The sequence below is a fragment of the Ptiloglossa arizonensis genome, chromosome 4, assembly GCF_051014685.1.
Source record: "Ptiloglossa arizonensis isolate GNS036 chromosome 4, iyPtiAriz1_principal, whole genome shotgun sequence".
Classification (NCBI taxonomy): domain Eukaryota; kingdom Metazoa; phylum Arthropoda; class Insecta; order Hymenoptera; family Colletidae; genus Ptiloglossa; species Ptiloglossa arizonensis.
The window spans coordinates 2,283,720-2,334,277 of NC_135051.1; the positions used below are offsets into that span (position 1 = coordinate 2,283,720).

The 50,558-nt window shown below is 39.9% G+C and overlaps 4 protein-coding genes and 1 pseudogene across 8 annotated transcripts; 3 read left to right on the top strand and 2 right to left on the bottom strand.

The window, feature by feature from the left end:
- The first annotated feature begins 937 nt into the window (after window positions 1-937).
- On the top strand, window positions 938-8,669 carry Cpr16 (cuticular protein 16). Its single transcript, XM_076309357.1, has 4 exons — window positions 938-983; window positions 3,851-4,043; window positions 6,163-6,470; window positions 7,244-8,669. The coding sequence occupies exons 1-4, from the start codon at window positions 975-977 to the stop codon at window positions 7,727-7,729; spliced, it is 996 nt and encodes a 331-aa protein (XP_076165472.1). The 5' UTR covers window positions 938-974; the 3' UTR covers window positions 7,730-8,669.
- Window positions 8,670-10,150: 1,481 nt separating this feature from the next.
- LOC143145714 (facilitated trehalose transporter Tret1-like) lies at window positions 10,151-15,228 on the top strand. 2 transcript variants are annotated; one of them, XM_076309356.1, is made up of 6 exons: window positions 10,151-10,410; window positions 12,286-12,551; window positions 13,170-13,330; window positions 13,394-13,635; window positions 13,944-14,191; window positions 14,476-15,228. In XM_076309356.1, the coding sequence occupies exons 1-6, from the start codon at window positions 10,329-10,331 to the stop codon at window positions 14,845-14,847; spliced, it is 1,371 nt and encodes a 456-aa protein (XP_076165471.1). In that variant the 5' UTR covers window positions 10,151-10,328; the 3' UTR covers window positions 14,848-15,228. The 2 variants fall into 2 exon arrangements, with proteins under 2 accessions (XP_076165471.1, XP_076165470.1); XM_076309355.1 differs by having other exon boundaries at window positions 10,166-10,410; window positions 12,286-12,547; window positions 13,387-13,635; window positions 14,476-15,221.
- A 1,116-nt stretch (window positions 15,229-16,344) lies between these two features.
- On the bottom strand, window positions 16,345-50,194 carry Oamb (Octopamine receptor in mushroom bodies). Of its 4 annotated transcripts, none has more exons than XM_076308725.1 (9): window positions 49,785-50,193; window positions 37,118-37,255; window positions 35,195-35,293; window positions 34,993-35,120; window positions 31,074-31,211; window positions 26,360-26,642; window positions 24,639-24,800; window positions 19,662-19,972; window positions 16,345-18,808 (listed from the first exon to the last, which is right to left on the bottom strand). In XM_076308725.1, exons 1-9 carry the CDS (start codon window positions 50,043-50,045, stop codon window positions 18,691-18,693), a joined length of 1,638 nt encoding a protein of 545 aa, XP_076164840.1. In that variant the 5' UTR covers window positions 50,046-50,193; the 3' UTR covers window positions 16,345-18,690. The 4 variants fall into 4 exon arrangements, with proteins under 4 accessions (XP_076164840.1, XP_076164843.1, XP_076164842.1 ...); XM_076308727.1 differs by lacking the exon at window positions 16,345-18,808 and adding an exon at window positions 19,364-19,564; XM_076308726.1 differs by lacking the exon at window positions 16,345-18,808 and adding an exon at window positions 19,364-19,578.
- LOC143145391 (histone-lysine N-methyltransferase SETMAR-like) lies at window positions 21,112-21,983 on the top strand. Its single transcript, XM_076308730.1, is given in 3 exon segments — window positions 21,112-21,604; window positions 21,607-21,627; window positions 21,630-21,983. Coding segments are annotated over 3 exon segments (504 nt in total). The 5' UTR covers window positions 21,112-21,207; the 3' UTR covers window positions 21,716-21,983.
- LOC143145392 (histone-lysine N-methyltransferase SETMAR-like) lies at window positions 27,357-27,887 on the bottom strand (annotated as a pseudogene).
- Window positions 50,195-50,558: the final 364 nt, after the last annotated feature.

Here is a 50,558-nt window from a genome sequence, read left to right on the forward strand (position 1 = left end):
TCACGATAACGTACAGGGTGTTTCTGAAATAAGAGACCAACTGGGAATCCATTGTACACGGTAGTCGATTTTCCTTGTATCTTTGCTCGAGTTTTTGTACATTGAGGACCAGAAGGACGAACAAATTTGGCGAGTGAGCGACGACTCGAGGGACAGGTGGGTGAAATTCGAGCGGGATTGTGTTTCCCGGTGGTTTAATTCTGTGCGAATCTGGGGATGGCAGAGAAGAACGATAAAAATGAGAAATGGGCAGTGTCGGAAGGAATAACTTCATGACAACCTGAGGGACAAACTTCTACAGGGACAACGTCCCGAGGGACGAGAGGAAGACTGTACTCGATACTCGTATCGAACTCTCGCTGCTTTCGATAACAGTGATTACCCTATGAAAAGTCAACGTTGTTCCCCAGTAGTGTCTTTCGAGCGTACCTAACCTCAAAAATGATATATAATGGTGAGTCTCCGGCTCGTGGGTAGGAGGCATGGTAATAAAAGGGCGAACAGTTGTCAGAAAGCGCGAACGTGGTCGAAAATGGCGCCGAGACCGAGCGCAAAATAAGCGAGAAGAAGACAAAACATCGATAACATCCACGGGGTGGATGCGCGGCGGAATGTGCGAGAGATCGACGGCTCGTACCGGGGCCAATAAACATTGATTTATCGGGCTGGAAATCGAACTCGGGGTGATTTGTGATCCTGGGCAGTTCTGGCCGTGCACCGAGGGCCTCGCGGTGCCCCATAGGGCCCCGATAGGAGGCGTGCATGGTGGGGACGTAAGTGCACCGCTCGACGGGCATAACCACCGGGGCCCTATATAAGAGGATGCTACGAAGAGCTCACACTCTCATAACCGTTAGCTGAGCCACACTGGGATTATCCGAGCAGCCGGCTAGGAAAAAGTTGTGAAAAGACGAGAGGATCCACGAGCCACTCGGTGTCCAGGTTACAGCCTTTCGATCTGCGCACCACCGAACATGATACTCGTGAGTGAACCCGACTTTTACTTTCCACCACGGTCGTGAATTTCCACGGGGTCCTACGACCCTTCGAGTATATGCTATCGGGGGTTCTTACTCGCGCGTAACAGACTTTTTGGAGTATCGTAGGTAACTTGAATACGATCTATATCGACATTTTTCAAATATTTTCAGTCGTAATACAGTCCTCATCGAGTAATATTTATATTTACGGAACACTTCTAATTAAAATAAAAGTATAGATACGTATATTATAAATTGGGGTCGTAAATTAACGCACGTTTAAGTAAGTAACGAGACTAATTCTGATTTTATCATTGGTAACTTGAATACGATCTATATCGATAGTTTTTAAATATTTTCAGTCGTAATACAGTCCTCATCGAGTAATATTTATATTTACGGAACACTTCTAATTAAAATAAAAGTATAGATATGTATATTATAAATTGGGGTCGTAGATTAACGCACGTCTAAGTAAGTAACGAGACTAATTCTGATTTTATCATTGGTAACTTGAATACGATCTATATCGGTAGTTTTCAAATATTTTCAGTCGTAATGCAGTCCTCATCGAGTAATATTTATATTTACGGAACACTTGTAATTAAAATAAAAGTATAGATAAGTATATTATAAATTCGGTCGCAAATTAACGCACGTCTACGTGAGTAACGAGACAAATTGTGATTTTTGCAAAGGAAGATGTAATTTGTACTTTAATGGAATTGGTGTTACTTTTATTTCATTTTCTTATTTGTTTAATACGATTCTTTGCGCAACACAGTTCGAGAAACTTCATTCTTGAGAGAAATAAAATTGCGATTGAAATTATGAAAAAATTTAATTCTACTCTTAAGGGAATCATTGTATACTATTTTTTTCAGACAAAATTCATTTTTTTAAAATTCAAAACATTGTATTTATAATCTAATTCAAATAATAAAACACGATATTTAAAGTTACGTATCGAAATAAATTACTCACAAATCGTTTTTCAATTTCAGACCTCGATAAAATTTAAACGTATATTTCCAATTACTGTCACGTTGAAGAAATTGATATAAACTAGATTTAATTCCACCCTTAAAGGAATTATATACTATGTTTTCAGACAAAATTCATTTTTTTTAAATCAAATTATTGTATTAATAATCTAATTCGAATAATGAAACACGACATTTAAAGTTACGTATCGAAATAAATTACTCACAAATCGTTTTTCAATTCCAGACCTCGATAAAATTTAAACGTATATTTCCAATTACTGTCACGTTGAAGAAATTGATATAATCTAGATTTAATTTCACCCGCAAGAGAATCATTATATACATTATTTTCAAAAAAAATTTAATTTTTTTTAAATCAAAACATGGTATTTATAATTTAATTCAAATAATAAAATACGACATTTAAAGTTACGTATTGAAATAAATTACTTACAAATCATTTTTCAAATTCAAACGTATATTTCCAATTACTGTCACGTTGAAGAAATTGATATAAACTAGATTTAATTCCATCCTTAAGGGAATTATATACTATATTTTCAAACAAAATTCATTTTTTTAAATTCGAAACATTGTATTTATAATCTAATTCAATTAATGAAATATGACATTTAAAGTTACGTATCGAAATAAATTATTTAGAAGTCGTATTTGAAATCCAAACCTCGACAAAATTCAAACGTAGATTCCCAATTACTGTTAGGTTGAAGAAATTTTTGTCCAGTTATCTCGCAGCGGTTCTTCTTTTGCAAACATCCCGAGATCCAACAGAACGATCCCTCTTTCGGCCGCGAATTGATTTCAAACAGCTCCGCGCGTGTAAACCTTGAATATGAATGGGGTGAAATTGTAATCTTAAAGTAGTTTATGACACGAGACGCGCGCCGGAGGAACGCTCTAACAGCGTTTCAGCGGCGAAGTGCAAATAAGGGAAGTTTCATCCGAGCCCGTCACGGTTGTCATCTAATTTCCGAGTTTTACGAAGCAGCTCGGTAGATGCAATCTCAATTAGTCCAAGCGGAATCGGCTTCTGAACTCGGAAGTTTTAAATTGCCCGCGCCTGTATAGTTTACGTTCAACCGGAGTTCGCCAACGAGCCGGACTCTCATTAACAGTTTTCGAGAAAACGAATTTCGACTCTTTTCAATAAATCCTTACATCGTTACGTCGGATGAATCGCGTGACAGTGTCGTTCGAATTTTCTTTGCTCAATCTTTCATTGAACGATAATACATCGAACGAATAGTAATGTATTCTTAAGAAAATTGTCAAAGGTTGCACATTATTGGAACGATCGGGAATATAACATAATTTAAAAGAAATATTATATTTACCATCGCAAACATTCAAAACGATTAACTTACCGTTTAAATATTTATATTCGAAGATGATATTAGAATTTGGGGTTTGAATAAACAACGAAGACTGGTTAAAAGAAATATTATGTTTACCATCGCAAACATTCAAAACGATTAACTTACCGTTTAAATATTTATATTCGAAGATGATATTAGAATTTGGGGTTTGAATAAACAACGAAGACTGGTTAAAAGAAATATATTTACCATCGCAAACATTCAAAACGATTAACTTACCGTTTAAATATTTGTATTCGAAGATGATATTAGAATTTGGGGTTTGAATAAACAACGAAGACTGGTTAAAAGAAATATTATATTTACCATCGCAAACATTCAAAACGATTAACTCACCGTTTCAATATTTGTATTCGAAGATGATATTAGAATTTGAGGTTCGAGTAAGCAACGAAGACTGGTTTTACGAAATTTAGAGAAAGTGTCTCATTTATAGTGAAACTATTCTCGCGGTAGAAAACAATTTTGAACGCAAACTTTGTTTCAGAGAATCCTGTTTAGCGTCTTCCTCGGGCAAAGTCTCGCTGCACCGATCGCCAATGTTTGGTTGAGCCCATTGGGATCTTTAACACCATTAAGGCAGTTTCATATACAGGACGGATCCGGAGGGTACCATTATTCGTTTACTGGACCTCATCACGCTAAATCGGAGTCCAGTTTGAATGGAATCACGCAGGGTGGTAGGCGATCTCTCTGTATAAATCATTACTCAATCTAAGATACTGGACCTAAATTTTAATTTACAAACTGGGTCAAATCATTGGAGACATTTTAAGACAATTGTACAATAAACGTGACAAAATTGAAGCATCTATAAAATGTAAAGTGTTTGAGATATCGATTTGAAACTTTGCACTTTGTGTGTCTTTCAATTTAGAAACCATTCTTTTACAATGATTGCATTTTTGTTTCTACAGTCATTGACAAACCGTGTGTGCTCTGTCATTTTTACAATACACGCACAATAAACGTGAAGAAATTGGAGCATCTATAAAATGTAAAGTGTTTGAGATATCGATTTGAGTAATTTCAAATAAAATTATATTTCATATAATCGATATTGATCGATTAATTTAGAAACCATTCTTTTACAATTATTGCATTTTTGTTTCTATAGTAATTGACAAATAGTGTGTCCTGTCATTTTTAACCGAAAACTTTTATCTGAAAATTGAAGAGAAGGCGATCTCTTCGTATAAAGCATTTTTTTCAATTTAAAATACTAGACTAGACCTAAATTTTAATTTACAAACTGAGTCAAATCAATCGACAAATTTTCAGACGATTGTACAATAAACGTGATAAAAATTAGAGCATCTATAAAAAGTGAAGTGTTTGCGATATCAATTTGAAACTTTGCACTTTGTGTGTCTTTCAATTTAGAAACCATTCTTTTACAATTGTTATATTTTTGTTTCTATAGTAATTGACAAATCGTGTGTGCTCTGTCATTTTTAACCGAAAACTTTTACCTGAAAATCGAAGAGAAAAGTTCAATTCGTGGACTGACAGGTTCACTGGTGGAGGACATTTCTCCCCGATGAGTCTTAAAAGCATCAACGACATACATTCCTTTCCTGCACATTACGAGACAGACAGTGCTGCCTACGTTTGCGAACGATTACCTTAGGAACGATGATCGATGTGACGCAACAAACGCCCATGCAACAGATCCATCTTCTATTATTTTAAACAATGCGTGCCTCGACGTTCTCGCATCCTTCCAGCGGTGTCGTGTACCTTTGACCATATACGTGAATATCTGGTATGCGCATACATTCGTCAGAGTCGTTACGACAACCCATTAACATTGCATTCGTCACTTCGGAAAGGTAGACTATCGGGAAGAGCTTGAGAAACAGATTGAAAATTTCACTGAAACTTCGATGTATTATACTAACAAAAATTGTTCAAATATTACGTCAAATTTTATGCTCAATTCCAATACCAAAGCATAAATATTCCACCGAAGTATAAAATATTCTTCTACAAAAAGAAGATTCTAATAAATTGTTCCAATTATTCTACTTTCCTCTTAAAATTTCCATTGATATATAAACGTGCAACCAAAGCATAAATATTCTATCAAGGTATAAATATTCTTCTACAAAACGAAAATTGTAATAAATTGTTTCAATTACTCTACCTTCCTCTTAAAATTTCCATTAATATATAAACGTGCAACCAAAGCATAAATATTCTATCAAGGTATAAATATTCTTCTACAAAAAGAAGATTTTAATAAATTGTTTCAATAATTCTACCTTCCTCTTAAAATTTCCATTGATATATAAATGTGCAACCAAAGCATAAATATTCTATCAAGGTATAAATATTCTTCTACAAAAAGAAAATTCTAATAAATTGTTCCAATTACTCTACCTTCCTCTTAAAATTTCCATTGATATATAAACGTGCAACCAAAGCATAAATATTCTATCAAGGTATAAATATTCTTCTACAAAAAGAAGATTCTAATAAATTGTTCCAATTACTCTACCTTCCTCTTAAAATTTCCATTGATATATAAACGTGCAACCAAAGCATAAATATTCTATCAAGGTATAAATATTCTTCTACAAAAAGAAGATTCTAATAAATTGTTCCAATTACTCTACCTTCCTGTTAAAATTTCCATTGATATATAAACGTGCACCTTTCGTTTAAATAGTAACACGTGTCCTTTCTTTCGTTCTTGGTTTTGGAGGATCGTAAAGAAACGAAGTGAAATTGAATTTTTCTAAACAATGTTATCTTCGTGATACTTAACTCGAGCTTCCATTTTATTCTTCCCTACAGGTTATTCCTACATAGACGCGAATGGTATTCTCCAAACGGTGACTTACACCGCTGATGATCAGAACGGTTTCAGAGTGAGCGCTAGCAATTTGCCCCAACCGCCCAAGAATGATCTCCAGGAGATCCAGGACACGCCGGAAGTGGCGCTGGCGAAGAAAAATCATCTGGAGGAGTTGCAGAAGTCTCAGTTAAGGGATCAGTCCAACTATCAGTCGAACGTTCTCTCGTACAAGATCCTGCCATCTTATTTCAGCTTTGCGCAACTGGGGAAGAGCGACCAGAAGAATCTAGCTGTTCGAGAGATCGCGGTAAGCGAGAAATTTACGAGAAATTTACAAGAAATTTCTTCAGAAATTCCACCATTTTTTCCTTTCTTTTTTTTTTTAATATTCTTTACCCTGCTACTCACTCATTTCTACGAAATATAGATTAGATCGAAGAATAGGCGAGATTTTCGTAATAAAAATGGATCACGACCTCGTTCGGACTATTTTTAATCACACACTATCCAAAGTATTGTTCAAGATTGAAAATACTCCGAATACGATCACGATTCGAGAAACCTTAGCAATATTTAAGTAACACTCGTTTTTCCTTGGATTCTTGGTATTAGAAGATCACGAAGAAAAGAAGTAAAATTTAATTTTTCCATTCTCGTAAACAACGTTATCTGCTTTTCGTGAATATGAAAACAGTGACACTCGATGAAGAAACAATAAAAAGTGTTCACCAGTGTCCGTTACAATTTCATCCATAGAAATTTCTCAAAAGAATACGAAAACAGTGACACTCGATGAAAAAACAAAAAAAAGTGCTCACAATTGTCCCTTACAATCTTACAATTTCATCGATAGAAATTTCTGAAAATTATTCCAAACCGTTGAAACGACTTGATTTTTTCCACAGACCGCGAAGAATCCATTTCTCCTCTCGCGCAATTTTATCTGCTTCTCGCGATACGAAAACACGATGAAGAACAAAAAGAAGTGTTCACAACTGTCCCTTACAATCTTACAATTTCATCGATAGAAATTTCTGAAAATTATTCCAAACCGTTGAAATGACTTGATTTTTTCCACAGACCGCGAAGAATCCATTTCTCCTCTCGCGGTCCGAGGCGGAGAAGATCGAAGTGCCAAAACCGGATACGAGTCTCGCGAAGATAACGGCGAGTCCGACGTTAACGTCGCAACTGTCAACGTCATCGAGTCCGAGCGCTCGACGAGCGAACGAGGATGTCATTCACGGGAATTCGTTGGAAATGGAGAAGCTGGTGTCGCTGGGCAGCGTCCAGAGACCGAACCCGGTCCCTGGATCCTACGTACTTCCGGTTTTACCGTACAGGCTGCTGCACAGCGCCCTCCATCACACTCAGGACTCCCTTGGACGATACGATTACTCGTACACCGGTGACTCGAGCGCGAAAACGGAGTCGAGGTCTTTGGATGGGACGACGAGGGGAGCTTACAGTTACATCGACCCGAATGGTGTGCTGCAACAGGTCCATTACGTGGCCGATCACAACGGATTCAGGGTCCTGGCGACCAATCTGCCGGAAGCCAAGTAACGGTAGCCACTTCCGCGTCGAAAAGTTGCTCAGGAATTTAGGGATCGTTTTCTGGGGAAAGTTTGCACAAGATATCGAAGCTCAAGATTGTCGATGAATAAAATAATAACGATTCGGTCGGTCTCAACCGAGCTGTGTATTGTAACGAATGGTGGTAAAAAATTGAAAGAAATTGTAACGTGAGAATGTAAGAAGGAAAATGGAGGTAGAGAGTAATAATATTGGGTGGAAATATGATAATAAAGAGCTCGGTGAGGAGTGAACGAAAAGGTTACGTAAGGCTGGAAAAGAGGTCGTCATGGAAATTCTTCTTTTTTTGTATTATTTACTGTAATCTCTAGGGTAGAGTTCGTTCAGATTTAACGATAAGGTTAGCTACTCGTTCAATGGAATTGTTTCATTGTCCATTCGTTTTTAAATAGATTCCGGTCACAGTGAAACGAATCGCACTCGAATTTCCATGAAGTCTTTCTTTTTGACTTTGTATCGCAATAGACGTATCTGTTCGAAGCACGGCGCAAAGGGTTAGAAATTTGTATCATTTTCGTTAAAAAAAAGTAAGAGTAAAAAAGAAAACGAAGTTTACGCACCAACGAGTTACGAGAACTTTTACAATCGAGTAATTTCGTTTTCCATTTCCGAAAATGGATGAAAATGTAAATTGTAACTCTCGTATTTGTTTCGTTCTTACGTATCGCTTTTCCAACGAGCATACGAGCGATTAAAGGGTGCATTTCGTTCAATCGCGAGTACTTTCGTGCAACGTATCTTCGTCGAGTGGTACTTGGCTGGTGGGGGGTAATCAAACTTTCTGAATGCTTTTCGAGTTCGTTCTACGTGGTATCGAAGCCCCGAGAAAGAACGAACTTAATTCGCATTCGTTTCTCCCTTTCAATTGTAACGTGTAACGCAATTTACACCTGAATAAATTATTCCATCCACGAAACGAATCTGTCCTTCATTGTCCCTTTGTCCTGTTTAAACGTAATACGTTCGATGGTGTAAAAAAAAACAATTGTTTCAAGCGTTTACTAAATTTTCTCACGGAAGTACACTGTAGCCAAAGAGATACACAATCTCGCGAATTTCTGAAACGGTGACACGACTTCCGGGAAATTTCGCGAATTGAAGTACTTAAGATTTTATCAAATCGTTTCATTTTTTATTTATCGATAATAGAATATACCTTTCTCGTTCGTCGGTTACAAATGTCTCGTGCAAATATTCGTGTCGTTGATAGACGGTAGAAATCAGAATTGATATCGTGGTAATGCGTGAGAATGAAAGAGATTGCGTGTTGTCAGGAGAGAATCCGAAGTGTTTGGGACAGATGAGCGAGCGAGGTGTGAAATAAGAGCGATTGAGATAGCACCGTATTGGGAAATTTTCGACGCACGTGACCAGATGCATGGAGTGTAAGAGATTAAGAATTAGAATGAAAGGGAATTAATGCGTGTGAGAATATAAGGTGCGAGAGAAGAGCGTTTAGGGCAGTTATTGGCAGTCAAGAGTAGTCATTGTTGGAAAATTGTCACGTCGCGTGAAGAAAAAATAGCGTAGTCAGCGTGGTTAGTGAAGCCAGCAGTTGTCAGCGTGGTCAGCGTGGTCACTGTAGTCAGCGTAGTCAGCGTGGTCAGCGTGGTCAGCGTGGTCAGCGTGGTCACTGTGGTCAGCGTAGTCAGCGTGGTCAACGTAGTTATTAATTGTATGGTACGAGAGAAGAGTATTTAGGGCAGCTTTCATTGTTGAAAAATTGTCGAAGCGTGTCGTGTCGCGTGAAGAAAAAACAACGTAATTAGCAGAGTCAGCGTGGTCACTAGTCAGCGTAGTCAGCGTAGTCAGCGTGGTCAGCGTGGTCAGCGTAGTCAGCGTGGTCAGCGTGGTCAGCGTGGTCAGCGTGGTCAGCGTAGTCAGCGTAGTCAGCGTGGTCAGCGTGGTCAGCGTGGTCAGCATGATCAGCGTGGTCAACGTAGTTATTAATTGTATGGTACGAGAGAAGAGTATTTAGGGTAGCTTTCATTGTTGAAAAATTGTCGAAGCGTGTCGTGTCGCGTGAAGAAAAAACAGCGTAGTCAGCGTAGTCAGCGTGGTCAGGGTGGTCAGCGGAGTCAGCGTGGTCAGCGTGGTCAGCGTAGTTATTAACTGTGAGCTCTGTAAATGTTTTGTTCCTACTACCACTTCATTCATTACACGTATATCCCAAACCTTTGTACACACGTATTTTATAACCACCGTCAGCACTAACTAAATAAATTCCCACAATATCATATTCTGTCTGTTTCGACAATTCGTCCAACCACCGACAAGATCGAGAAGTGTTCATTTCGTATCGCGTCCGTGACTCCGTCTTCTCCGCAAAAATAATTCAACGTAAAAAACCACGCGTTACACAACCTTGCCAATCGATCAACGTTTACCATGGATCGACGTGGTGTCGCATCGAAGTCACGGGTCATCGCGTCGATAACAGAATCGCGATAAGAGGGTCACGACGCGGAAATTTTTCAGTCGCCGCGAGACGGATTTCTGACGTTTGGGTGTTTATCAATCGACGAGTTCTACGCGTGATCCAACAGTGTGTTCCGCCGCGGCCGCGGAAATGTCGGTGTCGCTCGCGAACGACGATCGAACACGCGACCAACCGGTCGACAGACTTCCGCGGTATACCGTGGTGCTGCTGGGTGAGATTCCTGAGAACGGATGAATTCTTTATTCCGCGTGAAATCAAAACCAGCCTGCTCCGACCTATCGTTTGCCCCGTGGGAATCGGTTTCGTGCGAGCGCGAAGCAAATGTACAGGAAGGAACTGGAAAGAATGCACTCGTCGAGAGAAACGTCTTTTCGTCCATAAATTCCAACTTCACGGTACCCGTGCTATCATTCGTGCAAAATTCTACGTAATAATTGACTGACCTAACCCAGATCTGACATAACATTTTGCAAAGATTCGGATAAACGAATTTAAATTGCATCCATGTGCATTCTTTCCAGCTCTTCGTTATACATTGTGTTCGACTGCGTTCTCAAATTGTTTGCAACGGTTACTTTTTCTTAAAAAAAAAAAAATTGAAATCCAAAATCGTAGATTGTTTGAAAAAAAAAATTTGAAATCCAAAATCGTAGACTGTTTCAAATCGGATCACTTTTTGCGGCTTTGCGTATTTTTATTTGAGTAGATTGTACACGAAGGTGATATGTACTGACCTAACTCATATCTGACATAACTTTTCGCAAAGATTCGGATAAACGAATTTGCATTGCATCCATGAGCATTCTTTCCAGCTCTTCGTTATACATTGTGTTCGACTGTGTTCTCAAATTATTCGCAACGGTTACTTTTTCTTAAAAAAAAAAAATTTGAAATCCAAAATCGTAGACTGTTTGTAATCGCATCATTTTTTGCGCATTTGCGTATTTTTGTTCGAGTAGATTGTACACGAAGGTGATATGTACACACGCGTCTGAGTAAGTAGAATGAGCTGGCTAACCAAAATGTCTGACACAATACTCACTCGTGTCTAACCAGTCACGGGTACATACCACTTATCTTTGCGCGAGCAGGTAGTGGTATTCCAGAAGAAACGAAAGATCAGTTCCAAGTTAAAAATAACACGGTGCTATGAATAAATATCGATAGCACGTTTTAAGGAGGCTGATTAAGATACTTGTACCCAATATCACTTGTAGTTTTTTTCAGAACTCATCTTTCCTTTCCCGTACAGTACATAATATTATTGAGTCGTTTTAAGTATTGAACTGGTTCTTTTAAAGTAACCGTTAAAATTGTGAATAAATATTCATAATTAAAGTCTTCGAGACGTCTCCTGTCACAACAACCTGGGAATATTGATAAACAAGGGTCAATAATCGTTGTTAAAATTTAACTCGTCTCCGATGAGACCTTGAGCCTTTAACGCGAAATATTTTATCATTAAATCCACTCACATCGACTGATACGTTCGGTGATCGGTCTTTGAAATACTTGCAAAATATTAGATTGTTCGGAAAGTCATTACTTTTTTTTTTTTTTTTTTGGTAAAAATGAAACACGATTTTTTTCGAGTGTATAAACATTTGACATATACTTGCACAGGAAAGAATGAGAAAAATAAAAGAAGAAGATTGATATACGACGAGCATGAGTGTGGCCATGTGCAATGAATAAGATGTGAATATTAGTGAAATTAAGTACAAAGTATGTTATATATATAATAAATATATATTGCAATGAGTAAGATGTGAATATTAGTAAAATTAAGTACAAAGTATTTATATATATAATAAATATATATTGCAATGAGTAAAATGTGAATATTAGTAAAATTAAGTAGAAAGTGTGTAATATATATAATAAATATATATTGGGTTGTTCGGAAAGTCACTTCGTTTTTTTCGGTGAAAATGAAACACGATTCTTTTCGAGCGTACGAACATTTTATTAATTCATTTTATGAATTTATAAACATTTTATTAAATTATATATTCTCCATTTTGGAAAACGAAACGACTTTCGGAACGACCTAATATTTTATACCCGAAAAAAAAAAAAACCGTAGCCACCCTACCCGCGTTTTCGATTGGTACGTATCTTGCGTGGACCTCGCCAGCGTTGTCGATCCTTGGTAAAATTGACCAGTTGACGTACACCGAACAGGAAAGTTCATGGATCTGTGCCTCGGTGGCTGTCGGCGCCACGGTTGGCAGCCTGCCAGCGAAGATAATTGCTGACAAGATCGGTCGTAAGAAGAGCATTCTGCTGAGCAGCCTGGTGTTATCGTTGTGCTGGTTCGTTATTGGGTTTGCACGGAGCAAACTATGGTGGGTACTGTATCTTTACCACCCACCGCAAATATTAACGTCCGTTCCCCCGTCTATTCTATTCTCCAGAAATGAAACACCGCGAGATTAGGTTTAAGTAAACACGATTACCGGATCCAATTTATCAGACACCCCGGGAAATTTATTTCGAATTATCGTCGCAGTTTTACGTCCGTTCGCTCTTCGCTACAGTACACGTGCGAGAAGATTGCACTCGGTGTCACAATAGGAGCCATTTGTTCAGAGGTTCGCAACTCCAAATGTAATTTTCTCGCGCACGTATTGTACATGCACGAATCAATCTTTGGAATTTGGAACTTTGCACAGTCACTTGTGTACATATTGATAGGTTATGTAAATTATACACGATGCAAGCTACTGTGCATGGATTGTCGAAAAATATGCATCGAAACGTGTAAAGGTTACATTAGATATATATCTTTGGAATTTGGAACTTTGCACAGTCACTTGTGTACACATTGATAGGTTATGTAAATTATACACGATGCAAGCTACTGTACATGGATTGTCGAAAAATATGCATCGAAACGTCACTGTAAGGGTTATATTAGGACGATTGAAAAATTATAAAATATGTATTGTATCGATATTACTTTTTAAGGCTATTCGTGTCGCGTTTTGTGGCTGGTGTAGCGTGCGGTGGGTCCTCTGCAGTGGTTCCAATGTTCCTTTTCGAAATCGCGAACGAGACCGTCAGAGAATCATTGTGGACGATTTTCCAGTTTCAAGTCGCTCTTGGAGTTCTGTTCGCGTACGTCACAGGTGAGCACTGTTTCAACAAAGACGAGCAATGTTTAACAGGACCCACGAACGCGCAGGTTTTAGCAACAGTGTGCCCGCCATGTCGCTTTTGTGTGCCTTGGTACCTGGAGTTCTGTTACTCGCGTCTCATTTGATGACCGAATCACCTGTTTGGCTGATCGCGCAGGATAGACGAACAGAAGCCGATGAAATAGCGACACGACTCGGAGGAGGACATTATTTAACCGAAGAAGAAGCATGCACTTTTCAAGGGGCCACCATTTTGGAACTAAGACGGCACAGAAGGGCGACAATGATCGCTCTAGGTAAAATTGTGACAATGTTAAAAGAAAGAAAACGAAAGAATCGAAACTATCAGTGATCCCCGCTTTCAAGTAACGATTTTTACCTCGGATACGAGTAACGAAATTATCCCTGCTTGTGCTCGGATGGTACTAGCGTGATATTTTTGTTGGCCTCGGTTCGAAGTTCAAATCGCTACCTACCTCGCTTTCAAGCACATCGACACTCACTTGAAAGCGAGGATTATTGTATAATCGATTTATAGAAAGATCTATAGAATCTTATAGAGGGAACAACGGTACTATTTATGTTGTTATCGATCTTCTTTCAGGCATGATGATCTTCCAACAGTTATCAGGGGTGAACGCTCTCGTTTCCTACGCGACGGTGATATACAAACGCATAGGATTCCCCTTAAGCTGGGCAACTTCTTCGCTTATCCTGGGATTGACGTACGTGATCGCTACACTGCTTTCGAAAAGCCTCATCGATCGTGTCGGCAGGAAACTTCTGTTGTTCCTCAGCATGTCCACCATGTCTGTTTGTATGTTCATTATATCAGGATATTTTCGTCTGCAGGTGAGCTCGTTCTTTCTTTCTCGAAAAACTATGCAATATCGATGAAACATACGAGTACCTAGACAATAATAACGACTCGATTTGATTTGTACCTCGTTTGTATAGAATTGTTCGAATTAGACAATTTTTAAATCGAAGAACAACTAATTTTTCTTCGATTTCTATTTAATTATTTAATCTCTCTCCGCTGTGATCTGGTTAAATAAATTTTGAGGGTACTTTTCCGAAGAATAAACAAACTCCGATTCTGATTTTAGATTCTGTTATTGTTTATCTCGTTCTAGAACACGCACAGCGTGTCGGTGTTCAGCTGGTTGCCATTTTTCTGTGTCCCGATCTTCGTGACCGCTTTCAGTGTCGGTTCTGGACCGATACCTTGGATCATCGTTGAAAAAATATTTCCAAAAGACGTGAAATCGACAGCCATTTTCGCGAGTACGATTTGCAACTGGACGTCGATGATTGTTGCGATTAAATGTTTCCAAGACATGGTGGACTCAATGGGAATCTCGTCGACGTTCGCCGCGTTTGGAATGGTCAGTTTGATCGGTACCGTGTTCGTTGCTGTATTGGTACCGGAAACGGAAGGAAAGAGCATCGAGGAATTGCAGATTGAACTGCACCAAGGACAGCAGGATAACGTGATCTGTATCTAAAACGTCTTCGCTCGCACGAAATGATACAAATAATAATTAAAGTAACGTAAATTCTGTAAATAATAATAATATATAAGAAAAATAAATCGAAAGAGATGAAAATGATAAAAATAATAATAATTAAATTGAAGTAACGTAAAGTCTGTCAATAATAATATATAAGAAAAATAAATCAAAAGAGATGAAAATGATAATAATAATAATTAAATTAAAGTAACGTAATCTTTGTCAATAATAATATATAAGAAAAATAAATCAAAAGAGATGAAAATGATAAAAATAATAATAATTAAATTAAAGTAACGTAAATTCTGTCAATAATAATATATAAGAAAAATAAATCAAAAGAGAGTTAAAGATCCATTATTGGTCAATATTAAATATATATATATATATATATATATATATATATATATATATATATATATATATATATATGTTGATTATTGACGATCCAAAATTGGAGGCTATCTTCAAGAAAATTAGGTTACGAAACAACAAATATCTAAAAATAAAGATGTTACACATACTTATGGTATAAATGGAAATATATACTCCAGATAATTCTAGTTTCATAACCGACCCCCTTTGAAGATGGCGTTCAATAATAAACTGAAAACTTACTGTACACATGGGCTGATCAATAACGGATCTTAACTAAGGTAAAGTTTACGATACCAGAGAAGCCGTGGAGAAGATATTATATTCCAACGTGAATTATGTTTCGAGAAAGCAGTGGAAACTTCCACGGCTTAAAGGTTTCGGTAAATTATTGTGGTAGAATGTCGATTTATTTACGACTGCACGTAATTGGATTGTGGTTGTATTCGAAAATTTAATTAGACTCTTTCCTTCCAAGTTGCACGCGGCTGTGGCGGAGAATTGTTGAAATTGGCTTCCGGATATAATTGACTAATTGAATTTTGAATACACGAGCTCCGGTGTAAGTGATTTTAGGAACAATCGAGCAACTAAACTGGGGATGGAAAATAAAACGAATGTTCAAGCTCGGAGAATTGAAAAAATCAGGCTTTTTCGCCATTAACGTCCTGTAAAAAAATACAAATTTTAACTAACCAATTTGACTAAACGAAGAAAAAAAGACAAGTTAATATAGTACGTAATTTAACATACAGTAGCTGTACGATACAGTTACTTAATGTAGCAGTTGTAATATAATAAAATACAAAAAGTATAATACACACAACTCAGAGTCAAAGAAATCTCAAACAATGCGAATTAGAAGTCTAAAATAAATAAAATTGATATCAGAATAGTATAATCGATGTAACTTCTACAAATTTTCTTCGATTAACTCGAAGAAAAACTTTCCGCTCGAAATCATTCGATGACGAAAGACACATAACATTTGTTCCAAAATTTTCCACCTATCGTTGCAAAATTGCTCGTTATCCAATCGTCGGTGTATATATTGTTCGTACGTACCTGTGAACTAGCTTCTCCGAGGAATCCTGAAATCTGTAATCCATAGGAGAGAAAAGAACGCCTGGACGTTTAACGATCATGGATTTTATTCGCATGTTTATTTCCATTCGTTCGATACGTATGCAGACGATATATCACATAATACAATGAACCGCGCACTGAATTCGATAGCTCGGTTTATCGGACGTCCCTCTGCCCCCGACGAATCGCGCGTGATCTGCGTCCGAATCACGATAATAAACGCTTTGGAAAAAATCTGAATACACCCGTACAAAAATTCCCGACGAGTTCTCCGTTTGAATTCCATCGATATTAACAATACTTATATTCAACGTTTCGCGTGCACGTACCTCGGTCGCGCGATACAGGACGTTTCAAAAGTCACGAGACCCTTTCGAACGTCTCGAGAGTTGCTCCACGCGAGCTTTCTTCGTTCTGTCTCTGTTATCGATACAGTTCGTGTAACGTCACGTGCTCGCGCAGAAAAACACTGTACAGTACACGGTGGTATTGACCGCGTGAATCACACGTGGATCTGAATGAAATTTTCGTAACTTTTGAAGCGTCCTGTAACGCGCATCGAACCCCCGTACAATGCGTCACTTGTGGTCTCGTGCGACGAGATTGGTGAACATTCGTTGAAATTGAATCTTACTCGAGGAGCAAACAAAACGTTAATAGTTTCTTGAATTCAACGCAAGTGGTCTCGTGGCTACGGAATATTTATTCAAAATCTTCGAAGTATCTACCAATGATTAGAAACGATTATCGAGGAAGAGGCAGAAAGTGCGATTTCTCTTGTAAAATAAATTAAATAAAAAAGATTCTCACTCTTCCTCGATAATTGTTCGAGTTCATTTTGTACAGTTACACGGATGTTTCGCGATTATCGTAAACGAGCGAAAATCGTGCCCGAGATTATTTCGAATAAACATTCATCGTAACGTTCGATTAATATTTAATAACACGTGTGCTCTGTATCTAACCTATCTCGTGTTGACCTTTACGAGTTACGAGTCTCGTGTGTTATACGGGGGTTCGTTACATCTGGAGGCAAAAATATTGTTCCAACACGAGAACTGTACGAATGGTACATCCGTGGAGGTAAATATTTTCTTATCCAGTACAACGGGTGGTATTAATTTCTGCCCTGTAAGGGGAATACGGTACGACTCTCTCTCTCTCTCTGTATGTGTGTGTGTCTCTCTCTCTCTTTCTCTCCCTCTCTCTTTCTTTCTTTCTCTCTCTCTCTTTTTCTCTCTTTCGAAGAGTTTTTACTTTGCAACGTGGCTGAAACACTGGATGGCGCAGTTCCCGCAACGCGATGACGCGAATAATCGTTCGTTAAGTAGGGTTAGAGGAGACCGACGGTACCGTGGCGTTTGGTCGCGTGGCCGCAGTGACGCCATCTAGCGTTTCAGTGACGAGATCTCCGGTTACGAAGAAGGAGTGGGGGGTTCGGGCCCCGATCGGTCGCATTCCCCTGAAACGGTAGAGATCAATCCCTTCGAGTCGGCGCGTTCGTGTCGCGGTCACGCGCTCCGAGAAGCGATCGTTTAACACTATTATCACAAATAACCAACGACGATGAACGGTAAAAAATCTACGGAAACAATGGGGCGAACGCTCGGACCGTTAACGAGAGGCCAGAGGGACCCCGTTGCTCGGTAACCAACGGATTGAATTTTCAATAGTCGCGCCAACAGGTGGGTTTGCGTTTAACATAGCTGTATACACATAGATATCGACACGTACGTAACTTATTGGATCTCGCGTCTGGCGCGCAAGTTCCTTCGAAGCGTCACGAGCAGTCCTCCGACTTGCCGCGAGTTCGTGTCGACGTTTCACGCGATTCTTTTTTTTCCATTTTTTTTTTTTTTTGGTTTTTTATTCTCTTCACTCTCGTCGGAAGGAAAGGGGCAGGAACGGAGCGAGGCGAAGGTTCGATCCGAAAGAAGCTCGAGAAGCACACCGCGGGGAGAATTCACGAATAAACGAAAGTGTGTCCTTTTGCCGTGGCATTGTCCAATCCGCACCAGACTCACTGGAACACCGTTACAAGTTCCCTTGAACCGTACTCGTCGCGAGACGAGACTCTTGGTCTAACGTCGATTAGTCTCTTTAAGATTCACTCTATCTCCCGAGAGTAAGACACCGAAGAAGCTCGAACGTTTCATAGGGGATCCTATAAACGGAATCTTTTCATAGGGATGATCCTGGAGTCGTTCTCCAGACGGATGTACCAGGCTGTGCTCGGTTTCGCGGCACAGTTGCTGGTCAGGAACGACAGCTCGCGTTACCGGAGCGTCTTGGTATCCTTCAGAAGGACTGGATCCTCACTTTCGAGGTCCTCGGGTCGAAGGTGACGCGTTGTGCGCCACACCTGGCACGCTACAGTCATCTCGACTCGCTCTGCGAGTGCACCGTCGGCTCTGAACTTGGATCCGGGTCGGAATCGTCGATCGACACACCTTGCTGCGGCATCCGGATAGAGTAGCTGGGACTTCGGTCGTTTCTAGAAACGAAAAGTGCGGGATTGGTCACTCGACATCAACCACTTGGTCGTTTCCTTTTTTTTTTTAGAGAGTTTTTCGGTTAGATCTGAGTCGTATCGTCAAGGAATCGTTAGCTAGGTGGAGGACAGTTGCCCAGAAATCTTTGAACGTGATTCAAACGACGTTCGAACTGGGATACGGGCAATAGTGACTCTTAGTCACTTTGTGACTCTTAGTTTTAGAAGGTAGCAGTGACTCCCGAGTCATTAGAGTCCACTGTTACGACATCTGACGAGTATTTCGGGTTGTTATTGGACGAAAGTTAATACAGTGTACTTCGAGGTTGGACGAGGTACGATCAGAGAACAGTTGGTGACGTTCACTTGGTTAATTAGCCTCGGTTAATTAGGGGTTGGATTACCGAAGGACTGAACTACTGGTGATGTTAGCACGGACTGCTAGTAACACTGACTAAGGCTACTCTGGGGATTGGGCCGAGATCAGAACCGTTGATACTGACTTTAACAGGACTGAAGACCATCTGCATGGACTCTAATGACTCCAAAGGGCGTGGGTATTGTGTCTTGGCTCTGACGATTTTCGGTATCATCGATATCAACTCGAATCGCGTTCCACGGGCCAGTCTGGGCCCGATCTAGCCCAGTTAGAAGTCAATCCTGATCTCTCTCTCTCTCCGAAATTTCGACAATTGTTAACATCCTATCTTCAGGTTGGCATTTTCATGACTTCTATGTCGTTGCTTCTGCTTGTAACGCCTGCAGTTCCCAATCTTAGAATTTTAACACTGTTTGACTATTGTCTTCGCTCTCTGGCGTCGTAAGGATATTTATCTGGTATACACCGGATGCTCACCTTATCGTTAATTGACTTCCGTCGCTGCCGCGTCTAATACCGTTGCCCCGTCTCTTGCAGAAGCATTTACAGATGATCCTTTTGAACGCGAAACGAAAGTCCTTGCTGAAGAGGGCGTAGATACAGGGGTTTATCGCGGAGTTGCAGTATCCAAGCCAGAAGAGCACGCTGAAGAGGGTCGGATGAATACAGTTCGGACAAAAGGCGCGCACCAGGTACATCGTGAAGAAAGGAAGCCAGCATAAAATGAACCCGCCGACGATGATACCCAACGTCTTCGCCGCCTTCGTCTCCATACGAAATCTCTTCACCTGGAACACACGCGCACCAGACACCTTGTTATTCTTAACACCGACACCGATTTAACGGCTCACATCTTCGCTTCGTTGAAACGATATAATAGAAAGTGTAGAGGCTAGACGTACATCTCAGCGAAACGTCTGGCACGGTTTGTGACTCCCGAAATTGACGAAAGCTATTTCTGAGGAATATTGGCTGCTTTGGAAAGTCATTTCGTTTTTTAAAATGGAGAATATATGATTCAATAAAATGTTTGTACACTCGAAAAAAAATCGTGTTTTGTTTTGACCGAAAAAGACGAAATGACTTTACGAACAACCTAGTATAATTGAAGTATAGCGAAGTAACAAGTTTCGAGCGTTTTTCGTTAGATGGCTTCAGCGAGATGCATCTCGCGATGCATACGTTGCATCTTGTCGTTCTATACTGCGACTTAGAACACACCGGGGTTTTGTAGCGGACACGTAAGATATTTTAACAAACATAATTCTTTATACAATACTTGTCCGTACAATACAAAAAAGAAAAAAAGGAAAAAAAAATACATAGCATTGTATACAATCTTCCAACTTGTCGAATGAAATTTAACATTTGTCGTATCGCGATGAGTATTTTGGATAATATTGTCCACAGGTATATTTTTTACTATGATTAACCGATCATTTCTGCCCCACTACAAAATAATGTTTACACACCGGTGTTTTGTAGCGAACACGTAAGATACTCTAACAAAAATAATTCTTTATTCAATACTTGTCCGTACAATACAAAAAAGAAAAAAAGGAAAAAAAAATACATAGCATTGTATACAATCTTCCAACTTGTCGAATGAAATTTAACATTTGTCGTATCGCGATGAGTATTTTGGATAATATTATCCACAGGTATATTTTTTACTATGATTAATCGATAATTTCTGCCCCACTGCGAACGAATGTTTACACCCCGATGTTCTGTAATTTCTCTCCTTTCTTCCCGAACGAAATGGTAATGGGCGAAGTAAAAAGTTTTGAGCGAGCCATATCTCACAATGTATACGTTGCATCTTGTCATTTTGTACTGCGACTCAAAGGCTACCTAATGCTTTAAAAAAAGTTCTCTGACAGTTTTGCGTTCAGTGGATCCAGTTGTGTGTTAGAGCGTTTCAAAACGAAGGTAAAAAAGAGAAAATTCTATACATTGTTCAGTAGCACTACGACCAAAGGGAAAAAGCGAAGCAGATGGCGAAAAAAAATTTGTGCTGTTTATGGGCCCGATACAGTATCGAATGCAATTGCAAAGCGGTGGTTCCAACGTTTCCGTTCTGGTAATATGGACGTCGAAGATGAGACGCTCTGGTAGGCCAATCGTCGAAAATGTTGATGAAATTATGGAAATCGTCGAGTCAGACCGGCATACGAGCACTTGTTCCATTGTCCAGGAACTGAAGATCAGCCAGAAAACCGTTTGGAATCATTTGCATAAGGCTTGTCTCGAGAAGAAGCTCGATGTATGGGTGCAACACGAATCGACACGAAAGAACCTTTTGAAGCGAATCGATGTCTGTGATTCTTTGCCGAAACGTAACGAAATCGATCGATTTTTGAAGCGGATGGTGACTGGGGATGAAAAATGGGTCACATGCGAGAACAACAGGCGAAAAGATGGTGGTTCGAGCGAGGTGAGCCGGCCCAAACGATCGCCAAGCATGGATTAAAGACCAAGAAGGTTTTAGTGTGTGTTTGGTGGGATTGGAATGGAATCCTCCGCTATGAGCAGCTCCCATCGGGCCAATCACTCGATTCGGACCTATACTGTCAACAACTGACCAAATTGAAGCGGACGATCGATGAGAAGCGTCCAGAATTGGCCAATAGGAAGAGTGTTGGTTCCATGAAGACAACGCCAAGTCGCACACATCTTTAACAACGTGCCAGAAACTTTGAGAGCTTGAATGAGAGGTTATATAGTATCGCACCTGATGTATAGCTCAGACTTGACACCGAGCGATTATCACCTTTTTAAGCATTTGCAAAATTTTCTTCATGGTGAAAGAACTGACCTCGAGAGAGGCTCGCGAAAACGAGCTGGTCTAGTTTTTCACCAATAGATGAAATAGAGGACCACCAATGGTGGACTCGTTCAATTTTAGAATTATGAGATTACCTTCAAAATGGACAAAAGTTAACGAACAAAACGGCACATATTTGATCCAAATCCGAAAATTCTAACTTTGTTAATTTCATCGCCGAAATGAAGAGAACAAACGCTCAGAACTTTTTACTTCGTCTATTATTTCGCTAAACTTTCTCCCATGGGTTGTTCGGAAAGTCATTTCATTTTTTTTTTTTTTTGGCGAAAATGAAACACAATTTTTTTAGAGTGTGTAAACATTTTATCAAATTACACATTCTCCAAAATGAAATGACTTTCCGAAGAATCCAATAACTTTCTCGCTCCTACCTCGATAGCTAATCGCAGGCGTCATGAACCGAGAGTTCTTAAAGGACACGTGTGGCCCTAAAGGGATGCAATCGGTTGGAAGGAAACTCCGCTACGTCATTAAACTTTCCTTCTTTCTATTAAACCTTGCCTGTTCGAGAATGCGCGCCAAGGGCGCAAGGAACAGGCGAAACCTTGTGAGGGAAATTCTCGCGACTGTAAGATTACTAACGAGTCTTTCCAGTTTCTTTTAAATCAGTAACGAGTCCAGTAACCGTAAGCAACGACTCTGTTCAACTACCGATCGCGTACAGTTCACTCGCGATCAATAAATATACATCGACAAACGACACAGAACACCTACCTCCTCTGAACTTAGACACGAGAGGGCGAGGACAAACACCAAAAACGTGCAACGATACAATTTGTGCAACGACCCAATCCTTCGAAAGTTTCGCACACGATAACAGGTGTAACAGTAAAGAGTTGCAGTCGTGTTAGTTATACGCGCGGGATTATTATTCATCAATTATAAATGTATACGTATAATAGCGATGGCGGTGAATAACGTACTATGTAACAACTTTGTACGACTCTCCGTTCAATCACACTCCACTCGACTCGACAACACTATCCATTCACAAACCTCGACCGAACAACAACCCCCTTTTTTCCTTTTTTTGACAACACATTCACGACATTTGGCAACATCGATGAACCCATCCGTTGCCTTTTCGTCGGGCCTGATCCTTGCCAACTTCAACATTCTCATTCACGATAAAATTTTACAACTTTCTCTTTTACAATAAAAAACTACGTCCCTGAAACTATGTCCTCTCGAAGCTACCTTTTCCTAAACCTAGGCTACTCTAAAATTACGATACTATTATATAATATGTTGGAATACAACGACATGGACCCATGCAACACATTCGGGCCTGATCCTTGCGGACTTTAACATTCTCATTTACGATAAAATTTGACAACTTTCTCTTTTACAATACTGTCCCTGAAACTACGTCCTCTCGAAGCTACCTTTTCCTAAACCTAGGCTACTCTAAAATTACGATACTATTATATGTTAAAATACAACATGGATCCATGCGACACTCGAGAAGTCAAGGTATGGGGGAGGGGGTCGATACCGACCTTCATATTTTTCGATTAGCGTGCCGACGTGACCATCACGCTCTCGTCAGTTGTTCATCGCCATGCCCGGCTACACGACTGTATTATATATTTACCTTTCAAATAAACGTTCTATTAATTTTTTTCTCTTGCATTCAACAATTATACATATGAAACAATTATACATATAATGTTATTCACATTATGCATATGTTTCTCGCGACTGTAACGTTGTTGAATTTACATTCCCATCGTGTTGCGGCACGCAAAAATCCGCGCGGTCCTCGGCACACGTGCAATCCACCATCAAGCTAACAACACTACCTGTGTTTTTGGAGGTCTGATAAACAACAGGTCATTAAGGCAACTTTCGCATCTTTATGATTTTTAACAATTTTGACTTCCAGGAACCCTCGATTTTCAACTAACAATCCCACTTCAGGTTTCCCTTTCCTCCGACACAGCTGTCCACCTCCCAAATTCCTCAGCCAATAACATTTCGAACCGAACACATAAAACGGAGGGTTGACAGGCGGAGGAGACAGTTTTTGCCAACCACTCAACTAGACAATTCTGCCAATAAATTCTGCCAACAATTTTCGCCAAACAGTTACACACAACTTTGCCAATCAGTTTGACACGGACTCAAACAAGCGAACATTTCGCCATCAGTTTAACACTTCACTCCAAGAAACATACAAGTTCGACAATTACACAAGACACAAGAGCTCAACAAAAGTTACAAGAGTTCGACAAACAGATTTCAATACACCAGAGTTCGGTGGCTAGAGTTCCGTTGGCCAGTTTACACGGAATATTCAACTTTCACCAACACTACGATAAATACACCTTTGTTGAACACGATCGACAAGACTCATTTCTTGAAATTTCTTGAAATTTCGTAAAAAGCTGTCGAGAAGTGCGGACGACGAGACGCTCCAATTGAACACCTCTCGTCGTCCAACGCGCTAGAAATCGTATCGAAGGCAGTACGAGAGGAAGAATGGGAGAAAAACGATCCCGAAAAGTGAAAGGAGTAATTGTGAAGAGTGGGGGTCGGCCTTGAGAGGATCCAGCATTCGGTAAGAAGAACGAGAGAGCACTCTGGAATTTCGAGGAGTCGGGTACCTGAGCTTTTATGTTCCTCTTCCCCATCTTCATCGTTCTTGGCTTCTCCTCGGGCCCCGGTGTCAGCTCGCGCAACGACACCTCGTCACCCGTCATCTGGCTCTCGCAGCTATTTCGTCTGCTCGGCCTCCTGGTGCTGCCTACTCGATTGATACCGCCCACCTGTCACGAACGTATCGAATCGATATTAACGACAACGTTTTCAGCGTTTATTCGCGGAGCGTAACTCGCGTCGGACGACATTCACGAGAATCATAAAACTCTACCTTTCCGTCCAATTGGAAAAGAATGAAATATGTTCGTACGCTGCTCGTAGGTCTCGACGTTGAACGATTAACATAATAAAAATTAAGCAGCGTAACAGTCGGTTTTTTATCGCACGGTTCACGGTCAGCGGTATTTCCTTAATCGAATGGAAATTAAATTACGATCGAGCTATTTACTGCGTTAATTATCTCGGTCTGTGATGAATCTGTTCGGTGATATATTTTTGTTCAAAGTTTGAACGTTTAAATGCACGCGACAGTCATCGAGAAATATTTCTCTCCGGTAATTGTAATTATTTCAAACGAAGAAACGTAAAATTTCGCCCATTAGATGTCAATCTGATCCGAGTACACGGCCAAGGATACTAAATTATTAATTCCATGTTAACGATATGTGACTTATTATTTCTCGTCGCGAGCGAATTACAAAGGTCGTACGGATGGTTATTCAAGCAATCAGGAGCGGAGATTTCAGTGCATTCAGGGCCTCTGATGAATATTTATCGAGTTCTATAAACGTCCACGCAAGGAGACGAGGAGTTTTTATTTTCCGCGCGGCGCGATTTAAATTTCAGAAAATTTAATTACACGCGAAAGAAGGCGAGCAACGTTCACGGTAAATCGCCAACAGGAGGGGGGTAAAGCCCGCTATCGATTTCAGATTAAAATCCTGCATTAAGCGGGGCTTAAATTTTAATCCGCAGCCACGTTAAGTCCAGCAACGGTTTCTTAACACAGGAACTAAAATAAATTTTTAAAGTTAACTTCTAATCCTTATTACGACACTCTTCCATCCGTTTCAAATGTAATAACTCTTATTCACCTGTCTCGTATTTCGTCTACAAATACTATTATTCCCTATAAATACATAACAAAAATACATCAGTAAATACCATTTAAATGGTATTATTCTCTAGTTTCTCGTATCGTTACCGAATAATAACTATTGGACAAGAAAATTTGGACGGAGAAATTCGAAAGCAAAGAAAGTGAAACCACGTAGGAATAGCCAAATAGCGTGGTGGGGGTAATCCATCTGTAAATACCATTTAAATGGTACTATAGTATTCTCTAGTTTCTCGTATCGTTACCGAATAATAACTATTGAACAAGAAACTTTGGACGGAGAAATTCGAAAGCAAAGAAAGTGAAACCACGTAGGAATAGCCAAATAGCGTGGTGGGGGTAATCCCGTGGTGACCTTGAGCGGCCAATTTATCGCGTCTCGATCTATCCAATTCGATACAACGCGACGTAGAAAATCTCGATTCGTGGACGATCTGCGCGAAATAAATTTTTTTCCAAAGGAATCGCTCAACGCGCGACCATGGGAACACATTCGTTTCTTTCTCCTCTTTTCGTTTAACGACTCGAATTTAAAGCGCGGGTCCCCGAAGACCTGAAAAAGGAAAAAGAAAAAGGATTTCAACGACGATCCTCGTCGTGGAAAATTACCTTGAGATGCGTGCTCCTCGACGCCGGACAGAGCTGGCTCTGAGTCTGCCCGTTGCTGTAATGCACGGAGATTTGAGAGCATTTCGAGGGCGTCCTCTCGAGGGTGTTACATTTTGTATTGAGCGTCTCCGTGCTGGGATACGAGACCGAGATCTTTATCTTCTCCCTTTTCACCGAGCTACGACTATTCGACTCCGGGCTCCTTGGACTACCGTTGTTGCTCCCGTTGTGCACGCTTCCTCGTCCCCGGTGTATCCTCAAGGTCAACCTTTGTTCGTTGAATCTGTAGAAAATAGTACCGTCCCGTCTACTGCAAAAATACGTTCGCGCCCGCACACGTGAAAGCTACACTACGTTCTATTTTCAGCCGACCAACACCACCCTGCGAAACGACTTTCCCTTTCCTACTCGCTACATTTTACACGCTATTTTTAACACCGATTTCGCACGTTATCGCGTTACGATAAATGTTAACCGAAGTAAAAAGTTCTGAGCGTTTTCTCCCTTCACTTCGACCACGAAATCAACGAAGTTAGAATAGTCGGATTTGGATCGAATATGGGTCGTTTTGTTCGTTAACTTTTGTACATTTCGAAGGCAAACTCATAATTACAAAATTGAACGAAGAGGACTCGTTCGACCACTGTTGGTGGTCCTCTGTTTCACCTATTGGTGAAAAATTAGACCAGCTCGTTTTCGCGAGCCTCTCTCGAGGCCAATTTTTTCACCGTGAAGAAATATTTTGCAAATGGTTGAAAAGGTGATAATCGCTCGGTGTCAAGTCTGAGCTATACATCAGGTGCGATATAACCTCTCATCCAAGCTCTCGAAGCTTCCGGCACATTGTTAAAGAAGTATCCGGCCTGGCGTTGTTATCATGGAACCAACATCCTTCCTATTGGCAAATTCTGGACACTTCTCGTCCATCCTTTGCTTCCATATGATCAGTTGTCGACAGTATAGGTCCGAATCGAGTGATTGGCCCGATGGGAGCTGCTCATAGCGGAGGATGCCTTTCCAATCCCACCAAACACACACTAAAACCTTCTTGGTCTTTAATCCATGCTTGGCGATCGTTTGGGCCGGCTCACCACGCTCGAACCACCATCTTTTCGCCTGTTGTTCTCGCATGTGACCCATTTTTCATCCCCAGTCACCATCCGCTTCAAAAATCGATCGATTTCGTTACGTATCGGCAAAGAATCGCAGCCATCGATTCGCTTCAAAAGGTTCTTTCGCGTCGATTCGTGTTGCATCCATACATCGAGCTTCTTCTCGAGACCAGCCTTATGCAAATGATTCCAAACGGTTTTCTAACTGATCTTCAGTTCCTGGACAATGGAACAAGTGCTCGTATGCCGGTCTGACTCGACGATTTCCATAATTTCATCAACATTTTCGCTGATTGGCCTACCAGAGCGTGTCTCATCTTCGACGTCCATATTACCAGAACGGAAGCGTTGGAACCAACGCTTTGCAGTTGCATTCGATACTGTATCGGGCCCATAAACAGTACAAATTTTTTTTTACCGCCTGCTTCGCTTTTTCCCCTTGGTCGTAGTGCTACTGAACAATGTATCGAATTTTCTCGTTTTTTACCTCCATTTTGGAACGCTTTAACACACAACTGGATCCACTGATCACAAAACCGTCGGAGAACTTTTTTTAAAGCGTTAGGTCGCCTTTAAGTCACAGTACAAAATAACAAGATGTACATTGACCACGACAAACGTGTACATTGACAACGTGTACATTGTAAGATATGGCTCGTTCAAGCCATTTAACGCCATTGAACTATTTTTTTATTTGTTGGTCTCTGGTACACGATGTGAGCATTTACTGGACTTATTCCTATTTTTTTATTTGTGGCTTTCTGGTACGCGATGCGAGCATTTACTGTACTTGTTCTTAAAAGCAAACGTAGTGCTAATTTCCGATGCCACTTGATACTTTTCCGTAACGATGTGGCATGTGACACCATCTAGTCGCTTCCTTTTTCCATTATTGTGGTATTGGAATTTTCCGTTCCCGCTTGGGTCTGATTCGAGTGCAGGCTCAAAAGAATGTATCGTGCAGTGTTTACTGCATATATGTGCATCGTTTAACGAGAAACGCTCAAAACTTTTTACTTGGCCCGTTAAGAGTCACTTTGCGGAAATTCGGAATCAGTTGTGAGGAACGTAACAGGTTGTTCTCGGAGCTCGCGAGCTCTTCGAGTTGACGCTCGCTTGAAATACTACGTTCGTCGTTCGCGTAAATTTTTTAACTCTCCCGCCCGGAGAATGGAAGTGAAAATATTTCCTCGATTAATTCGGTATCGAGGAGAACGGTATCGAGCGAAAATTGTTCCTTTGCTTCGAGAGGGTACTTTAACACGTTCGTCGCCACGTCACTCGTATTTCGGTGACGCTCCTCTTACTCGAGTTAATAGGATTTTCAGTTGGATTTTTAAAGGGAACTTAATGGAACGTGCACTGAAATATAAATGCAGGATATACGACACAAAAATACTAAAAATATAGACTTCTTACTAATTTATATTTCGGGTAACGTATTACGTTGTACTATGTAGCATATTGTTCGTAAAAACATTCTAAATACATTTGTGATGATTGTGGGCAATTGGAACAATAGATCGTGTTTTTTTTTTTACATTTTTCCTGGCTTCTCTTCTGGTAACATAGAGCGCACATTTTTCTTATAGACTTGCTCTGCTGATTCTTACGAACCTCTAAATTATGGGACATGTTTCTTGTTTTATTTATATTATTGTCGAGAGTATCATTTTCCAAGGACAACCACTCGGTAACGAGAATTTCTCGAAATTTTCATATTTCTATTCTTTTATTTGACTCTTTGGTACACGATGTGAGCATTTACTGTACTTATTTCTATTTTTTTATTTGTGGCTCTCTGGTACACGATGCGAGCATTTACTGTACTTCTTCTTAAAAGCAAACGTAGTGCTAATTTCCGATACCACTTGATACTTTTCCGTAACGATGTGGCATGTGACACCATCTGGTCGCTCCCTGTCGATGCCAGTTTTTCCATTATTATGGTATTGGAATTTTCCGTTCCCACTTGGGTCTGCTTCGAGTGCAGGCTTAGAAGAATGTATTGTGCAGTGTTTACTGCATATATGTGCATAGTCAACGTAGTCGGCGTAGTCACGGTGGTCAGCGAAGTCAGCAGAGTCAGCGGAGTCAGCGGAGTCAGCGGAGTCACGGTGGTCAGCGAAGTCAGCAGAGTCAGCGTGGTTAGCGGAGTCAGCGTGGTCAGCGTAGTCAGCGTAGTTATTAATTGTGTGTTTCTTTTTTTTTGTTTCTACTACTACCTCATTTAATACACGTATATCCTAGAACTTTATTCACCCGTATTTTATAACCACCGCCACTAAATAAATTCCTACATTATTATACGTCAGTACCACCAAAGATTTCTGTTTAAGAGAACGTCCGCGATGAGTAGAATCCGAGGTTGATGTCACAATAGGTGCACGTTTCGTCGATAACATCTTAACATCGCGAACATCCCTCGATTTTAGCACAAAAATACCGTTTTCATCTTCTCTTGCTATCATTTCATCTTTTTCCAATGTGCACATTACAAAACGTGGCATAAATTTTTTGTCGTACCGGCACAGTCCCAACGACATGCATCTTGACATTGAAAAATTTCACTGTTAATTCACAGCTCGTGTAATAATTGTCGACGAACAAAATTCGTCCTTCGTTTATCAATTTATCCGCGAGTTCAACGCAAACGTTCCGTTTACGTTTCGGCGGGAAACTCAACCGAATCACGTTGAACGACGAACGTGTTAATAAACAGTTTGTGGAAAGTAAAAAACGATTCCGTGACGAGTACACGGTTCGACGACACGCGAGATGATCACTTCCGGTCGCGACGATTGAGACTGTTAATTGTTCGTGGAGCCAAAATATTTTTTTATTTTATCGACACGATGCTGCCGAACAGTTACGTAATCTTTAAAAATCATAAGCAAGATCGAGCGTTTCGTGTGTATAAACAGCTATTAGCCGAAGAAATTGTTGATAAATACTATAGTCAACGCAAATGTAAATAAGACACCTGTCAATGATTCCATTACGCGATTTACTGGCAGACATTTTCCTGTACGGATACCTGCAACTCTAGCAAAGGGAAATAGAACATCGAAACGATGCGTTGCATGCTTGAGTAAGTCAATTCGAAGAGACACAGTCTTTAAACGTCACGTTTGTGACGAAACATTATTTATCGACCACTTTGAAGAATTCCACGAGAATTAATTCATTTTAATTCAAATAAATCTATTCTATGTGTAAAAAAGTATTTGTTCTTACTACTTTGTAAAGGAAAAAAAAGAATGTAAAATGCGATATTTCCTATACAATATTGCGTAACGATCGTTTCGAACAGTATATTGTTAATAAACTCCATAAATAATTTTAATGCTCGTTACTGCACATACGATCAACCGCTCGCGGTGATACGGGTCAGTCGTCGGTCGAACGTCGCTGATGTTTGAACGCGGCAGCTTAAGCAGAGCGATGATGCAAATGGTTTAAATATACATCGATACACCGCACGAGTACAACAATTATTTGGGGGCTCGTACGTGGATCGATAACCAAGCACGCTTGTCTAGTGATCCGAAGAAGAAGAAAAAAAAAACAACAGTTTCGACGTACGTTCTCGACGCGCTTACCTGGAGCCGAGCATTTTCGAGCCTTTCGTCGTGCGGAAACCTTGATTGATGGCCTTCGTCGTGGAGATGGCCGCGTTGTATATCCGCCAGTAGAAAAACAGCATGACCAGCATCGGTATATAGAAGGAGCCCAAGGCGCTGGAACGCGGGATGAAAAATAAAGGAAAGTTTTTAATCTCAATACCCGGCCGCGGCCACGGGGAACAATTCCGCGCGCCGCGGGGGCGTTCGTCTACACGGAACATTTTCAAACGCGGATCCAGCCTTCGCGAGACCTATTAAAACTTTCGTTTGATCTTACCGGGGGGGTTAGTTAACGATTTCAATTCTTACGAGCCGTTTGTCTTCCCCCGGTTTCTCGGAATTACAAGATTAGCGTCGAGAATTTCCACCATCCGGGGTGTTCGAGTTTTATACAAATGGATCCGGGGCCTGGTAACTTCGAACGAAGCAAAAGAACATCGCACGGTACAACCCCGGGGAACGTGAATGAATTTTCTTTTTATTCGTTTCGACGAGTTGTACCCCGTACGAACGAAACGTGTGTACACGAAACAATGCGTCGCGAATGTTTAAAAGAACGTAGCCAAGATGTGCGCGACAACGATGACACGTGTGTGCGAAATCTGAAAATTAGAAACAACGTGTCATGTATATGCGAAATAATATCGCGTCTTGGATGCGTATGGAAATTTTGCACACTTGGATCTTCGAAACAATTTGGCCCGGGTTGAAGTGTTTAAACGGTGTAGCTATCTCGGGTATATGATACGATTCCTGTCCCGAGTGTACGAAACGATTCATGGCCTGGATATATGAAACAATTTCTATCCCGGATATACGAAACAAGCTTAAGCCGTGACAATTATACTTGTATATATACGGAAACGGTACACGTTTCGGTTTCTAACAGTCGAGTGACATCGTATGCGTGTATAGTTATGTGTACACGATGTATATGGCGAAGTAAAAAGTTTCGAGCGTTTTTCGTTAGATCACTTCAGCGAGCCATATCTCGCGATGCATGAGTTGTATCTTGTCATTATATGCTGCGAATATTTCTACAAACGAATATTCACGTCCCGGTGTTCTGTAGCGAACACGTAAGATATTTTAATGAAAATGTCTCTTTATTCAATATTTGTTCGCAGAATACAAAAACTATTGTTAATAATCGTCCCACTTGTAGAATGAAATTTAACATTCGTCGTATCGCGATAAGTAATGGACGAAGTAAAAAGTTTTGAGCGTTTTTCGTTAGATGACTTCAGCGAGCCATATCTCGCGATGCATAAGTTACACCTTGTCATTTTATACTTAGAATGTTTCTCGACTTAAAGGTGACGTAACGCTTTAGAAAAAGTTCTCCGATAGTTTCGCGTTCAGAGGATCCAGTTGTGTGTTAGAGCGTTCCAAAATGGAGGTAAACAACGAGAAAATTCGATACATTGTTCAGTAGCACTACGATCAAGGGGAAAAAGCGAAGCAGGCGGTGAAAAAAATTTGTGCTGTTTATGGACCCGATGCAGTATCGAATGCAACTGTAAAGCGGTGGTTCCAACGCTTCCGTTCTGGTAATATGGACGTCGAAGATGAGACACGCTCTGGTAGGCCAATCGGCGAAAATGTTGATGAAATCGTGGAAATCGTCGAGTCACACCGGCATACGAGCACTTGTTCCAGTGTCCAGGAACTGAAGATCAGCTAGAAAACCGTTTGGAGTCATTTGCATATGGCTGGTCTCGAAAAGAAGCTCGATGTATGGGTGCAACACGAATCGACGCGAAAGAACATTTTGAAGCGAATCGATGTCTGCGATTCTTTGCCGAAATGTAACGAAATCGATCGATTTTTGAAGCGGATGATGACTGGGGATGAAAAATGGGTCACATGCGAGGACAACAGGCGAAAAGATGGTGGTTCGAGCGTGGTGAGCCGGCCCAAACGATCGCCAAGCATGGATTAAAGGCCAAGAAGGTTTTAGTGTGTGTTTGGTGGGATTGGAAGGGAATTCTCCACTATGAGCAGCTCCCATCGGGCCAATCACTCGATTCGGACCTATACTGTCGACAACTGACCATATGGAAGCAAAGGATGGACGAGAAGTGTCCAGAATTTGCTAATAGGAAGGATGTTGGTTCCATGATAACAACGCCAGGCCGGATACTTCTTTAATAATGTGGCGGAAGCTTCGAGAGCTTGTATGAGAAGTTATATGGCACCTGATGTATAGCTCAGACTTGACGACCAGCGATTATTACCTTTTCAAGCATTTGCGAAATTTTCTTCAAGGTAAAAAACTGGCCTCGAGAGAGGCTTGCGAAAATGAGCTGGTCAAGTTTTTTACCAATAGTGACGAGGACTTCTTCAATTTTGGAATTATGAAATTGCCCTCGAAGTGGACAAAATTTATCGAACAAAACAGTGAATATTTGATCCAAATCTGAAAATTCTAACTTTGTTAATTTCATCGTCGAAATGAAGAGAAAAAACGCTCAGAACTTTTTACTTCGTCTAATATGTATATAAATAATAATAATCGTGTACCACGTGTCGGGGAGTAGCTCTAAATGGTATATCTCGCCTCGAAAGTAAATGGACAAAAGTTAACGAACAAAACAGCGTATATTTGATCCAAATCCGAAAATTCTAACTTTGGTAATTTCGTTGTCGAAATAAAGAGAAAAAACGCTCAGAACTTTTTACTTCATCTAATATCTGTATAAACTATAATAATCGTTCATCACGTGTCGAGGAGTAGCTCTAAATGGTAAATCTCGTCTCTAAAGTAAATGAACAAAATGGACAAAGTTATCGAACAAAACGGCGCATATTTGATCTAAATCCGAAAATTTGAACTTTCTTAATTTCATCGTCGAAATAAAGAGAAGAAAACGCTCAAAACTTTTTACTTCGTCTATTATATTCGAATTCTTTCTACTTTCTTCAGAAAAATTAATTTCTCGGGAACACCGGACGAACCGCGAGATAATACGCGTTTCGTTGGTTGCACCCTTCGCTCTTGTCTTCGTATTTTATCCCGTTTGTATGGTTTTTGTTTGACACGACTTCGAACGTTCGAGTAGAACGAAACAGATAATGCGTCGATGGGAACGCTCATAAATTCGTCCGATGCTCGATGGAACATTACGCGTCTACTCAGTGGTTGATTTAGATGCACCGTAGCGCATAAAGCGGCCTGGATTTATGCGCGCACCGTCCGCGATAACACGTGGATAAGAATAGAACCAGTCGTTGGCAGAAACTCAGATCTCACACTTGACATTGCAACGGTTCCTGTTGCCACTCCGGACGCGCCGAATTAGTACGAACTTGATTACGTAAACCGTCGGAAATTTACTTTCGTCCCTACGTTGATTTCGACTCTCAATATTATTGGCTTGTTCGGAAAGTCATTTCGTTTTTTTTTTTTTTCGATGAAAATGAAACACGATTTTTTTAGAGTGTACAAACATTTGATCAAATTATATATTCTCCACTTTGGAAAACGAAATGACTTTCCGAACAACTGAACAATATTTTCCCGAAATTACCCTTTCGAAACAGTACCGAAAAATTGTCATTTTCCCGAAACGTACCTGTTGCGATATTTATTACGAAAAGTCCAACATTCGTTTAATTTCAAAGAGGTAAGTTTCTACGTCGAAGACTGTAACTTTGGAAATTATTACTTCGCGAAGCGCGAGCTTTATTTTCCGATTAAAAATTTTGCAATATTCATAACAGAAGGTTGAATTCATGAAATGCCTACCACTCAGGATCAAGTTTCGCTATTTTCGTATACGAACTTTGACATTTTCGCGAGAAGGGTTCGCATTCTGCAATTTTCGCACGAAGATTAGTATTGTTCTGTGGTAATATCTATTAGTAATATCTTGTCGGTATTGACAAGACTCACCTATAGACGACGTAACCAGCATCGTTGGTGAGCTCGCAGATCCATGGGCACGGTTTCACCGGAACCAAGATGGTGGTGGTGTTGAACGGGCCCTTCTGAGCGAATGTCACGTTGTACGTGGGATGCGACTGCGGAACCAGCGAAAGAAAGTAGAAGAGCGTCGTGTAACGAGGGAGAAATTGTCGGGGATGGTGCTAGTTACCCGTTTGTCTTTCCAGCCGACGAGCGGTGGGAAACAAATGACGAAGCTCAAGACCCAGACGGTGGCGACCAGAAGCTTGGCCCTCTTCGATGACATGATCTACATTTTAACGATTTGAAAATATCAGCAATAAACAAGCTAAACGATAGACACGTGAAGAAGAAAACAAAATAAGAGAATTAATAATCAATTTTTACAATTCTTCAGGATGGGATCGTTGAAAAATTCTTTTAAAATTTCTCTTTCAAAGTATCAAATTCTCAAGTATCTTGCAACGTTTATTGTATTGTTTCTAACAGCAATAAACAAGCTAAACGAAGAAGAAAAACGAATAGACACGTGAAGAAGAAAAAAAACAATAGAATTATTAATCTTTTAAAATTTCTTTTAAAATTTCTCTTTCAAAGTATCAAATTCTCAAGTATCTTGCAACGTTTATTGTATTGTTTCTAACAGCAATAAACAAGCTAAACGAAGAAGAAAAACGAATAGACACGTGAAGAAGAAAAAAAACAATAGAATTATTAATCTTTTAAAATTTCTTTTAAAATTTCTCTTTGAAAGTATCAAATTTTCAAGTATCTATTATCTTGCAACGTTTATTCTATTGTTTCTATCAGCAATAAACAAGCTAAACGAAGAAGAAAAACGAATAGACACGTGAAGAAGAAAAAAACAATAGAATTATTAATCTTTTAAAATTTCTTTTAAAATTTCTCTTTGAAAGTATCAAATTTTCAAGTATCTATTATCTTGCAACGTTTATTGTATTGTTTCTATCAGCAATAAACAAGCTAAACGAAGAAGAAAAACGAATAGACACGTGAAGAAGAAAAAAAAGAGTAGAATTATTAATCAATTTTTACAATTCTTCAGGATGGGATCATTGAAAAATTCTTTTAAAATTTCTCTTTGAAAGTATCAAATTTTCAAGTATCTATTATCTTGCAACGTTTATTGTATTGTTTCTATCAGCAATAAACAAGCTAAACGAAGAAGAAAAACGAATAGACACGTGAAGAAGAAAAAAAAACAATAGAATTACTAATCAAGTTTTACAATTCTTCAGGATGGGATTGTTGAAAAATTCTTTTAAAATTTCTCTTTGAAAGTATCAAATTTCCAAATATCTATTATTTTGCAAAGTTTATTATATTGTTTCTATCAGCGAGAGATTGGAAAGAAAGTTTTTGTTCGAAGTGCAATTAAAATTCATCCAACAATTAATCAACGATGTTATCTTACTGGATGACCTTTCCTCGTTAGCGATTATTTTCAAGTAAACGCGAACAAGTGTTAGAAATTACGTCGATTAAAATGAACGTATTTTGTAACAATTATAAAATATTTTCTAACCCGGTGGGTGTTATTGAATAATTGCTTCAAGTTACTATTTTTTTATTTCGTCTTTCTTGAAACCCATTCAAGAATATCTAGAAGAACGATTCAGATTACGATGGCGCGCAATTTTTTAAATATTTGCAACATTTAACCCGCGAGAATATATCTTGCACAAATCGTATAGAAAAAAACAAACACGTGGCTTTGTCTATGTAATTTTATATCGTTTCTACAAATGTTCCTTCCAATTGGGCTAAATAGAAATGAAAATGTAACAAAACGCTCCCCATCCCATTCGTTGGATTGTTGAAAAAATAAAAACCAAATCGAACAAGTTTCCACGAGGATTCTCTTTCCAACAGTTACGCTTACATTGTCGTAGGAGTCGGTAAGATCAGACGTCGTCTCGATAGTCAAAGGAATATCAATCAATCGATTAAGTCATCGGAGGGAAACATTGGCCATTAAGGGGCGTATTTGGGGAGAACAAAGGAGAAACCGGAGGAGACGAATGGCTTCATCGACCGTGCAGGCCCGTACACCTGTTTCTCAAAATCGAATAATAGGTGAATGGGTACTCGCCTGAGGGTAACTGACTGGCCTGGTCACCGCTAAGTATCTATCGAGGCTGATGGCGCACAAATTCAATATCGACGCCGTGCACATCCACACGTCCACTGCCAGCCAGATGGAGCACCATATATCACCGAATATCCAGACCTTCGAAATCATAAAGCTCGTCTGTTTTATTCGTCGCGTTACGCTTACGTTTAAATTGTCCCCCCCATCCACGTAAAATTCCGTATTTTTAAATTGCATCGAAGCAAAGCCACAAACGAGGATACAATTAACCCTCCAAGTGGATTTAGTTTTAATTCAATGATTCATTTTTCGTTCACGAACGTGACAAAATTCGAACTTGAAATTTATCTTTTCGACTCTTCGAGTAAATAACGGATAAGTCGAGTATTTTAAGTTAAGTATTCCAACCTTGAAAGAAACTGTTAACATTGATAACGAATATTTAAAATTGCATCTGTCGTGGTGCAAGATAGGGTGTGAATTTTTTTCTTTTATATATCTTCAAAAAAAGAAATAAGACGCCTTGGAAGATAGTTAATAACAAATTTAGTCTACATGTTCGAGACTGATAAGATTTGGTCAGTGTTCATCACCGCTATTTATAATAATGTACAGTTTAAGTTATCTTCCATGGTTTTGTGGATTTTCGTTAGTGTGCTTCGTTCTCTTTTTTTCTCTACTTTGTTTTTCAACTGGAATACGATACATCCTTGTTTCAGCGATACACCCTTCGTGCAATAGAATTCCTTCATCCATCCCCATTCACTATTTCAATCTCCTCGTCCTTTCGAACATCGAAACCAATACTGCATCGAATCTCCCTTATCCCACCGCGTAAAGCTGACTCGAGAAAGTCGGCTGGCTTCGCAAGAAATGCGAATTTGTATTTGTAAGCGATGCGTTTTTGAAATTCATATGTTTGTAGTTGCTTGAAACTGTACCGTTAGAAATGTGGTCAGCGTTTACGGTTCCATCAATAATACACAACTGAAAACAATCCGGGGATCGTGTTTTCGAAACGTACGACAGGGTTGTATCAAATTTCGTCGACGAGGAGATATTTCTCATTTAATATAATAGGATCTATATCCAGCGTTCAATTTATAAAACGTATGGCAATTTTCCTAAGCAGTGTTTTTAACGAGGAAATATATCACCGAAGGCTGCGTAACTGGCACCCTCGGAATATTAATTACGGTTATTAAGATTTCATTCTATGAAATGTTTGAACATTCTTTAGAGGCAAGAATAACAGAGACATTTTACGCGTTCAATATTCTCGAGTTTACACACTACCTGAAATCGACTGTAATTTTATTTTCGTACCACGAACACACTTTAAATATTCATTCCCCGGTGCATTATTTAATTTCTTAGCAATTTATGTAGAGTCTCTCCTAACATGGAGGAAGTTTGCACGAGAGCAATTTTCTCAAGTTGATACACTATACTCAACATCGATTGTAATTTTCCTTCGAAATCATGGATGCACGTTAATATTCACTCCTGGATGCATTACGTATTTTCTTATTAATTTCTATGGTGTCTCTATCATGGTGGAAATTAATCGCAGGAATATCTACGAGTGCAATTTTCTCAGGTTGATACACTGTACTCAACATCGACTGTAATTTTCCTTCGAAACCACGGATGCACGTTAATATTCACTCCTGGATGCATTACGTAATTTCTACGGAGTCTCTCGCTATCACGGAGGAAATTAATCGCAGGAATATCAACGAATGCAATTTTCTGAGGCTGATACACTATACTCAACATCGACTGTAATTTTCCTTCGAAACCGTGGATGCACGTTAATATTCACTCCTGGATGCATTACGTAATTTCTACGGAATCTCTCGCTATCATGGAGGAAATTAATCACAGGAATATCAACGAGAGCAATTTTCTCAGGTCGATACACTATCCAACGTCGACCGTAATCCTACTTTAGGTCCATGAACCGCTTCGAATATTCACTCCTGGACGTATTACATAATTTCTTGTCAATTTCAAGTTGATACACTATACTCAACACCGATTGTAATTTTACTCCTGAATGCATAACGTAATTTCTTATTAATTTCTATGGAGTCTCTATCATGGTGGAAATTAATCGCAGGAATATCTACGAGTGCAATTTTCTCAGGCTGATACACTATACTCAACATCGATTGTAATTTTCCTTCGAAACCATGGATACACGTTAACATTCACTCCTGAATGCATTACGTAATTTCTTATTAATTTCTATGGAGTCTCTATCATGGTGGAAATTAATCGCAGGAATATCTACGAGTGCAATTTTCTCAGGTTGATACACTGTACTTAACATCGACTGTAATTATTCCTTCGAAATCATGAATGCACGTTAGTATTCACTCTTGGATGCATTACGTAATTTCTACGGAGTCTCTCGCTATTATGGAGAAAATTAATCGCAGGAATATCTACGAGTGCAATTTTCTCAGGCTGATACACTATACTCAACATCGACTGTAATTTTCCTTCAAAACCATGGATGCACGTTAATATTCACTCCTGGATGCATTACGTATTTTCTTATTAATTTCTATGGTGTCTCTATCATGGTGGAAATTAATCGCAGGAATATCTACGAGTGCAATTTTCTCAGGTTGATACACTATACTCAACATCGACTGTAATTTTCCTTCGAAACCTTAATATTCACTCCTGGATGAATTACGTAATTTCTACGGAGTCTCTCGCTATCATGGAGAAAATTAATAGCAGGAATATCAACGAGTGCAATTTCCTCAGGTTGATACACTATACTCAACATCGACTGTAATTTTCCTTCGAAACCACGGATGCACGTTAATATTCACTCCTGGATGCAATACGTAATTTCTACGGAGTCTCTCGCTATCACGAAGAAAATTAATCGCCGGAATATCAACGAGTGCAATTTTCTCAGGTCGATACACTATCCAACGTCGACCGTAATTCTACTTCGGGTCCGTGAACCGCTTCGAATATTCACTCCTGTACGCGTTACATAATTTCTTGTCAATTTCTATAGAGCGTCTCGCGTACGCGGGCGGAATTAGTTGGAATGAAATTTCACACGTGCAATTTCCTCGAGATTACAGGTCACCGTAACGTTGTCGTCGTCGTCTCGCTATCAACGTGAGAAACAATATTCTGGGAACCGCAGCCCCCGGCCCAATCTCGCGAGCTCGATTATCGAAAACTGAATTCCCATTATCGAGCGTCGCGACGCACGTCTCTTGACGCATTACACCCAGCTAAGACGTGAACGCTGCCCGACGCGTCGATCGAGCCAACGAGCTGCCACCACCACGTAAATGGAATGCACCCTCCGTGGAGTGCACGCAGCAGGTGCAACCTCTGTTGCACCGTGCGGCGTGCACGCGTCGATCCAACCACCTGTTTCGTATTACCCCGTGACCCCCTCCAGCCACATCGTTATTCGATTCGATTAGTCAACCACGGTTCGCGACCCCGTCTCCTGGTGTAATAACGCTTTTCCCGGTTGTTATTAATCCGGTACCCACCAACTCCGGGATAAACGTTACGTTATCGGCTCAACGATCGGTTCTCCGTCACTTGGAGGGTTAGGTCAATTGGATCGTTCGATGATACCGATCGAATGGTTTTCCGGTATGTTTGCTCGGGATGTTTCACGGGTGTTTAGAAAGGAGGATACGCAGTGGAAGGAGTCAAGAGTCGTATCGGATCGGACGTTTTCGTCCGGTCTCGCGAAAGAGTAAGTAAAACTCACTCGACACTGTATACATTACTCTTGACCCTTTCGCTCCGGCGGGCGTATATATATGCCCTCGAAGAATGACCGTTCGTATGCGAAGAGCGTGTATACACGTTCTGGAAAAGTGGTCGCTGAGGTACGAAGAGCGTATATACACGCTGTGGAAAAGTGGTCGCTGAGGTACGAAGAGCGTGCATACACGTTCTGGAAAAGTGGTCGCTGAGGTATGAAGAGCGTAAATATACGCTATGGAAAAATGGTCGCTGAGTTACGAAGAGCGTGCATACACGTTCTGGAAAAGTGGTCGCTAAGGTACGAAGAGCGTAAATATACGTTCTGGAAAAGTGGTCGCTGAGGTACGAAGAGCGTATATATACGCTGTGGAAAAGTGGTCGATGAGGTACGAAGAGCGTATATATACGCTCTGGAAAAGTGGTCGCTGAGGTACGAAGAGCGTATATATACGCTTTGGAAAAGTGGTCGCTGAGGTACGAAGAGCGTATATATACGCTATGGAAAAGTGGTCGCTGAGGTACGAAGAACGTATATATACGCTCTGGGAAAGTGATCGCTGAGGTACGAAGAACGTAGATATACGCTCTGGAAAAGTGGTCGCTGAGGTACGAAGAGCGTATATATACGTTCATATAATGTATACTTTTATTTTATACTTTACACGAGATACTTTCATTGATCGAGTATCTGGCATGAAAAATGCCTCGATTGAGGCATCAAAATAAAAAATCAAGTTCGAAAATGTGTCGTTTGTAGTAAACGCGGGAAAAGACGTGAAACACCATTGTTTCACCAAATGCGTGGTTCCATGCTTTGAACTTTATCGTACCAAACTCGATTATTAATATTGCGTTTAAATACTTTAATAATTTCGTTATATCGTATTGAAAAATATTATACAAGCATTATAACATAATACATAAAAAAGTAAATTATGATTAGAAAGTTTTATACTTTATGAAGTGAAATGAGATTACCAAATATAAGAAATATCATTGTGAAATTTCGAGGACAAGAAACGACTTCTACTTACTTCGTAGCATTCCGTACTTCAGTGCCAACTACTCATTAATGTGCTTCGTTCACAGCTGTCACATTTTTGTCTAGGTAATTACAATTGATATTGAGTATAGTGTATCGACCTGAGAAAATTGCACTCGTAGATATTCCTGCGATTAATTTCCTCCGTGATAGCGAGAGACTCCGTAGAAATTACGTAATGCATCTAGGAGTGAATATTAACGTGCATCCATGGTTTCGAAGGAAAATTACAGTCGATGTTGAGTATAGTGTATCAGCCTTAGAAAATTGCACTTGTTGATATTCCTGCGATTAATTTCTTCGATAATAGCGAGAGACTCCATAGAAATTAATAAGAAATTATGTAACACGTACAGGAGTGAATATTAACGTGCATCCAAAGTAAAATTACAATCGATGTTGAGCATAGTGTATCAACCTGAGAAAATTGCACTCGTAGATATTCCTACGATTAATTTCTTACATAATAGCGACGACTTCATAGAAATTAATAAGAAATTACGTAATGCATCCAGGAGTAAAATTACAATCGATGTCGAGTATAGTGTATCAACTTGAAATTGACAAGAAATTATGTTTTTGTCTCTCAATTGAGGAGCGCTCCGTAGCGAAAGGGTTGAAACGAGACCGATCGACTTTGTTATTTTCTCGCTCCGGCCTCTTAACATTTTTTTTTTTACGACGACAATTATTATTTCATGTGGACGAGTTAGTGAATACTTTAATTCTCTTTGCAAAGAATTGTCGGTTTGATAAACGCACGTTATTATTATATTCTTGTATTTCTAAGGTCTGGTAGTACACAGACAAGTAGAATGTCCCCGCGACTGGTCAGCCGTGAGTAAGTAGCGTTGACCCCTGTCTGGGTGGACACAGACAGATAGAATGTATTGTTAGTAAAAAGGAAGATCGATCCTGCAAGGAATTACGACCCGTATCTGGTAAGATAGTTTACTCCACTTCCATAAAAGACTTCCAGAGAACTTATTCATGATGGTTCGATAAGTGTCCATTAAAAACTAAAATTTCAAATTCAAGAAGATTGAATCGTAACGTGGAAGCTTCTCGTCATATACACGGATACGATATTTTCATCGTATAACGTTTAAAAAAATTCTACGGTTCGTCCAAGTCTTGTAAAAAATTCTAAACAAACCATTGACGTCAACCCCCTCGTTCCAGTTCTTTTATTTATCGAAAATAGTCGCTGTTTTGCAATAATCGTCTCGTCGCCTGGAAAATTCGCCAAAGTGTTTCATATTCGTCAGGTAAGGAGGTTGGAAAATGTTCTATTTTCTTTCAGCAACACGAATTTCCCCCTTCTTTCCCTCTCTCGCTCACTCCTTCCCTCAATTTCAACGCGCTTTTTGCATTTTTACATTTTCAGATCCCCGACGCGTTTTCCCGACCGATTTTCCTCCAGGCCGGCGTAGATTTCCCAGAAGCTTCTTGGCCGCGTGTGCAACTCCAATTTACCATTACTTCGGTTGAAAAGTGAATCCCACCGGGGGAAGGGGGACAGGGGAGGGAGGGTTGCCGATGAATATGGGAACACCGCCTCCGGTATCGTTCTTCTCCTCGGAGGATACTTAGAAATATACTCCCCGCCGTTTCAACTTGTTACTTTTTCCTTCGCGTAAAAGCAGGTAAAGAGCTTTCGAGAAACGTACACAGCCTCTGTCGTTACAGTCGCGCGACTCGGTATATTCCCCCGATACTTCAATACGTCTCGCGTAAGCCACGCATCTTGCAAAATTAATATATCGTTTCCTTGTGCAACGACGAATCCAAAATACAGAATCAAATTTTTCAATACGAGGCTTCGTTTTCGAGGAGAACGATTTCCTAAATTTACTGGACACACTTGATCGAGTCGGTATATTGCTGCAAAATTAATACAGAGCTCCTTTGTGCAACGACGAATTTAAAACACAGAATTAAACTTTTCGACACGAAGCTTCGTTTTCGAGAAAAACGATTTACTAAATTTACTGGACACTCTTGATTGATTTACTTGAGATACTCCTATACGTTCCACAAATAAGCTACACGCGTTGCAAAATTAATACAGAGCCTCTTTGTGCAACGACGAATTTAAAACACAGAATTAAACTTTTCGACACGAAGCTTCGTTTTCGAGAAAAACGATTTACTAAATTTACTGGACACTCTTGATTGATTTACTTGAGATACTCCTATACGTTCCACAAATAAGCTACACGCGTTGCAAAATTAATACAGAGCCTCTTTGTGCAACGACGAATTTAAAACACAGAATTAAACTTTTCGACACGAAGCTTCGTTTTCGAGAAAAACGATTTACTAAATTTACTGGACACTCTTGATTGATTTACTTGAGATACTCCTATACGTTCCACAAATAAGCTACACGCGTTGCAAAATTAATACAGAGCCTCTTTGTGCAACGACGAATTTAAAACACAGAATAAAATTTTTCGACACGAAGCTTCGTTTTCGAGAAAAACGATTTACTAAATTTACTGGACACTCTTGATTGATTTACTTGAGATACTCCTATACGTTCCACAAATAAGCTACACACGTTGTAAAATTAATACAGAGCTTTTTTGGGCAACGACGAATTTAAAACACAGAATTAAATTTTTCGACACGAAGCTTCGTTTTCGAGAAAAACGATTTACTAAATTTACTGGACACACTCGGCCCGTCTGATCATTGTCAACCGTTTCTACTTGCGCGAAAGTTTGTACGCATCGATGGTACTGTACGTTTTCCAACGATGGTACCGTTCTTTGAGTACACAGAACCGATTACAACGGACAATACCACTCGTAGAATTTATAAAGACCGATTACAACGGACAATATCACTCCTAGAGTTTAGAAAGACCGATTACAACGGACAATACCACTCCTAGAGTTTAGAAAGACCGATTACGACGGACAATACCACTCATAGAGTTTAGAATAACCGATTACAACGGACAATATCACTCCTAGAGTTTAGAATAACCGATTACAACGGACAATATCACTCCTAGAGTTTAGAATAACCGATTAGAACGGACAATATCACTCCTAGAGTTTAGAATAACCGATTAGAGTGGACAATACGACTCCTAGAGTTTAGAATAACCGATTACAACGGACAATATCACTCCTAGAGTTTAGAATAACCGATTAGAACGGACAATATCACTCCTAGAGTTTAGAAAAACGAATCTAAGTAGAATTAACGAGCAACGATCAGACACGTTACCCCAATTTCTCGAGGTTCGATTTTCTCGAGAACGCAGCCTCGTGGGATTAAATCACACTGCACTTGTTTTCTTCAGTTTTGGACAAGGAATCGTCCTGCACCGGTTACGACAAAGAACGAATACGATTTCAAATATTTGTAAATCGAAATTAATTTCCAAGATCAAATCCGATTGCCAAAGTGTTTAAATCCACTCCCCCTTGGTTTTCGAATATGGATAAGAGGTTTCACGATCCCACAACCCTCGATTCGCACCCCTTCCCCAACAAATAAATCACACTACACTTGTTCTGTTCAGTTTCGGACGAGGAATGTATCGACAAAGTTACGAATACGATTTCAAATATTTTGTAAATCGAAATTAAGAAAACCGAAATTCGAGATTATTTTCACAGTGGTGTGCAAAACAGCGTCCGTTACCCATTCACGTGAATATTCCTCGAAATAAAGAGCAACTATCGCGATGCAATGAATGCAATTTCCTCGTGAAAAAAAAAAAAAAATGAAAAAAAGAACTCATCAACCAACTTCTATTGTTCTAATTTCCAAGACACGATTTTGACTCGATTCTCGGCTAAAAATCGGGGCAAATCCGTTTCCCAAAGTGTTTAAATCCACTCCCCCATGGTTTTCGAATCTGGATAAGAGGCTTCACGATCCGACAACCCCTCGATTCGCACCCCTTCCCCAAAACGTGATCGTTCATCTTTCGGGGGCGCGCCACAACCCCGGCCCAGAAGAAACGAAGGACGACAGCCGGCAAACTGTTGCGCCTAACCCATACCCTCTACCCCAACCTTTACCCTTCCACCCCTACTCCAACCCCTGCGTCGTAACTCCAGCAGTTATTTCGCGTCTACTCTTTTTCCTCGGGAATTCTTTAGGGTGAATGTGCACGTGATGGGATCGCTGGAAAAGTGGGTGAACACACCACCCTGGCAGGTTAAATAGTCGAGGTAATTGTTCCGAGAATATTTTTCGTCCTCCATTCTGGCCATTTCGCGAACAATAGAGGTTGGTTGATGAGTTCTTTTTTTCATTTTTTTTTTTTTCACGAGGAAATTGCATTCATTGCATCGCGATAGTTGCTCTTTATTTCGAGGAATATTCACGTGAATGGGTAACGGACGCTGTTTTGTACACCACTGTGAAAATAATCTCGAATTTCGGTTTTTTTATCGAGAACCAGAGACAGAAAAAATTGTCCCAAAGTGGATACGTAGCGTAGAAATTGTATCGAACGAGTACGTAAAAATTGGTAACAGAGCTTTATCGACTGGCCGTAATTCACGATGGTAAATTGCAAGAAAATTCGTAATTCCTTTTTACGGAAAATTCCGTAATCTGTTCGGAAATATCAAGGGTTGTTTCCTCGAGGTAAAATTGAGCTTGCGATCCGGTTGAAATGCTTCGAAAGGCAACTTTTTAATATACTTAACGGGACAAAGTACCGTTTGTTTAAGGTTTGTTTATCGCGAATTCCAGAACGGTGTACGTATCGTGTTAGTCGTCCAAGTGAAATCGACGCTGCGGGAAATTGAGTTTGTTGAATTCTCTCGTGCGTGGAAATTTTCAAATCCGTGGTAACGTGTACGTGTGTATACGTGTGCGCAACGAAGACGAGGACCTCCATCTCGTCTCGAAATTTTTGGGAAGAGAGTGCACCGACGTGCAACGATTCGACCATCGTCGGTTCGAATACTCAATTGCGGACAACAAAGTTTCGAATTTCGGAACAGGTTTCCACGAATTCCGGACGCCGAGAGCACTCGAAAACCCGAGCCAGCGAATCCACCACTTTGAAATTCGCTAACTCATCATCGCTGGCACGCAAATGTCGGCTCGATTGACGCCATTGTACCCTCCTCCTTGTACCGAAAAAGAGCTGATCGATTGCTGCGTCGAGTCTCGGGTATAGATCGAGGCAATGATCAAAGCCCGACTGACAGCTTCGAGATTCCGTCGGGAATAACGAAAAACAGCGCGCGTAGTCGTCATACGGAACTTTTCATCTCGAGGTCACTACGCGTTGGAAAATTCGCGTTTTTTTTTTTATTTTCTATATCGGGGTATCTTTCTTCCGTTTGAACGGTGCACTGTGTTTTTAGATACACGTCACGATTAAGTGACCGAGGATAAATATATCTTTTCCGAATTGATGATTTTCTGTACAGAGGAATCTTTCTCTACTCGAATGGTGTACTATTTTTAACAAAATTTTACGATTAAGTATCGCGGATAGCTGACCAAGAGTAGATTTATCTTTCCTTGAAATAATTTTTTGTATCGAGCGTTTTCTCGATAATCTTGGTGTTTTTCATATTCTTGAGCTTTTCTTGAGAAGTTTACTATTATACAGCGTGCCTCAAACGGGGTATCGCCAGCTGCTTCTCTTGGAATCTACTTGGTCTTTTTACCAAAGTTAGGGAAAGGGAAAGTATCAGGTTGTTCGGAAAGTCGTTTCGTTTTCCAAAATGGAGACTGTGTAATTTAATGAAATGTTCGTACACTCTAAAAAGATCGTGTTTCGTTTTCACAAAAAAAAACGAAATTACTTTCCAAACAACCCAATATATCAGGGAAGCTTTCTTCCGTTTGAACGGTGCACTGTGTTTTTAGATACACGTCACGATTAAGTAGTCCGCTAACCGAGGATAAATAATATATCTTTCTCTATTTGAATGGTGTACTCTTTTCAACAAAATTTTGTAATTAAATATTGTAGATAGCTGACCAAGAGTAGATTTATCTTTTCTTGAAATAATTTTGTCTATCGAGTGTTTCCTCGATAATCTTAGCTTTTTTCATATTCTTAAGCTTTTCTTAACCGATTGAGTCCCAAGCAGCGCGATCGCGCTGCTCAAATTTTGTGTCGAGAAAACCCAGTACATTTCGAGCGTTGTGGACAACTGACGGAGCGTCACCGATTTTCGAAGTCACGTGCTCAGATTTACTGACGCAAGTACATCACACAGCTCCTTCTTTTAATGTAAATAATACATTTTACAATAGTATAATAATATTATATATTATAATATATTTTAATTATACATTTTAATAATATTAGTATAATAATATTATACTATTGTATAATAAACGCAAATAATACACATACAATACTATAATAATAGTGCAATAATACATTACAAAATAAAACATTTTCCATTTCATTGTTATCTTCTCTTTTTTATCGAACGAAACTTGAAACATATATAAACTTACAGTACTCATACGTAATAATACAGACGTATTTCATAAAATAACGAGTTACAAATTAAAAATATTCTTGCGTTACGAGCAAACAATTTAAATGGAGGGTAACACTAGTTTGTAACATCGATGGATATCAAAACATACTGGGTGAATTCCTGTTTTACATTGCGCACAAATTAAATGTGATCTTTATATTGCATTTTTGGTGCCACAATAAAGTTGTGGCAACTTTACCAAACCAAATTTTTTTTCCTTTACGTAACCGCATGCTTTCTTTTCGTTCATCCACTCGCGCTCAATTTCAAAAATAATATTCGACATAAAATATAACCGATTCGTTGCTTTACTCTTGACTCTTTCCTTGTAGATTATATATGCATTTAATACCATGCGGCTGATTATAAAATAAACGAAGCGCTATCGCGCTGCTTGGATCTTCTCGTACTCATTTAGAGGAAGCGCGATTGCACTGTTTGGGATTCTTCGACAGTGTTTTTTCAATACCCCCTGGGACTCAAACAGTTAACAACGGACACGTGTCGTTTACTATTATACAACGTGCCCTAAACGGGGTGTCACGAGCTGCTTTTCTCGGAATCTACTTGGTTTTTTAACCACGGTTAGAGAAAGAGAAAGCATTTTTTCAAATTGTCTGCCTTCTACTGGGTATAGAATTTTCATTGGTATATTTCAGAGCGTTTCTTAAACCATCTTCGACCTAATTTCCTTTATCTAATTTCTAATCCACTTTCCCAGCATCTTGGGAAATCTTTCCCGGTCGGTCGTGCTGATCGAGAAACCCCGATTACTCGAACGAGAGAACAATTTCAAATCCATACGGATTAATTATAATACTGAAACTATTCTTCACCGATGTTCCAATTATAATTTTAAGTTTCCATCGATTATATTAGGTTGTTCGGAAAGTCATTTTGTTTTTTTTTTTTTGATAAAAACGAAACACAAGTTTTTTAAAGTGTATAAACATTTTATCAAATTATATATTCTCCATTTGGAAAACGAAATGACATTACGAACATCCCAATTCTCTATCTGGATTTTTCATACTTATTGGTTTGTTCGGAAAGTCATTTCGTTTTTTTTTTTTGATAAAAACGAAACACAAGTTTTTTAGAGTGTATAAACATTTTATCAAGTTATATATCCTCCATTTTGGAAAACGAAATGACTTTCCGAACAACCCACTTATTTTAAGTTTCCATCGATTATAGTTATCTGGATAAATACTAAAAAGTAGAAACTACCCCACGCGGTTCAATTTGAACAAAACCCTTCTAACATTTGTTACTTGTCGTTTGACACCAAGAATACTCTAAGTATCTTGTTTCTCCTCGATCGTTGAACAATTTCATAAGCAAATAAATGGAAAAAGAAACGTTCGCCTACCTTGAAGACCTCCCACGTGGCGCTGAATGGGAGAACGGCCAAACCGACCAGCAAATCGGCGACAGCCAGACTGCTGATGAACAGGTTCGTCACGTTTCGCAGTTTGCTGGTGTAGTAGACGGCCAGGATCACCAGGACGTTTCCCAGCACCACCATTACATTCACGATCGCCAGTACGATCAGAGTAATTAGGATCCACGGGCCGGACCACTCGACGCGCTCGTACAAAGCAGCGCATGCGGTCGCGTTCAATTCTCGCATTTTAATTGCCAAGATCCTCTGGCGCGACCGTGCGATCCTCTCGAAGGGTTTCGAACAACTTCCTGAACGACGATCGTACGATTGAACTCGAAGAACGCCACGGGACCACCTGGACCTCCATCACGACTCTCAGCGGACTGTTCATCGATCGTTCAGCGATGGATCATCATCCACTACCGAGGAACGTCATCGTCGGTGAAACGGGAACGGTGGGTATCATTCGATCTTCCTTCGAGAGCTTTTCTTCGACTCTTCCTGGGCTCTTCTTGGATTCGAGGTAGGTCTCCCTTCGAGAGCTTTTCTTCGACTCTTCTTGGGCTCTTCTTGGATTCGAGGCAAATCTCCCTTCGAGAGCTTTTCTTAGACTCTTCTTGAGCTCTTCTTGGATTCGAAGCAAATCGCCCTTCGAGAGCTTTTTTTGGACTCTTCTTGGACTCTTCTTGGGCTCTTCTTGGATTCGAGGCAACTCTCCCTTCGAGAGATTTTCTTAGACTTTTCTTGAGCTCTTCTTGG

Bases quoted from the DNA above. Each gene is read 5' to 3' on its own strand.
- Cpr16 (XM_076309357.1), top strand. The intron at 4,044-6,162 runs GTAGGCGATCTC...TCTTCCCTACAG, and splicing joins GAATGGAATCACGCAGGGTG to GTTATTCCTACATAGACGCG. The intron at 6,471-7,243 runs GTAAGCGAGAAA...TTTTTTCCACAG, and splicing joins TAGCTGTTCGAGAGATCGCG to ACCGCGAAGAATCCATTTCT.
- LOC143145714 (XM_076309355.1), top strand. From the start codon at position 10,329: ATGTCGGTGTCGCTCGCGAACGACGATCGAACACGCGACCAACCGGTC. The intron at 13,331-13,386 runs GTGAGCACTGTT...ACGAACGCGCAG, and splicing joins TCTGTTCGCGTACGTCACAG to GTTTTAGCAACAGTGTGCCC. The intron at 13,636-13,943 runs GTAAAATTGTGA...ATCTTCTTTCAG, and splicing joins GGCGACAATGATCGCTCTAG to GCATGATGATCTTCCAACAG.
- Oamb (XM_076308725.1), bottom strand. From the start codon at position 50,045: ATGCGAGAATTGAACGCGACCGCATGCGCTGCTTTGTACGAGCGCGTC. The intron at 19,973-24,638 runs GTACCCGACTCC...CGTGTGTTCCAG, and splicing joins AGAGGAACATAAAAGCTCAG to GTGAAGAGATTTCGTATGGA. The intron at 18,809-19,661 runs GTGAGCATCCGG...TTTCGTTTCTAG, and splicing joins GGAAGTCAATTAACGATAAG to AAACGACCGAAGTCCCAGCT.